We start from the raw sequence: 72089 nt of genomic DNA, 5'->3' as shown, positions 1-72089 counted from the left end.
GGTCATCGTGTTTTCATTGTCATTTGTTTCTAGGTATTCTTTGATTTCATCTTTGATATCTTCAGTGATCTCTTAGTTATTTAGTAGTGTATTGTTTAGCCTCCATGTGTTTGTACTTTTTACATATTTTTTTCCTGTAGTTGATATCTAGTCTCATAGCATTGTGGTTGGAAAAGATACTTGATATGATTTCAATTTTCTTACATTTACGAAAGCTTCATTTGTGACTCAAGATATGATCTATCCTGGAGAATATTCCATGAGCACTTGAGAAGAAAGTGTATTCTGTTGTTTTTAGATGGAATGTCCTATAAATATCAATTAAGTCCATCTTGTTTAATGTGTTATTTAAAGCTTGTGTTTCCTTATTTATTTTCATTTTGGATGATCTGTCATTGGTGAAAGTGGGGTGTTAAAGTCCCCTACTATTATTGTGTTACTGTCAATTTCCCCTTTTACAGCTGTTAGAATTTCCCTTATGTATTGAGGTGCTCCTATGTTGGGTGCATAAATATTTACAATTGTTATATCTTCTTCTTAGATTGATCCCTTGATCATTATGTAGTGTCCTTCTTTGTCTCTTGTAATGGTGTTTATTTTAAAGTATTTTCTCTGACATGAGAATTGCTACTCCAGTTTTCTTTTGATTTCCTTTTGCATGGAATATCTTTTTCCATCCCCTCACTTTCAGTCTGTATGTGTCCCTAGGTCTGAAGTGGGTCTCTTGTGGACAGCATATATATGGGTCTTGTTTTTGTATCCATTCAGCCAGTCTGTGTCTTTTGGTTGGAGCATTTAATCCATTTACATTTAAGGTAATTATCGATATGTATGTTCCTATTACCATTTTCTTAATTGTTTTAGGTTGTTATTGTAGGTCTTGTCCTTCCCCTGTGTTTCCTGCCTAGAGAAGTTCATTTAGCATTTGTTATAAAGCTGGTTTTGTGGTGCTGAATTCTTTTAGCTCTTGCTTGCCTGTAAAGGTTTTAATTTCTGAATGAGATCCTTGATGGGTAGAGTAATCTTGGTTGTAGGTTTTTCCCTTTCATCACTTTAACTATATCCTGCCACACCCTTCTGGCTTGCAGAGTTTCTGCTGAAAGATCAGCTGTTCACCTTATGGGAATTCCCTTGTTCGTTATTTGTCCCATTTTCCCTTGCTGCTTTTAATATTCTTTGTATTTAATTTTTGATAGTTTGATTTATATGTGTCTTGGCATGTTTCTCCTTGGATTTATCCTGTATGGGACTCTCTGCGCTTCCTGGATTTGATTGACTATTTCCTTTCCCATATTAGGGAAGTTTTTAACTATAATTTCTTCAAATATTTTCTCAGTCCCTTTCTCTTTCTCTTCTTCTTCTCTGACCCCTATAATTTGAATGTTGGTGAGTTTAATATTGTCCCAGAGGTCTCTGAGACTGTCCTCAATTTTTTTCATTCTTTTTCTTTATTCTGCTCTGCAGTAGTTATTTCCACTATTTTATCTTCCAGGTCACTTATCCGTTCTTCTGCCTCTGTTATTCTGCTATTGATTCCTTCTAGAGAATTTTTAATTTCATTTATTGTATTGTTCATCATTGTTTGTTTGCTCTTTAGTTCTTCTAGGTCCTTGTTAAGTGTTCCTTGTATTTTCTCCATTCTATTTCCAAGATTTTGGATCATCTTAGTATCATTACTCTGAATTCTTTTTCAGGTAGACTGCCTATTTCCTCTTCATTTGTTTGGTCTCTTGGGCTTTTACCTTGCTCCTTCATCTGCTGCATATTCCTCTGTTTTCTCATTTTGCTTAACTTACCGTGTTTGCAGTTTCCTTTTCGCAGGCTGCAAGTTCTTAGTTCCCGTTGTTTTTGGTGTCTACCCCCATTGGGTAAGGTTGGTTCCATGGGTTGTGTAGGCTTCCTTGTGGAGGGGACTGGTGCATGTGTTGTGATGGATGAGGCTGGATCTTGTCTTTCTGGTGGGCAGGACTCCATCCAGTGATGTGTTTGGGGGTGTCTGTGAACTTATTATGATTTTAGGCAGCCTCACTGCTAATGAGTGGGGTTGTGTTCCTGTCTTGCTGGTTGTTTGGCATGGAGTGTTCAGCACTGTAGCTTGCTGGTCATTGAGTGGAGCTGGGTCTTTGTGTTGAGATTGAGATCTCTGGGAGAGCTCTCACCGATTGATATTATGAGGGGCTGCAATGTCTCTGGTAGACCAATGTCCTGAACATGGCTCTCCCACTTCAGAGGCTCAGATATGACACCCAACCAGTGCACCAAGACACTGTCAGCAACACGGCCAGGTATGTGGGGAGTTTCTTGCCTTTTGGGAAGTCTGAGGTCCTCTCCCTGTGTTCAGTAAGTGTTCTGTAGTTGTTCCACATGTAGATGTATTTTTCATGTATTAGTGGGGAGGAAGGTGATCCCCACATCTTACTCATTCAGCATCTTGAAGCTTATTTTTTGGTTAACTTTTTGATTGAAGTATAACATATCAATATATACTGTGTAAAATGCACAGAAGTTGTATAGTTGATAAAATTTTATAAAGTGAGCACATGAACACACCCTCATGGCCATACCCAGATCAAGATGCAGGCACAGTTGCTTCCTGGTTGTTAAGGTGCACTGCTCTTCAGAAAGCTCTGTCCAAACTTTCCTAAGACATTTCCAGCCTAGAACCTGCCTCTGCCTTCAACTCTGCAGAGACATTCACATGAAGACCTGGAGAGCCAATCACTAAACAAAAGCTTAGACAAGTCACTTAACTAAGTCATAGGATATGTGAGGATTTTTTATTCCTATTTAAAGGGTGGGAAATACACATTTCAAATTAAGATTGTCTTAAAGGTAAAAGCAGTAATGCATAATTCATTCAAATGAAGCCTTTGTGTTTATGATAACCCTATGCCTCCACTCTACAAACAAAAGCACATATCCCCAATCAGCCCTACTGCCCAGTTTCTATTCTCATAACTCCTCCTGGTCCCTGGAAACTGTCTCTCCATTATCTCAAGATGAGACATATCCCTTCCTCTCACAGCTTTGAACCAAAGTATCATGTGTTCCCTGTTCCTTTCCTTTCCCCAATTGTCCCATCACTTCCAGAATGTGATCTTAATATCAGCAGTACTCACAAGACCTGACCAGCCCTTTTTAGTGGGGTTAAGGACTTATGTCCTCCTTTCTATGGTGACCCTGCCTTTGAGACTTCATCACGCCCAACACCCAGTCCCCAACTCAGTTACCCACCACTCTGGAGTTTTCTCTATTTGACTTCCTCTGGTAGTCCACATTTCTTTCACTGAAAAGAAAGGGGATTTATACAAGAACCTTCAGGAGGAGCAGGAAGAGTGACACAAGATCAAATATGAACAACGAAGAGTCATGGTGAGGAGTATTGTCATTTTCAAAGACTTCCCAGGGGGAGCCCTCTTCCCGTATAGATTCTCTATCACCCTGCTTTTTCCCTGGACCCTCCAGCTTCCCTTGGCCTCTGCCCAGCAACCAAACACTGCAACTCCTCCAGAGACTGGTTTTTTGTTTGTACTCTACCCCCTGGAGTGTTCCAAATTGCAGGAACAGGAAGGTGCTTAGTGGATGAAAAGTCTTTGTTTCTTCAAGTCCTCAGGGGATACCTAAGAGTTAGAAGAATATAGCATGCATTCTGAAAAGAAAACAAAAGGCCCAAGATTAGTTAGATTTGTGAAACCCTGTTATATGCCAAGCACTCTGCTAAACACTTTTCAAAGATGATCTCATTCAATTCTCACAATCCTTTGAGGTAAACTACCATTATCACATCTACATTTTACAGATGAAATTGAGGTGCATAGAAGGTCACAAAGATAGTAAACCAGTCATGATTCAAATTCTAGCACTCATATTTCATTTCACTTTGTTGTCACACTGATAGCATACTTAATCTCCAAAGTCTGCTTCTCTGTTCATTTCCTCCATTCCACCTGAGAACTCATGTAGGGCTTCTCCTAGCAGTGTGCTATAAAGTCTTATTTGAACAGAGAATGGAAATAGAGTATAAGGGAGGCCAAGGAAGATAAGCTTTTCAAACTGGGGGAAGAGCATGGACCTCAGCACAAAGATATGAAAAGACAAAATATTCTCCAAACAGAAGATAAACCAGAGAAGGTAGGATGCAGGGTACTTGAAAGAGAAGGCAAATAAATGAGGCTAGAGAGGTGCATGGGCCATATTTTAGAGGTCCTGACTTCTGCCTGGGTATCACCATGGGGCAGGAATAAAGCTGAGACAAAGAAGCCAACATGTGCAAGATATAAAGGTTTTTAGTGGCAAAAGATATAGAGAGGGCTTCCGTGGTGGCGCAGTGGTTGAGGGTCTGCCTGCTGATGCAGGGGACACGGGTTCATGCCCCGGTCCGGGAAGATCCCACATGCCACGGAGCGGCTGGGCCTGTGAGCCATGGCCACTGAGCCTGCACGTCCGGAGCCTGTGCTCCGCAACGGGAGAGGCCACAACAGTGAGGGGCCCAAGTACCGCAAAAAAAAAAAAAAAAAAAAAAAAAAAGATATAGAGATATATGGAAATATAAAAAATCAGGAGACAATGCTGCATGCTGCCAGTTCCCTGATTCCTCAGCAGAGACATAGTTATTAGTGATGTGAATGGTGAGAGGCATTCTGCTGCCTTTTGAAGGGGCATGGAGCTGCTTCATGCCTTCCTCAGCCAATACATTTCTAATGACCGGGAGGTAGTCTAGGTTCAATGTACTATGCTTAGCCTCCATTAGAAGGTCCATTCTTCAAGCCTGAAAGAGAAATAGTCCCCAAAACTGCTGTACTGTGCTCTGCCCCAAGGTAGACAAGGAGACATTCAGAAATAAACCAAAGATCTATCCTTACGAACATGCCATCCAAGTTTATTAACTTGTTATTTACATTAGTTGATACAGAACCTCAGTTCCCAAGACCCCTGCCCAAAATATTACTGAGATTTCTCAGGAGTTACCTGTAGTAGGTATCTGATATTTACACCCATTTGTAATCCCCTTCTCCCCTTGAGTGTGGACTCAACTTAGTGACTTGCTTCTAATGAGTAGAAAGCTGCAAAAGTGATGGGATTTCACTTTGGAGAGTAAGTTACCAACAGACTGTGACTTCCAACTTGCTCACTCTGTTTTGCTGTCTTTCTCACTCTTTCTGAGGTTCTGGGGTAAGCCAGCTGCCATGTTATGAGCTGCCCTGTAGAGAGATCCAAATAGCAAGGAAATTATATCTCTGAGTGAGCCTGGAAGTGCATCTTCTGAGGCTTGCCACCAGCCATGTGAATGAGCTGGGAAGCAAATCCTCCTCCAAGTGAATCTTCAGATGACTAAGTTCTGGTCAACACCTTCATTGCAACCTGTAAGGCAACCTGAGCCAGAGGCACCTAATTAAGCCACATCCAGATTTCTGACCACCCCTCCCCCATCAGAAACTGTGAGATAATAAATGTTGTCTAAGCTGCTGAATTCGGGCTAATTTGTTACACAGGAAATATAACTAATACAGTAGATAACCACATATCTATAGTTTCACATTTACTACAAGAGGAAAGTTAATGCCACCACCACTGGCCATTTTTGCTCTTGAGGGCAGTTAATTGATCATGACCATCCTGGACCTCTGGGTCCCAAAATTGCATGATAATGTGTGGGGAAGATGACTTTTCCTGCTGTTAATGATCTGATAGTTCTGTTCCACTAAAAACTGAGAGGCAGATCTCAAGGCAGTTTGCTTGTGACATGGTATGTCTGAGTTTATTTACAAACCTCTGTGCCTGGGACCCTGGAGGAACAGACAGGGGCCAGATGCAATTAACCTCCTTCAGGCTCTCTACCTAAATTACCTCTCACATTCAACATACCTGGCTTCTATTCCTCTTAGGAGATATTATCTGTCTAGATGATCTTCAGTGCCACTCTGCAGGCAACAACCAGACTATTTTTGGAATATTTGACCATTTAAGTCTTTTACTCAGGATCTGCTTCTGAGAAAACTCAGTCTAAGGAAGTGGATGCTCTTGCCTTATTCCTGATCTTCATGGTAATGGTTTACTCTTTCTCCCTTAAGTAAGATGCATTTAGGAATGAAGTACACATATCAATTACAATCAGTTCTTATTCGAGTGCTTTATGAACAGTAAGTGGCAAGAGTCTTTTTACCGTCTCTGGAAAGAAGCCTGTTGTGCTGTGTTTTCCTTTTATCGATTAATGTGGTGATTTAAATTAAAGCATTTCCCATAATTGAAACACACTTACTTTCATTGAATAATCCCACTTGGTCATGGTGGATTACTTTCATAATGTGGTTGGATCTGTTTGCTGATATTTTAATTAGTATTTTTGTATCAATACTTATGAGGAAGTTCATCCCTAGTTTTCCTTTTCTGCACAGTCTATCTCAGGTTCAGCCATCGATGTAACTCTTCCTATGTAGAGGAAAAATGGATGTCTTTCTTCTTTTCTTGCAAATCCCTCTTTTGTTTTCTGACTCTCCTGTGAAATCATCTGAACCTATTGTGTTTTCAGAGTAGTTCTTACCTTTATTTCTTCAGTGCAAATTTGTACTTTCTACCTCTACTGAGGTCAATTTTGACCAAAGGTATTGCATTCTATTTTACTGTATTATACTGTACCAGTTTCACCCAGGTGTTCCAACTTATTTGCATAGAATTGTGTAATCTCTAATCATTTTTTATTTTATCAGTTTCAGTGATTACTTCTTCTTGTTCTTTTTTTCTCATACTTTAATGAAGTATAGTTGATTTACAGTGTTGTGTTAGTTTCAGGTGTCCAGCAAAGCAGTTCATTTATCTATATATTTACATTCTTTTTCAGATTCTTTTTCATTATAGGTTTTTACAAGATATTAAATATACTTCCTTATATTATACAGTAGTTCCTTGTTATTTATCTCTTTTATATATAGTAGTGTGTATCTGTTAGCCCCAAACTCCTAATTTATCCCTTCGCACCCCTGTCCCCTTTGGGAACTAAGTTTGTTTTGTATGTCTTTGTAAATTAGTTCATTTGTATCATATTTTATATTCCATATATAAGTGATATCATATGGTATTTGTTTTTATCTTTCTGGCTTACTTAATTTACTATGATAATGTCTAGGTTCACCCATGTTGCTACAATGGCAATATTTCATTATTTTTATGGCTGAGTAATATTCCATTGTATATATGTACCACATCTTCTTTATCCATTCATCTGTCAATGACATTTAGGTTGCTTCTATGTCTCAGCTATTGTAAATAGTGCTGATATGAACATTGGGGTACTTGTATCTTTTCAAAACAGACTTTTCTCCGGATATATGACCAGGAGTGGGATTGCTGGATCATATGGCAACTCTTTTTGGATTTTGAAGGAACCTCTATGCTATTTTCCATAGTGGCTGTATCAATTTACATTCCCACCAACAGTGCAGGAGGGTTCCTTTTTCTCCAACCCTTTCCAGTATTTATTATTTGTAGACTTTTTGATAATGGCAATTCTGGCCAGTGTGAGGTGATACCTCATTGTAGTTTTGATTTGCATTTCTCTAATAATTAGCAGTGTTGAAAATCTTTTCATGTGCCTGTTGGCCATCTGTATATCTTCTTTGCAAAAATGTCTATTTAGGTCTTCTTCCCATTTTTGATTGGGTTGTTGTTTTTTAGTTATTGAGCTGTAAGAGCTGTTTGTATATTTTGCAAATTAACCCCTTGTCAGTCGCATTGTTTGCAAATATTTTCTGCCAGTCTGTAGGTTTTCTTTTCATTTTGTTTGTGGTTTCCTTTGCTATACAAATCCTTTAAGTTTAATTAGGTTCCAGTTTTTATTTTTGCTTTTATATCCATTACTCTAGGAAATGGATCCATAAAAAGTGTTGTTGCGATTTTATGTCAAAGACTGTTCTGCCTATGTTTTCCTCTAAGAGTTTTATAGTAGCCAGGCTTACATTTACATCTTTAATCCACTCTGAGTTTACTTTTGTTTATGCTGTTAGAGAATGTTCTAATTTCATTCTTTTATATGTAGCTGTCCAGTTTTCCCATCACCACGTATTGAAGACACTGTCTCTTCTCCATTGTATATTCTTGTCTCCTTTGTTGTAGATTAACTGCCCATTTAAGTATGGGTTTATTCTTGGGCTCTCAATTTTGCTCTATGATCTATGTGTCTGTTTTTGTGCCAGTACCATAATCTTGTGATTACTGTAGCTTTGTAGTATAGTCTGAAGTCATGGAGCCTGGTTCCTCCAGCTTAGTTTTTCTTTCTCAAGATTGTTTTGGCTATCTGGGATCTTTTGTTTCCCTACAAAGTTAAATTATTTTGTTCTAGTTATGTGAAAAATACCATTGGTAATTTGATAGGGATTGCATTGGATCTGTAATTGCCTTGGGTAGTATGGTCATTTTAATAATATTGTTTCTTCCAATCCAAGAACATGATATATCTTTCCATCTGTTTATGTCATCTTCAGTTTCTTTCAGCAGCATTTTATGGTTTTTGGAGCACAGGTCTTTTGCCTTCTCTGATAGGTTTATTCCTAGATATTTTATTCTTTTTGATGTGATGGTAAATGGGATTGTTTTCTTAATTTCTCTTTCTGATATTTGGATGTTAGTGTATAGAAGTGCAACTGACTTCTGTATATTGATTTTGTATCCTGCAACATTACCAAATTCATTGATGAGCTCTAATAGTTTTCTGGTGGTGTCTTTATGATTTTCTGTGTATAGTATCATGTCATCTGCAAACAGTGACAGTTTTACTTCTTTCCAATTTGGATTCCCTTTATTTGTTTTTCTTCTCTGATTGCTGTGGCTAGGACTTCCAAAACTATGTTGAATAAAAGTGGTGAGAGTGAACACTCTTTCTTGTTCCAGTTTTTAGAGGGAATGCTTTCAGCTTTTCACCACTGTGTATGGTGTTAGCTGTGGGTGTCATATATGGCCTTTATTATGTTGAGGTACGTTCCCTCTGTGCCCACTTTCTGGAGAGTTTTAATCATAAATGGATGTTGAATTTTATCAAAATCTTTTTCTGTATCTATTGAGATGATCATTGGTTTTTATCTTTCAATTTGTTAATGTGGTGTATCACATTGATTGATTTGTGGATACTGAAAAACCCCTTCATCCCTGGGATAAATCCCACATGATCATAGTGTATGATCCTTTTAAAGTATTGTTGGACTCAGTTTGCTAGTATTTTGTTGAGGATTTTTTCTTCTGTGTTCATCACTGGTATTGGTCTGTAATTTTCTTTTTTTGTGTGTGTGATATCTATTTTTTTTTTTTTGTGGTACGCGGGCCTCTCACTGTTGTGGCCACTCCAATTGTGGAGCACAGACTCCAGACTTGCAGGCTTAATGGCCATGGCTCATGGGCCCAGCTGCTCCGTGGCATGTGAGATCATCCTGGACCGGAGCACGAACCTGTGTCCCCTGCATCAGCAGGCAGACTCTCAATCACTGTGCCACCAGGGAAGCCCAGTGTGTGTGGTATCTTTGTCTGGTTTTGGTGTCAGGGTGATGCTGACCACATAGAATGAGTTTCGAAGTGTTCCTTCCTCTGCAATTTTTGGGAATAGTGTGAGAAGGATAGGTGTTAACTCTTCTTTTAATGTTTGATATAATTCACCTGTGAAGCTATCTGTTCCTGGACTTGGGTTTGTTGGAAGGTTTTAAATTCCTGATTCAATTTCAGTACTGGTAATTTGTCTGTTCATGCTTTCTATTTCTTCCTGAGTCAGTCTTGGGAGATTGTACCATTCTAAGAATTTGTCCATTTCTTCTAGGTTGTCATTTTACTGGCATATAGTTGCTTGTAGTAGTTTCTTATGATCCTTTGTATTTCTGTAGTGTTGGCTTAACTTCTCCTTTTTCATTTCTGATTTTATTGATTTGGGACCTCTCCCTTTTTTCCTTGATGCATCTAGCTAAAGGGTTATCAATTTTGTTTATCTTTTCAAAGAACCAACTTTTAGTTTTGTCGATCTTTTTTTTTTGTCTTCATTTCATTTATTTCTGCTCTGGTTGTTATGATTTCTTTCCTTCTACTAACATTGGGTTTTGTTTGTTCTTTTTCTAGGGCTTTAGGTGTAGGGTTAGGTTGTTTATTTGTGATTTTGCTTGTTTCTAGATGTACGTTTGTTATCACTATAAACTTCCCTTTTAGAACTGCTCTTGCTGCATCCCATAGGTTTTGGATGGTTGTGTTTTCATCTTCATTTGTCTCTAGGTATTTTTTAATTCCCTCTTTGATTTCTTCAGTGGTCCATTGGTTGTTTTGTACCATATTGTTTAGCCTCCATGTGTTTGTGTTTTTTGTAATTTTTTTCTTGTAGTTGATTTCTAGTCTCATAGTGTTGTGGTCAAAAAGGTGCTTGATATTATTTCAGTTTTCTTAAATTTACTGAGGCTTTATGGTCTAGCATGTGATCTATCCTGGAGAATGCTCCATGTACACTTGAAAAGAATATGTATTCTGATGCTTTTGGATGGAATGATGTGTATGTATATATATATAATATATATTATATATATATATATATATATACATAAAATCAATTAAGTGCATTTGGCCTAATGTGTTGTTTAAGGCCTGTGTTTCCATGCTGATTTTCTGTCTGGATGATCTCTCCATTGGTGTAAATGGGGTGTTAAAGTCCCCCACTATTACTGTGTTACTTTCAATTTCTCCTTTTATGTCCATTAATATTTGCTTTATATATTGAGCTGCTCCTATGTTGGGTGCATATATATTTGCAATTGTTATAACTTTTGGATTGATCACTTGGTCATTATGTAGTGTCCTTCTTTGTCTCTTGTAACAGTCTCTATTTTAAGGTCTATTTTGTCTGATATATGTATTGCTACTTTGGTAGTTTTGGTTTTGATATATGTATTGCTACTTTGCTTTTTTTTGTTTCCATTTGCATGCATTATCTTTTTCCATCCCCTCACTTTAGTGTGTGTGTCCCTAGATCTGAAGTGAGTCTCTTTAGGCAACATATATACAGGTCTTGTTTTTGTATCCATTCAGCCAGTCTATGTCTTTTGGTTTGAGCATTTAGTATGTTTACATTTAAGGTAATTATCAATATGTATGTTCTTATTGCCAATTTGTTGTTTTGTATTTGTTTGTAATAGGTCTTTTTTTCCCCCTTCTTTTGTTCTCTTGTGATTTGAAGATTATCTTTAGTGTTATGTTTGGATTCCTTTTTATTTTTTGTGTGTAGATCTATTATAGATTTTTGGTTTGTTGTTACCATCAACTTATATTGTACTTTATGCACACACACACACACACACACACACACACACACACAATGTGATTGTCTGAAGTTGCTGATGTCTTAATTTCAAATGCATTTTAAAAACCCTGCATTTGTACTCTCCTACCTTCACAATTATTATTTTTGATATCATATTTTACATCTAATTTTTTTGTGTATCCCTTAGTTGCTTGTTGTACATGTAGAAAAGTTTACTATTGGGTGGGCCAAAATGTTCATTCGTTTTTTTCTGTAAGATGGCTCTAGTAGGACTTAGTTGTCATTAAATTCATTTGAAACAATTTTGTTAGATCGTACGTAACAGCTGTCATATCAGTGTGCATTTAAAACAAGACTTATCAGGCTTCCCTAGTGGTGCAGTGGTTAAGCATCTGCCTGCCAGTGCAGGGGACACGGGTTTGAGCCCTGGTCCGGGAAGATTCCACATGCCACGGAGCAACTAAACCCGTGTGCCACAACTACTGAGCCTGCGCTCTAGAGCCCAGAAGCCACAACTGCTGAAGCCCACGCGCCTAGAGCCCATGCTCCATAACAAGAGAAGCCACTGCAATGAGAAGCCTGCGCACTGATACGAAGAGTAGCCCCCACTCGCCGCAAGTAGAGAAAGCCCGCACAGCAACGAAGACCCAATGCAGCCAAAAATAAATAAATAAATAAAATAAATCTATATTAAGAAAAGGACATCAGGGCTTCCCTGGTGGTGCAGTCGTTGAGAGTCCGCCTGCCAATGCAGGGGACGCGGGTTCATGCCCTGGTCCGGGAAGATCCCACATGCCACGGAGTGGCTGGACCCGTGGGCCATGGCCACTGAGCCTGTGCGTCCGGAGCCTGTGCTCCACAATGGGAGAGGCCACAACAGTGAGAGGCCCGCGTACCGCAAAAAAAAAAAAAAAAAGACATCAAAATTGGTGAATTTTTGTGTAGCTATTTTAATATTGATGATGGAAGGAAAAAAGCAACATTTTCAGCATATTATGCTTTATTAGTTCAAGAAAGGTACTAATGCAACTGAAACGCAAAAAAAGATTTGTGCAGTGTATGGAGAAGGTGCTGTGACTGACTGAACATGTCAAAAGTGGTTTGTGAAGTTTCGTGCTGGAGATTTCTCACTAGATGATGCTCCGTGGTCGGGTAGCCCAGTTGAAGTGGATAGCAATCAAATTGAAACAATAGTTGAGAACAATCAATGTTATACCACATGGGAGATAGCCGACATACTCAAAATATCCAAAGCAAGTGCTGAGAATCATTTGCACCATCTTGGTTATGTTCATTACTTTGATGTTTGGGTTCCACATAAGTTAAGTGAAAAAACCTTCTTGACCATATTTCTGCATGTGATTCTGTAATGAAACGTAATGAAAATGTTCCGTTTTTAAAACAAATTGTGACAGGTGATGAAAAGTGGATACTGTACAACAATGTGGAATGGAAGAGATCATGGGGCAAGTGAAATGAACCACCACCAACCACACCAAAGTTCGGTCTTCATCCTAAGAAGGTTATGTTGTATAAGTGGTGGGATTGGAAGGGAGTCCTCTATTATGAGCTCCTTCTGGAAAACCAAATGATTAATTCCAACAAGTACTGCTCCCAATTAGACCAAATGAAAGTGGCCCTCAACAAAAAGTGTCCAAAATTAGTCAACAGATATAGCATAATCTTCCATCAGGATAACGCAAGACTGCATGTTTCTTTTTTTTTTCTTAACATTTTTATTGGAGTATAATTGCTTTACAATGGTGTGTTAGTTTCTGCTTTATAACAAAGTGAATCAGTCATATATATACATATATCCCCATATCTCTTCCTTCTTGCGTCTCCCACCCTCCCTATCCCACCCTTCTAGCTGGTCACAAAGCACCGAGCTGATCTCCCTGTGCTATGCGACTGCTTCCCACTAGCTATCTATTTTACATTTGGTAGTGTATATATGTCCATATATACTCTACCGCTCTCTCACTTTGTCCCAGCTTTGACCAGGCAAAGACTGTTACAGCTTGGCTGGGAAGTTCTGATTCATCTGCCGTACTCACCAGACATCGCATCTTTGGATTTACATTTATTTCAGTCTTTACAAAATTCTCTTAGTGGAAAATATTTCAATTTCCTGGAAGACTGTGAAAGACACCTGGAACAGTTCTTTGCTCAAAAAGATAAAAAGTTTTGGGAAGATGGAATTATGAAGCTGCCTGAAAAATGGCAAAAGGTAGTGGAACAAAAGGGTGAATACGTTGTTCAATAAAGTTCTTGGTGAAAATGAAAAATGTGTCTTTTATTTTTGCTTAAAAAACTGAAGGCACTTTTTGGCCCACCCAATACTTTTCTCTTTTAACCTCCCTACTAGCTTTGTGTGTGGATGATTTCCTACCTTTACTGTATGTTTGCCATTACTGGTGAGCTTTTTCATTTTGTAATTTTCTTTTTTCAAGTTGTGGCCTTTCCTTTTTTCACCTAGAGAAATTCCTTTAACATTTGTTGTAAAGCTGGCTTGGTGGTGCTAAATTCTTTTAGCTTTTGCTTGTCTGAAAAGCTTTTGATATCTCCATAAAATCTGAATAAGAGCCTAGATGCCAGTTTGGGAAGGTCTTGCTAGTTGGGGAGCTGTCCTCCAGAGTGAAGTATTCTCTAAACCAACATCCAACGTATAGAACTGTGTCCCCAATAACTAGAATCCATGTTCCAGGAAGCAAGGGATAGGAATATGTGTAGCTTCTCTCACCATCACCCCCAGCATTCCAGTTTTGGTATTTAAACTTCCTCTTCTCACAATCGTAGGCTCTTTTGAGTTTGAGATCTTAGTTCAGAGGAAATATTTCTACCAGAGTTCTAGTAAAACTTCTACTGAACTTGAGTCCTCAACTACCACTTGGTCTCCTTGGGTTCTTCATGTCAACAGACTAGCAGGTAAAGATGTGTATCTCTACTGATAACTTTAGCTGACCCTGATTACCAAAATGAGCCATCATTGTTGCTACATGATGGAGGTGGAGAGGAATATACCTGGAATGCAGGGGATTAATCAGCATGTCTCTTGGTTTTTCCATGCTCAGTAGTAATAGTATATGGGCAAATGTAGCAACTGGCCTGACAAGGAAAAGACCCATAATAGTTCAGACTCCTGGGGAGTAAAGATCTAGTTTACCCACTAGTCAAGCAACCGACACTAGTCAAAGGGTTAGACAAGAGTGAGAAAAATCTATAATGAGTGGAGGAGGAAGAGGAGATGAACATCAAATACAACCTTAGGGTCAGAAATTACAGTAGAGATTATAGCTTGTATTACTCATCCCCTTGCCTTAAATCATGCCAGAGACTGCAGCTAGCTACTGCTTTGAAGATAAATACATAAATGATTAACTCATATCTTACCTTTCAGGGAAAAAGTGAAAGCACGTTGTTTTTACAAAACAGATAGGCCACGTATTGTGGTGTGAGAGCTGGATATAATGGATGGCATGCATAGACATGCATGGTGCAAGGAGTGAAATATATCCACCTTTGTATATACCACGTTGGGTCTTCTCATCTTCATCTGTCCCCTGCACCTTTGTCCACTTGTTTCATTCCATCCACTGCTGTGGCAGCTTCTCTGTGTGGAGCCTGATCAAGTTCATGTAGGCACATCCACACAGTTCTTCACCTCATGCCCAAAATGCTTATGTCTCACTTCCCACCTCTAGGCTTCCTTGTTGACACTGAGTAATAATGTCCTGTGGATCCTACTTGGTACTCATTCATGGGCAATGCAGAAGTAGGACCAGTTAATACGTAATGCAGCCAACCTTTATTAACAGGATATGGAAGCTGGAAGATAAATTCTCCTTCCCATATCCTTACTCCAGACAGGTTTTTCTAATATGATATCGTTCATTTGCACTTTTACAAGATGCTTGCCTGTTGGTAAGCATTCAGTCACACTTGTTACAAAATGGTGATCATCTTAGTAAAACACCGTCATATTCCCTTGCCTTTCTTCTCTGTGTCACTTCACCTTTTCCCACTCCTGCTTCCCTGAAATTACAACTGTTAATGAAGTACCAGTAAATAAGCTTTTTTTTACATTGATCTACATGCATTTTATTTATTTTTTTAACATCTTTATTGGAGTATAATTGCTTTACAATGGTGTGTTAGTTTCTGCTTTATAACAAAGTGAATCAGCTATACATATACATATATCCCCATATCTCCTCCCTCTTGTGTCTCCCTCCCACACTCCCTATCCCACCCCTCTAGGTGGTCACAAAGCACCGAGCTGATCTCTCAAACAAAAACAATCAGTTAAGTTTCTTAAGCTTCTACTCTAGAATGTTCTTTTTTCTCAGGCAGGTCCTGTGTCTTTCTGGTTTCTCCCTTTTCCCACAGTGAAATTTCTGGTGTGTAGTAGAAAGTTAAATATTTGTTGTGCGTATTTGTTGAACACAGTTGTTGACTATGTTCAACAAGTACTAATGTTTCATTAATTCTCTAAATGTAATCAGAAAGAAATAAGAAATGGTCTTTCAAAAATGAAAGAAGCTGAAGGTAGAAATACTATTTGACTATCCATGAGCACTAATTCTATCCCTGAATGCCTTTTTGACATTGAGTTTGCTTCAAGAAGCCAGAGAACTTGATGCTTGTAAACATTCTCTTAAAGGATACACATAAAATTAGCATTTCTTGCTTTTTAGATTTTACTTGAGTAGCGACATAATTTCCCAATCTAAAAGGTCAGGTGAGGGGGCGGTGGGGGAGGGCTTGATTGGGAGTTTGGGACTAGCAGATGCAAACTATTATATATAGAATGGATAAAAAAAACAAGGTCCTGTTGTATAGCACAGGGAACTATATTCAATATCCTGTAATAAACCATAATAAAAAAGAGAACAAAATTTTTTCGATAAAATTAAATGATATGGAAAAAAACTGGTCAGGTGCAACAAGTTTTGAGCTTCCAGACCCAGGGCGATTCTAAGTGTCCCTGGCAGCTGTGACCACCCCCTTCAAGTAGGAACCCTTCTGAAGTATGATGTATCTACGTCTCCTCTGGGTAGACACCTAAGCTCTGATAAGTTTCTGCATCCTAGGGAAAAAATTATGGATTTAAAATACCCTGATAGTAAGCACATGTGAGATCTCTTTTTTTCTAATCTGTGACCTGCCAGGAATGCATTGAAAAATGAATTGCACTAATAAGTTACCTAATGTTAACCTATCTTTGCAGTTTTTGGTTAGAACCGCTTGGTTATTTATGTGTTATTATGATGCACCTTTGGTTTTGATTTGCTGATTTTAATTTTGGGAAGATTTTCTATCCTTTGTCATAAGTGAATAGTGTATAATTTTGTTTGTTTCTTTTCTATACTATTATTATTCTAATTTGACTTCAGGATGATGTTACCTCCATATTGTGAAGCTTTCTATATTTAACATATTGTACAATAAGCCCCCATTTGGATTTCCATCAAGGTTTTTCCATAGCAATTACCTCCTTCCCCATCTGCTTTTGTCTATACTTAGTAGAGTTTTTGGTACATAGGAGATACTTGAGTGCCCACTTGTTATTTATTGATTTACTAATTCATTGAACTGGCAATTCTGCAATGCTATTGTTGAGTTGCTTGCCTTATCCTTTTATCTCTAGGAAATTAGATAATCTTAAAAAAGTAAAACAGTGCTTCTAGGTAACTTTAGGATGAGTATAATGTAAAACCTTTATTCTGTAGCTAGGGAAATAGAAGTAACCTATGGGGGAGAAGGGCTTTTCTTGACATATCAAAGAAATGCCTCAACTTTGGTCCCCCAAATCTGTCATTGTGCTTATGTTTTATGAAACCCTCCTTTCAGGATTTTCTGTATGCTGTGTGAATCCTAGCTCCTCTATAATTTTCGGAAGTCTCTAAGTCTATTCTGTCACTCATGTCGCACTTCAAGTCAGCTGATTCTGTTCAGTAATGAACTGCTGAGAAGTAGCACGTACAATAACAGAGTGTAGTAATCTTCAAAAAAGTCATGTTCTTGAATCTGGGCTTGGTCACTTATTAATTGCTTAGTTTTCAGTAGGTTATTTAATATCTAAAAGGCTCAGTTCCTCAAATATAAAAGAGCTCTGAAAATAGCTACCTCACAGTGATTAAATAAAATGGTAAATTGTAAAGCACTTAGCACATGGCCCTACTTGTAATTAGTTCTCTATAAACCAGCTGGGTATATTGTTCTGGAGGTGATAAGGGAGGTCTGGATGCGAGTTAAAGATTTGATAATCAACTTCAGTTTGCACCAAGATGGTAACTGAATTCATGAATAATGAAGGCAGTGGTTAACAACCTTGGCTGCACAAATCACCCAGAGAACTTTGCAAAAGCTAGAGTTGGTGTTTAGAAAAGCAACACAGCCCCACAGGATTCTGACTGAACTGGTATAGAGCAGTGGTTCTCCAACTTCAGCATGCATTGGAATCACCTGGAAGGCTTGGTAAACCACAGATTGTTGACCTCTATCCCAAGAGTTTCTGATTCAGAAGATTAAGAATTTGCTTTTCCAATATGTCTCAGGTGATGCTGCTGGTGCAGCTGCTGCAGAGACGATTCATAAACATGAATATTCTCCTGGCAGCATAAGCACTCTTCTACTAATGTGTCAGAGTAAAAATAATAACTGCACTCCAGCTGTCCTCGTTAGAGAGTTCACCAATTTTCCTAAGCTCAAAGCTGAGGATGAGGATGTACTGATGAGAAAAACTAAGACATGAAAAGTGGGTTTTGATATCAGGTACAGCTATCTAGAGGGAGAGTGTGAGATGATGAAGTGACTGAATGGTTACTAGTCACAGTCTTGTTTTGCCCAAACCTGTTTCTGGAGGGAGACAGTTGGGCTGTAAGAAGAGACCCTAAAAAGGAGGGAGTTCGCAGTGGTTTCTGCTCACACAGAAAGTGATACGACTTGTGTGTTCTATAATAATTAAGGAAATGTTTATTGTTTTTCAGGTGGAGTGGTGTAATATCACTATTTACTAAGTTTATTTTCTTTACTATCAAGTTTAAGATTCTAGCCCATTTCTGACAGTTGCAACTTTTTTTCTTGTTGAAGAGTGAATTACCATACAGTACTTACAGGTGGACATACTTTAAGGTCTCCCTCCCAATTAAAAAAAAAAGTAAGCACCAGTCCTCAGCGGCCACTTTACTGCTGGTTTAACAGATTCGGGAAGCTCATTGGTTCCAGCTTGACCAATCATGTCCGGCCTCCAACTCTGACCAATTAGGTTCACTTCACTTCTGCTTAAGTGAGATTCTGCAGCTTGCTAGCTCTTTCTACTGCAGACTGGAGCGAAACGAGGGTTGATCGTAAGTACTAGAGGTGAGAGCCTGGAGCTTTTCAAATTTAGGTTCTGTTTTCTGTTAGTGTCTGTTTATCTTCGCTTTTCTGTTTCTACCTCCTTTCGGAGACAGTGAATTTCCTGCTGCTGGGTGGGGGTGGGGGTGGGGTGGAAACAAGCAAAATGAACAAGGCACCAAGATTTTAGTCCTCTTTCCTTTCATCTCGCTTACAATCCCAAACTATTTGCAAGAAGTCAAGACTTGGGCTTTCTTTTCACTAATGAAAAAAGAGAAACTTGGGGCTTCCCTGGTGGCACAGTGGTTGAGAGTCCGCCTGCAGATGCAGGGGACCCGGGTTTGTGCCCCGGTCCGGGAAGATCCCACATGCCGCGGAGCGGCTGGGCCCGTGAGCCATGGCCGCTGAACCTGCGCGTCCGGAGCCTGTGCTCATCAACGGGAGAGGCCACAGCAGTGAGAGGTCTGCGTACTGCAAAAAAAAAAAAAAAAAAGAGAAACTTGGTACTGAGTTGAAGAAATGCTTTGGGCTGATCAGATACTGGAAAATATCTCTTCAGGTGGAATTCTTTCCTCCACCCCTGCTTCATTTACTTGGCTTGTTGTGGGGCTCTTGGAAAACCTGGAACTGGAAATAAGTCTCAAAGATGATGCTAGCTAAAGGGCCGGGCTACCAGCACTAACCCTGCTTTCATTAGGAAGGGCATTCCTAATTTTCCATATGGCATCCCTTACGATGGAGCACTGCAAGAAGGACCTTCTTTGGTTGGCTCAACCTTTGGTTCTAACTCTAGCTTAATCTCTTAAAAGTAGCCTCACCATCCCTAACAAGGGCGGATATGGGCTACTTTCTTTCCTGACTCATAACATCAGAGGGAAACTTTATGAATACAGCCCATTGTCTTCCTAGTGGCTTCAGTAGGCTTACTTTATAGCTACCTTCTACTCCAAAGCCATCCAGAACTTTCAGGAAGGATTCAGTGTCTAGTCATTTTGTGTCTAGAACATTTGTCCTGTATGAGATCCATTTTTTTTATGAAGTCTTTTCAGGACACAAGGGTTGTTAGTCCAATTTAACTTTCCTGATCTCTCCATTCCTCTTAATCAGACTCTTTCTTAGGTTGAAATCTGGGAGACATTTTTTAAAAATAATAACTTTTATTAAAGTGTATAAAAATTTAAATTAAAGCATTATTATAAACATACACATATATACATATGTATATGTATACATATATGTGTGTGTGTGTGTTATGGAAGTAAACCAAATTTCTGGTGAAAATTGGAAATCTACAAGATAATTTCATTCTGATCTAATGCATTTTTTCTTGATAAATTATAAGGAAGTAATTAGTTCCTTGAAATTTGCTATCCCTTAGAGAGACTAATTCCTAACAAGCCTCATAAGAAGCATCATTAAAGTTGATAGGACATCTCCTCATGAACTTTTTTTTGTTGTTCTTAATAAACTTTATTTTTTAGAGCAGTTTTAGATTCACAACAAAATTGAGCAGGAGATATAGAGAGTTCCATATACATACAACTTCTATGCTCTGCACATTCCCCACCAGAATCCTACACTTGTTAACAATCAATGAATCTTTGCTGACACATCATCACCCCAAATCCATAATTTACATTAGGGTTTACTCTTGTTGTTATACATTTTGAGGCTTGATAAATATAAAATGACATGTATCCACCATTGTAGTGTCATAAAGAATTGTTTCACTGTCCTAAAAGTCCCTTGTGCTCTGCCTATTCATCTCTCTCTCTGGGAGACACTCGTGTTCATTTAGATTCTGATTCCATTTGTATTTATGGAATTTTGGAGGCAAGACCCAAGGCTAGGGAATGACTTGTACTGAGGGGATAGACTATACTATCCATAATGTCCTCATATTCGTGCTGTTTAGATGTCCCTCTTTCTTTTGAGCTCTTGACTTGGCGTTTTTGTCTTCATAGAAACAGGTGGTTCCTCTTGTGTACTTCCTTGGTCCCTAACTGTTAAAGTCTTTGAAATTATTTAATTTTTTCAGACGTAGTCTTTCTTTTATAACCCTAGGATTTTCATTTAGAGTTAATCATAACGGTACTGCTGAAATCACGATCTGCAGCTTTCTTATGGGACACCAGACTTGAGAGTTCCCTTCCATAATTCATGTCCAAACTACAGACCTTTCAATTCAAGAATCTATACTTCAGAACCTATTTTCTGGTAGGGTTTGCTCATGTTCCTCAGCCTGCAGTTGAGACTCATTAACCTCATAATTGAGTTGAGAAACAAGATCCCTGTAAGGTATATGGGTTGGAGGATGGAATTGGGCCAGTAAATGGGATTATGACACTGATTCCAGAAGTTTTCCTTCCTCCCTGATACTGCTTGTGTCCTCAGAGAGTGAAAGAATCCTGTTACAGGAGAAGCCATGAAATGCACTGGGACCCTGTTGATAGGTGAAATCTAAGTGCACTTCCTAAAGGACTCATTTATCTGTTGCTTAAAGGGAATTCAGAGTTTTCCTTAGTGCATGAGTAGTTATTTCTGACTGAGGGCTGAGATAGCATGTTAAGTCAGAAGCTCACAGATGCCGTTCATCGTTTACTGATACGACTAACCCAGCAGGATTAAATACCCTCACTTGTGGCTGGCTTCCTTTAGAGAGCTTATCTTCATCCATGTAGAATAATCTTATTCTTATTGTGAGCCATCACAACATAAAGCAGAATATCTTAGGACCCTGTTTCCTATCAACTATTACAGAATTTTTAACTTAAAGATGTCATAAGGCAGACCAACAACCCACTAACAACCATAGTTATGTGGTGAAAGTGGCAGCTGCCATATTGTGTGGGGGGAGGTGGTCAAATCCTGGATCAAATGATGAGGAAGGAGTTTTCACCAGGGAAGATGAGAGCAGGGACAACTAAGGAGACCTGCGAGTTCAGGAGAAATGCCCCTTGCAGTAGGGTACCATAGGTGTTTGTAGCCTCGAGGACTCCCTTTCAGGAATGCAACACTGCTATAGTAGCAGGAGTTGCTGTTCAATCTAACATGTTATCTTCAGCAGCTGTTATCTAGACATAATATTAAATACCAGTGGAAAGCTTCCTAGTCCCTGTTTTGCTAACAGTATTGCCTTGGGCTTATTTTAGGACTCTTGTCCCACAGGAACTAGAGGTTGATGGTTCAGTGCTCTTCACAAGATTTGTGAGTCTGCATAACTGTTCTTCTAATTGAAGACTATTCAGATCACTCGGGAGCTTTTTGTTTATGGTTACATGATGGCTCCTGAGCTGGGTTCAACTTGGGAAGATGTTTTAAAGCAGTCTTAAACTTTCGCTGTCTGGTCTTGTGGAAGCTGTCCAGGTCAGAGCAGTGATAATTGTCAACCCTAAGAAAAGGACATGACAGGGTAATTGCATCTTCAGTTTCCTCATATTTCTGTGCTCTGTTGCTGAGGATTCCAAGCCCCCATGTGGGGTTTCTCCAGGGTTTGCATGTCCTATATTGGTATCAAGAATTCTTTTGAGTATATCTAGGTAGAAAGCCATCCTTTTTTGGAACAGTTAAGTCTGGACTCATTGCACATAAGTTTGGATGCACACAATAGGGTGCAAGCTATTACCTTGCTTCCTTTTTTCCTATAAACAAACTTTTGATTGGCCGCCTTACTCCATGCTCTTTATAGAGGTTGTGGCATCAACAGCCAGAAAAAGTGGGATGTGTGTAGGTGAGGGGTTAATGCAAACTCAGTACATGCCTTTTCCTTCTGGCTGCTGCTACTTAACAGTAGTTTCTTGGACAGCAAAGTTTGCAGTATCTCTCTTCTGCAATGACCACCAGCTAATGCATGTTCTTAAGGAATCACTATTGAACTTGACTGTCAAATAACAAGCCATAAACATTCATCCCTCTGATAAAGAACCTCTTATAAGCAGTCACCTTTTCCACCAATGACTGCCTAACACTCAAGAAGTTTCTTTATTCATGCCCTTAAAGACAGTTTTCAGATTTATCCAGGTTCCTCTAAAACCTTGCATTTTGATAGTGTTAGGGTGAGTTAGGTTTAGCAACTGAGAGAATCTGAGTGAGATAACAAGAAACTTAGTTAACATTCTACAACTAGGATACTGGGGCTTTGTATTGTCTAGCTGACAACTTGACTCAGCATCCTAACTAGTTTTGAGGAAATAAAACTTTAAACACAACATCCTGCCAACAGAACCACTCCACAATTGTACAAGAGAAGTTTTCAGTAAGCGTTAGCAAGTGGTGCTCATGACAAGCAACTAGCTAAAGAGATTGCAAAGACAGAAATTTTGTCCATTTATATAGCAAAGTAGGTATCCCATTACATGCCTGTTATCAAGATAGATGATAAATAAGGACTGAAGAGCACCATTGTTTGCACAGTTATCTTAAATTCACCTGGTAATTTGGATAGTCACCTGTGTTTAATAGCCTTTATCCAGAGGAAAAATTTCTCACATTTTCATATGTGAGGTAGATTGGCAACTTGGAGCCAAGCATTGGCTGAGATAAGGCTGCTACCCTCCTGCCACAGAAACTTGGAGATAGACTAGTACAATTCAATTTTAGATGGCTTAGAAAGCCAGGGAGAGCAGTAGAGATAAGATGCCTGTAGAAAGAGATGTGGTACACCCAAGTTAATACTCTTTACAAGACTTGATCTGTTTTTGCAGCAGCTCAAATTAATTGAGCTCTGCCTTAAATGTAGAGCACAAAATCCATGTTTCTGTTTATCTAAATGTACATATTAGAAGTTAGTCATTTTTTATTTAAACAGTGTTCTGTGTAATCCCTTCATATAACTGATTTGAAGACTTCACCTCTATGTTGCTGTAGTTCATTCTGACTTGTCTGACATTTCATTGTGTAAATGCATAGTTTATGCATGCTCTTACTGAGTCTTGGAGTTTTAGGACTTTGCTATTAAGTGCATCTGTGAACACTTTTACATGTCCATTGTTGTACATGTAAGCTTCTTGGTATACTTAGAGTGAAACTCAAACTATAAGGGTATGCAAATGCTCAATTGTAGGACAGAGGGAAACTGTCATTCAAAGTCATTGCCTTGATTTACACCATAAAAAAAACTTAACCAGCACCCTCTCCAACACTAATCAGATCTTATTTTTCAAAATTAAATGGCCTTCAATGATAATATCTCCATATATATTACTGATTGCTATTTATAATTTCTTGTGTGTTTAAAAGTTTTGTTTGAAACCATTTTCTTGTCCAATTTCTCTTAACATTAGGACATTTGATAGTTATTTAGATCTTTATAAGTTCTTTGTGTATGTGAATCTTTCCATTTATAATGTCTTATAATTTAAGGCACTTTTGAAAATTTAGTCCAATTTTCTACATTTCTTGGAGGAAACATATGTCTAAATTCTCATTTCCCCCAAGAACTAACTTATTCACCTATATTTCTATACCAAGAATTAAGGTTACTTTCATATTTAAATTCTTAATGCATCTGGAATTCATTTTTGTTTATGGAGTAAGGTTGGGATCTAAAGAATTTCCATGTGGATAGTGATTTTTCCAGGTACACTAATTGAACAGGCCCTCCTGTCAGTAAGTTCTTACTGAGTTAAGATAAAGGTGGAATGCTGTGCACAGAGAAATGATTGTCCTGTTGACTGATCTCCTGGTCTGTGAGAAAAAGATGGACCTGTGTGTCTATGGCATAGGTCCTGGACATATATACTTGAAAAGGCAAAACTCCAGTGGAATATCAATGCAGGGATCTCTGTGTGAGGTCGAACATAACTCATGTTAGCCTCATCCTTTGATCCTTTCTCATCTTCATTCACATCCCTGCAGGGATGAGAGTCCAGGAGGCTGCATAGTTATAGGACCTCCCGAATGGGACTGAGGATGAAGGACTGTTCTATTTCCTCACCCATATACTTCTGCAAAGCAAAGGCAATTTTGTGCCAAGTTAAATCCTGTTTGTCTTATGCACATAATACAAACACATGACCACTGCTAGTAGTCATCCATCTGTTCTAATAATTCTCCTTTAACACCTTTATTGGAGTATAGTTGCTTTACAATGTTGTGTTAGTTTCTGCTACATAACAAAGTGAATCAGTGATACGTATACATATATCCCCATATCCCCTCCCTCTTGCATCTCCCTTCCACCCTCCCTATCCCACCCCTCTAGGTGGTCACAAAGCACCGAGCTGATCTCCCTGTGCTATGCGGCTGCTCCCCACTAGATATCTATTTTATTTGGTAATGTATATAAGTCAGGGCTACTCTCTCTCTACCCAGCTTACCCTTCCCCCTCCCTGTGTCCTCAAGTCTATACGTCTGTGTCTTTATTCCTGTCCTCCCCGAGGTTCATCAGAACCATTTTTTTTTTAGATTCCATACATATGTGTTAGCATACGGTATTTGTTTCACTCTTTCTGACTTCACTCTGTATGAGAGACTCTAGGTCCATCCACCTCACTACAAATAACTCAATTTCATTTCTTTTTATGGCTCAGTAATATTCCATTGTATATATGTGCTACATCATTTTTTTAACATCTTTATTGGAGTATAATTGCTTTACAATGGTGTGTTTCTGCTTTATAACAAAGTGAATCAGTTATACATACGTTCCCATATCTCTTCCCTCTTGCATCTCCCTCCCTCCCACCCTCCCTATCCCACCCGACTAGGTGGTCACAAACCACCGAGCTGATCTCCCTGTGCCATGCAGCTGCTTCCCACTAGCTATCTATTTTATGTTTGGTAGTGTATATATGTCCATGCCACTCTCTCACTTTGTCACAGCTTACCCTTCCCCCTCCCCATATCCTCAAGTCCGTTCTCTAGTAGGTCTGTGTCTTTATTCCCGTCTTACCCCTAGGTTCTTCATGACTTTTCTTTTTCTTAGATTCCATATATATATGTGTTAGCATACGGTATTTGTTTTTTTCTTTCTGACCTACTTCACTCTGCATGACAGACTCTAGTTCCATCCACGTCACTACAAATAACTCAACTTTGTTTCTTTTTATGGCTGAGTAATATTCCATTGTATATATGTGCCACGTCTTCTTTATCCATTCATCTGATGATGGACACTTAGGTAGCTTCCACCTCCTGGCTATTGTAAATAGAGCTGCAGTGAACATTTTGGTACATGACTCTTTTTGAATTATGGTTTTCTCAGGGTATATGCCCACTAGTGGCATTGCTGGGTCATAGGGTAGTTTTATTTTTTGTTTTTTAAGGAACCTCCATACTGTTCTCTATAGTGGGTGTATCAATATACATTCCCACCAACAGTGCAAGAGGGTTCCCTTTTCTCCACACCCTCTCCAGCATTTGTTGTTTGTAGATTGTTTGATGATGGCCATTCTGACCGGTGTGAGGTGATATCTCGCTGTGGTTTTCATTTGCATTTCTCTAATGATTAGTGATGTTGAGCATCCTTTCATGTGTTTGTTGGCAATCTGTCTATCTTCTTTGGAGAAATGTCTATTTAGGTCTTCTGCCCATTATGGATTGGGTTGTTTGTTTCTTTGTTATTGAGCTGCGTGAGCTGCTTGTATATTTTGGAGATTAATCCTTTGTCAGTTGCTTTGTGTGCAAATATATTCGCCCATTCTGAGGGTTGTCTTTTGGTCTTGTTTATGGTTCCTTTGCTGTGCAAAAGCTTTGAAGTTTCATTAGGTCCCATTTGTTTATTTTTGTTTTTATTTCCATTTCTCTAGGAGGTGGGTCAAAAAGGATCTTGCTGTGATTTATCTCAAAGAGCGTTCTTCCTATGTTTTCCTCTAAGAGTTTTATAGTGTCCAGTCTTACATTTAGGTCTTTAATCCATTTTGAGTTTATTTTTGTGTATGGTGTTAGGGAGTGTTCTAATTTCATTCTTTTACATGTACCTGTCCAGTTTTCCCAGCACCACTTATTGAAGAGTCTGTCCTTTCTCCATTGTATATCCTTGCCTCCTTTGTCATAGATTAATTGACCATAGGTGCATGGGTTTATCTCTGGGATTTCTATCCTGTTCCATTGATCTATATTTCTATTTTTATGCCAGTACCATACTGTCATGATTACTGTAGCTTTGTAGCATAGTCTGCAGGCTGCAGGTTCATAGTTCCCATTATTTTTGGTGTCTACCCCCAGTGTGTGAGGTTGGTTCAGTGGCTTGTGGAGGGGACTGGTGCCTGTGTTCTGGTGGATGGGGCTCTATCTTGTCTTTCTGGTGCTCTGGGCTGCATCTGGTTGTGTGTTTTGGAGTGTCTGAACTTAGTATGACTTTAGGCAGCCTCTGTGCTAATGGGTGGAGTTTATTCCTGTCTTGCTAGTTTGGCATGGGGCTTCCAGCACTGGAGCTTGCTAGCTGTTGGGTGGGGCTTGGTCTTAGTGTTGAGACAAAGATCCCTGGGAGAGCTCTCGCGAATTGACATTACATGGGACTGGGAGGTTTCTGGTGGTCCAGTGTCCTGGACTCAGCCCTCCCACCTCAGAGGCTCAGGTCTGACACCCGGCCAGAGCACCAAGACCTTGCCAGCCACACAGCTCAGAAGAAAAGGAAGAAAGAAAGAAAGAAGAAGAAGAAAAAAACCACACAAAATCCTTGGACAAATGGTAAAAGCAAACCTAAAAAGACAATCACAGAAATAAGCATACACATACACACTCAGAGAAGAAGGAAAACAATTTTTTTTTAATGTTTAAAAATGTATAAAAATTAAAAATATATATAAAAATTTAGAGAGCACCAAACCAGTAAACAAATCCAACAATGATAATAAGCACTGAAACTAAAGTAAGATAAATATAAAATCAGAAACAAATTAGACACAGAAAGCAAACCCCAAGTCTACAGTTGCTCCCGAAGTCCACCACCTCAGTTTTGGGAACATTTGTTGTCTGTTCAGGTATTCCACAGATGCAGCGTTTATCAAGTTGATCGTGGGGATTTAATCCGCTGCTCCTGAGGCTGCTGGGGAGCTTTCCCTTTCTCTCCTTTGTTCTCACAGCTCCTGGGGTTCAGCTTTGGTTTTGGCCCCGCCTCCGCGTGTAGGCCGCCATGAGGAGTCTGTTCCCACTAGACAGGAGGGGGTAAAGCAGCGGCTGATTAGTGCTCCCTTGCTCAATCAGGCCTGGGAGCGGGAGGGGTGATCCTGTAGCAGCAGAGGCCAGTGTGACATTGCAGCATCCTGAGGCATGCCGTGTGTTCTGCTGGGGAAGTTGTCTCTGGATTACGCGACCCTGGCAGTGGTGTGCTGCACAGGCTCCCAGGGGGGTGTGCGTAGTGACCTGTGCTTGCACACAGGCTTCTTGGTGGCAGTGGCAGCAGTGTTAGCAGTTCATGCCCAACTCTGGGGTCCAAGCTGATAGCCGTGGTTTGTGCCCGTCTCTGGAGCTCGCTTAGGTAGTGGTGCTCTGCCTTCTGTGGGCACACAGGGAAGGAAGCCCCTCTTCTCATACACCCTGAAACAATGGTCTCTTGCCTCTTTGGCAGGTCCAGACGATTTCCCGGACTCCCTCCCAGCTAGCTGTGGTGCACTAGCCCCCTTCTGGCTGTCTTCACACAGCCAACCCCAGTCTTCTCCCTGGGGTCTAATCTCCAAAGCCTGAGCCTCAACTCCCAGCCCTCACGCGCCCTGGTGGTTGAGCAGACAAATGTCTCAGGCTGGTGAGTGCTAGTCAGCACCAATCCTTTGTGTGAGAATCTCTCCGCCTTTTCCTCTGCGCCCCTGTTGCTGTGCTCTCCTCCGTGGCTCCAAAGCTTCCCCCCCTCCACCTCCCGTCCCAGCCAGTGAAGAGGCTTCCTAGTGTGTGGAAACTTTTCCTCCTTCACAGCTCCTTCCCAGAGGTGCAGGTCCTGTCCCTATTATTTTGTCCTTTCTTTTTTTGCTTTTGCTCTATCCAGGTATGTGGGGATTTTCTTGCCTTTTGGGAAGTCTGAGGTCTTCTGCCAGTGTTCATAGGTGTTCTGTAGGAGTTGTTCCACATGTAGATGTATTTCTGATGTATTTGTGGGGAGGAAGGTGATCTCCACATCTTACTCCTCTGCCATCTTGAAGGTCTTCCCAGTAATTCTCCTTCTAATGGACTCTAATTCAGTGGGGTCTTTTTTCTTAAAGAGTAGTTTCTCAGACATCTTTGTTCTGTCTTGTGAGGTCACTGCCCCTGGACGCATTGGCTACTATAGGACGATGAGCATGTGCTGCAAAATCCCCAGCATCAGTGAAGGGTTGTATGAGGTCCTTGGATGAAGAGCCCAAGGCACCAAATACAGATAGTAAATCTTCCCTCTCCCCACAAAATAAAATAAAAAACCTACATCTAATAGGGAAGAATCAGATTTGGGGGTAGAGATGTCCTCGTGTAACTTGTCAGTCCTCAGTATAAGAAGGCTGGGGACACTGTTACCTGTAGCTCCATGTGAACCAAAATGGACAAAGACCATTATCTATGAGCTATGAATGTTCTAATATCAAAGCTGTAGTTTGGAGCTGAGAGAGTCCCATTAGGTAATATCTATTAAATAAGTAAGAGACACTTTCCAAGAGTGAGCTGAGTAGAGATAAGCATAGGGCAACCTCAGGGTACAGATGGAGAAAGGGACCTCCACATAGGAAGAAAGTCCAAACAACTCAGATTGGTAGTCAACACAACTAAAATTTCAGCCCAGTGGCTGAGATGCTGAGGTACCTCCAGGAGTATTTTAGTTGGCTTCCCCCAAAATCCCAGAGCTGTTCAAATTTTTGTCTCACAAGGGCCAAACAGTTGGTAATATATCCCTTATACTATTTTCCCATCTGTTCTGAGTACAACAATTGGGAGGGGGAGAGAGGAGCAATTTGGAATGAAAACTTAAAAAAAAAAAAAGTGGTAATTCAATGGTATTGAAACACTTGAAAAAAGTGGTAATTCAATGGTAAAAAAGTGAAAAAAGTAATTCAATGGTATTGAAACCCTTCAATGGTGAAAAATTGAAAAAAGTGGTAATTCAATGGTATTGAAACACTTCAATGGTAAAAAATTGAAAAAAGTGGTAATTCAATGGTATTGAAACACTTAAAAACAAGCTGCTACAGAGGAAAACTAACACTGTTGCAGCCCAGGTTCCTCAATCTGCTAGTCTAGAGCAGTATCAGGCTATTCTTATAGCTGTGTCTCCCTTCCCATGAGGCATCATGAATTGTGGGAATGCCTGTTAACTTCAGGCTAGCTGCCCTGCCTTCAGGCTACACCTTACACTCAATTGCTTGAGGACATTACTGACACGAGGTCCTTCAGATTTATCTGCACTTAGAACTTCGTTCATGTATTCTGTTCCAGGGTAAGGAAAAGAGAGCATCGCCAAGCTATGTATTGAGAGTTGTGACAGTTACACAGCTTTCATTCTCAAAGTTCTGAGAGCAGTCTTTGAAGCGAGATCAGGGGCTGGATGACAGAAATAATCAATAAACAGCCTATAATAGGAAAGACTTTCTTGAGCCAAACAGGACTGTAGCCCAGGAGACAGCCTCTCAGCTTCGAGAAACTGCTCAGTTGATGCATATTTCTGCATAGTCTTATATTCCTTGTTCTGATAAGGCATAAACATGATAGGGGGATGTTCCTTTAAAGTTTCAAAAGAGACAAACTGAGTATCTGTACAGTGAGACAGCAGGACCCTGGTGTCTGGGAAGGGAACCTTATTTTTGATGGAGTGTTAACATGGATGCCATAGGCAAGGAGTTATTTATCCTTGTCTTTAAAATGGACATTCTTTAGCTTAATGGTTAAAGAGCATGTGCTGTGTGTTTGATAGGCCATGAATGAGTCTGTCTTAGTTCACAAAAAGTCAAGTTGAACCATGTATAAGCCAAAAAGACTTCCCCACACCTCAGTATGTGAACATTTTCTCCATCAGGTTTATAATCATAACAGGTATTAGCTTTCCTCACAGGACTGACTTGTGCACACGAGTTGAAGATTTTTCAGTGGGAGTTGCCATAGTTGCATTAGAATGGGCCCTCTGAGAAGCAGGCGCCAACATTAAATTAGATGTGTCAGAGGTATACAGAGAGGAAATGCTCATGAAGGAAATGCTCATGAAGTAAGACAAAGAGGGATCCTGAGGCTGGAAGAGTCGTGAAATCACAAGCAGATCTGATCCGAGAGGGAGGGAGGAAAGAAGAGGAAGGTCTTAGGCTTTCGTGTATTTCTAAGAACACTTTGGCAAGGCTACGTGTAAGTCTTGAGGCAAGGGAACTCATGAGAAATCCGGTCTCACACTCCAGTAGATTTGCCTTATTAGCACTGTGCTCATCTATTGGTTGGAAGCCACTAGGGCTTAGCAATGCCATGAACTTGAGAGCACAATGATTGAGACTATCAGTCAAATATGCTCCTTGCAGTCCAATCTGAAAAGCCTATTTTTTACCGTCTCCACATCCCTGCTTGCCTTGCACAGATCCCCTTCAGATTTTAGGAGCAGCTCCACCATGGTTACTGTGGGCCTGTCTTGCTAAGGGCAAAATGGAAAGGAAGGAAGGATGAGCTCTACAGCCCCAGTTTCTGAAATTTTGCTCAGATACAGCTGTTACTTCAGTTGATAGATTGCATCCTAAAGGATAGGACTCCAATTCTGTGAAGTGCTGCCTTTTGAACTGTTTTTTAGCTGTTTTTAGAAGACTGCTCTGGCATCCTGTGGGTCCAACTCCTTCTGGTTGGTGAAACTGGTAATGCTACCAGTGGATCCCATGGTTATGAGCCCTGTCCTGCATATCCTTCTCTGAAGAGTGTCTATTCTTTCAGTACTATGTCAGATGGGATGTCCTGCCTATAATCAGGCATTCAGGAAGCCCTCAAAGAGAAGTGCTGGTTAAGGCTCTGTGGGAAAGAAAGGCAAATACATGCCCAGAATAGTATGTGTCATTGGTAGTGCAAACCACTGTACTTCCTAGGATTCAAGAGGCCCAGAGTAGTTGACTTGCCAGCAAGTGGCCTCCTTGAGGAATAACCCTATTATATCTGGGTTTCAGCATTGATGTCTATTGATGACAGGCATTCAGAGGCAGCAGTCAACCTTGATCATGGGGCACCTACATGGCTGGGTCCACACGTAGTCTCCTTTGCTGCTACTGTTGCTCGTTCATAATGTTAAGTGGCAGTGATACTTGTACCGTAGTCTGGACCTAAAACAGCCTTCTTGCTTTGGGCCCACTCAAAGCTATACTTCCATGTCTTTGGGTATATGGACTAAAGCAAGATTCCTAAGTGAGGGATACATTCTCTTCAGAATCCAAGGTGGCAGGCATTATGCTTTCTATCTGGTAAAATATGTAAGATGAAGATCTTTTACTGATAATGATTTTTAACCATTGGCCCCCTAAAATTCACTGAAGTTCTAGGTTTTGAGTGTTAAGATTTGTCTCCTACCCTTTGGAGCATGTGTGTCTTACTAAGGCCTCTATTGTACTAAACACCTCTAGCTCATTTGGCCAGATCAACATGCCATCGATGGATGATGGTGGAGGTCCATAGGATGCCCAGTCATCTTTAAATTATATTATGACACAGGAAAAGAGTTAACATGCCCTTGAGGCAAACTGCATATGAGAACTATTGTCCACCCCCGTTAATGGAAATTGTTTTTGGTATTTTATCACTAAGATGGAAAACAATACATTTGCCAGATTCTCCATGTACCTCTGAAGCATTTTTGACTCTTGGTGGAGAGAAGTGTTAGAGGTTATTTGGCCTTCCCGACTCTTTGGCTCTTACCTCATAGGCCAGCAACACCACATGGAAGTTACTCAACCTACCAACCTACTGTACCAAGTACAGTCATTTTAATTATTCATTAAGTGACTGAGAACTTTCTCCAAAACTTCAATTACTAACTAGACTCTGCTACCCAGAGTAGAACCCCAACTCTAATAGAGGGACCATGATTATGCTTTTGATTTCTGGGTGTCAGGGTCAACTCAAACTTTAACCTTCAATGCCTTGGTATTCCCCTCTTTTTAGTATAAAATTGCCTGAGTAAATGGCCAAAGGTATCTTTTAGGAAGGTCTCAGGAAATCATAATGGTATATAATAAGCATGTTTTTTTCACAGTTCTTCCACTTAGGTATCCAGGTACCTTTTTAGTTACAGTCCTAGATCTTAACCCTGGCACAGGTCTGGGAACTGAGCAAGAGACTGACTTCATTGGAGTGACCATCCTCAGCCTCCTCAGCCTCCATTCTTGCCTTGTTCTATGAATGGTAAGCAGAGCCTTGCTGGATGCCCATCTATTTTGGCCCTTGGGACACATTATCCTATTAACTATCTTTAACACTCCCTGTGGGCCAAGCCCCTTTGATTTTCACCAGTGTTTAGAGTAATTTCAACCCTCTGGCTTGTTAAGTGCTTCCATCTGGCCTCTGCTATGGCAAGGGGACCACAGCCATGTGCTCACAGTAGGAGTGGGAGATGACACAGGCTTTGTAAAGGGGCAGCTGCAGGTGGATCATCAGAGGCAGGGGTCCAATGTGGAATACACCCCAGAAGAGGCCAGCTAGCCCCAAACATCCCGCCATAGTATAAATGAGCACTGTGGTATGATAGAGTGGGTCGCAGATGGCTACGTAGTGGTCAAAAGACATGGCAAGGAAGATGCCTTACTCAACCGTGGCAAAGCAGTGGATGAGGAACATTTGAGCCAAGGAGCCATCCAAGCCAATGTCAACAGCACCAAATCAGAAGATTCCCAGCAGTCTGGGGATAGTGGAAGTGGACGGAACCAGGTCAATGATAGCCTGTAGGCACAGGAAGAAGTACATGTGCTGGTGCAGGCAGTGCTCCACCATTACCACAGCCAGAGTGGTGACATTCCCTTCCATGGCCACCAGGTATATGGAGCCAAAGGGGATGGAGAGCCAGATGTGCAGGGACTCCAATCCTGGAATGCCAGTGAGCTGGAAGGAGCTGGGTCCCGAGCAGACATTATGAAAAGTGAGCGTGGCTAGTTATAAATGCACCTTCTCACTTGTGCCTCAAAATGCAGTAGAACTTTTTTCTGGAAATAAAAGACAAGAATATTCTTAGGTCCTATAATAAGGAATAGGTTGTTGACTGGATAAGATTCTATAAACATTCTTCAAAGTTACAGAATAATGTCACAAGTTATTACTATGTGAAGATATCTACAGATTTTTCAAGCACAAGCCAGAATACATACTTGAATGAAATGTATGAATATCTTTTTTGCAATATGACTCTCAAAGTAATGTTTTTGCATCAATGAAAGTGACCTAAGGTGGACAAGTAACTATTAAGTCATTTAACTCTTGTAGGTTGGCTATTAGGTATTTCTTAGAATCATATAAGCAGGATTTGGTGTGAGGGCTCCTTGATTAGAGATGCATTGATACTGAAAGATACAGTCTGGGACTCTAGATAGACCCCTGGGACTATCTAGACTCTATGGTAAGTCAAAGCTTAATCTTGGGGCCAGCATTAGCTATTGGATGAGCTGAAATATTTAATCTGCAGACCAAGATCACAAGGCAGATGCAAGCTGGTGAAGAAGACTCTCCAGGGGGTGGAACAAAAATGATTTCTGACAGGTGAGAGCTGATGATGGGAGCTCAGTTTGTGTCTGCCCAAAGGTAGATCCATGCAAGGGCTTACTGCTTTCTTGGAGGCTGAGTGAGGATAAGATTCTAGAAGCAGAGAGGGTTCTCCCCAGGAGGGAAAAAATATAACATTCATTGTAGACTAGCATGAAGCCTAGATGACTATTTGGCCAAAGAATCGGCCTTACTCAGAGTTCAGAGCAATTGTTTAATGGGGAAATATATATTGAGAAAGACAACATGGAAATAGTTTTATTTTTTTTTTAGGATCTAAAGGATCATGCCAGAATGTGTTCCTATATACAATAGAAGAATGTCAGGGGAATAAGTATGTAAGAAGCTTTGTCTTCTACATCTTGAGCCTAGTTGGTTTGGATATAGCAAAGTAGCCAGTATCTGGCCTTTAGAATTTTTCAGATCTGATTTCATATCTTGGCAGTAGGAGCTTGAGGCAAATTAATTTATCCCGTTACTTAAATACAACTGACCTCATTCTACAACAAAATTAAGTACTGTGTCCTAGAGAAGTCATGAGGATTGAATGAGAAGGCAGTGTCTGAGGAACAGTAACCCTAAGCTTTACCTCTTTAGACAGTTGAGACTAATGTGTAAAACCAAAGATACATTCAGTAAACTTCAAGAAACGTTGGAATGTCTCTCTCCAAGTAGCCATGGTGCCAGGAGTATGCCACAAGGTGCCAGGCAACTCGTGTAAGCTGTTTGTAGTGACTTTATCCCACAGAATCCCTCCACTTGAGCTGGGATTTTCCTCCATCTCAAGATTCTCATAGATGACTATGAATGAGAATAGAGAAAGTGTTGGCAGAAGCAGGAAAAAGGGAAGATGAAAAGGCTGAGTTACTGGGGCTGGGAAAGAAAGAGTGCACAACAATCAGCCTGTGATTGAGGTGAGGAGGTGGGGTGAGGCAAGGCTTTAGGCTGGGGGGACCCTGTCTTTGTTTCTTACCCTTTGTGTTGCTTATTCTCCATCTGTTCTCCATCTATTCCTCCTGATCTCTGTTCTCTGTCCCCAGAAGCTGACATTTATGGAGTACTGCTTTTCTTTTTCCCTCCAGTTTCTAGGTGGGCTCAGCTCATGTGACGCAGGAGATAAGAGGGTGAGACTAGCCATCAAGAACTTATTCCCCAGTCCCTTTCTGCCAGGTGCACTTGGCAGTGCTGTGATTTTCTACCAAAGACCACAGCTCCTGAAAAGTGACACCCCCCCCACCCCACACTTGTGTTCTGGCAACTGCATCTTGCCTTACCTGGTAGGCCTGAGTTAGGTGATGCTGCTCCCTGGGGTTAGTCCTGGGCCTCCACCATCCCTTGTCAGTTTTCTTAACCCTTCCCAGGCCTCTGTAGATGATCTCTTCAGTTGCCCCCTTGACCATGCCACTTCTTCTTTGGATATATCAGAACAGATCCCAATAGTGTACAGTCTTCACCAGTATCATCGCTTGAAAACTTGCCTGCTTCCTCAGAAGGACACATCTGAAAGTGGACAACTTCACAGAACTAGTTCCAAAGACAAAAGAGCTATAATCTCATTGTGGTCAAGTGCTAAATGATCTTGACCACGCTGTCTACATTTACATTTAAAGGGGTCTTGTCTACTTTACCCCACTAAGCAAAATTGTAATCATGCAAAGAAATGTCTTACTCCAGAAAAGGGAAAATTTTTGAATAGAAAAATCAGCGGAACTTGGCAAATGAATTTGTCTTCTGTTCTGATGCTTGTCCCACTTACAGTGGTTACCTTCCTCCTATGATAGACACTGAAACATCTTGCACATTATCTTCCCTTCTGATGTTGAGTCTCATCACTGCTGAGCCACACCCTGGGACAGTGGTTCCCCTCTACGTTTGGGCAGAGCAGTCATGTTATAGGAGGATCTCACAGACCAAATTACATAAGAGGCTAAATCTATACGTAGTGAATTATTGGCATAAGAAGTGATTTCTCTTGAAAGTAGGCAGACCTCTACTACGTTCCAGACCTTATTAGATCCATGTCTAATGTGCCTCTTCCTATGAACTGGCCTCAAGCCCTGGAGTTAGGTAGATTTGATTTTTATCCCTCTTTGCTTCCTCATACCTAACAACACAGAGCTGTTTTCATGATGGACATTCCGTCTCCATCTCATCTCTTCCTCTTCCTGTCTATCTCCAGGAACATATGAAACTGAAAAGTGTACCCACGACTGGGGGGATGCACTTCAACTGCTGGGTGGAGGGGCTGAGCTTTGGGACTAGATTTGGTGACCATTATTCTTTCTAAGATCCTAACACACCTTAACTTATGCCTCCCTAGTCAGAAGCCGAGCCCTCACACCTTAAACACAACCGAAGGAGGCTACAGGACAGCTCCCACCTGAGCTGTATCCAAGTACATTTACCAACACCAACCACTATTATTACCATTCTCAGCTCACCCTGCTCACTACTTTCCTATGGGGCTGAATTTTGCCATTTCCCAGCTCTGTCAAGTTATTTTGTCCCTGTTAACTACCGATGTTCTTTCCTGGTGTTTGAATAGAGTCTTCTCACCTTGCTCACCTAGACCTTTACAGATGCATACTGCCACAGCTTAGGTATCACCCTAAACAGGCCTGTCTTTGTACTGCACACACATAGTAATATGGATTGCCTGCTTACCTGCGTGTTTCCCTGAACAGAATATAAGTTTCCCGAGAGTAGGGAGCGTGTTTATCTCATTCTCTGTTGTAATACTTACGCTAGCATGGTGCCTGGCTATGTTAAATAAAAATAAAATATCATGTCTTTTTAAAGCACCTGGAGGTATTTTGGAGGATCCTGTATTGGCTAGTGAACTAGAGTCCTCTTCAACCTCCTTGTGTGTGACTCTATGTGGACTCCACCCTTTCTAAATCACCTTCCAAGAGAATTCCTTCCTTTTGGGTCTTGGAGACTTATACAGGAGCATGATCTAAAGTTGGATGCCCAGGAGTCCCAAGTCTGTTCTTCCTTACGAGTTGGGAATGCTTACTGATGACTTTTACTCCTTTTCTAGATTCTCCTTGTAAGATGCTCTTACCTGGGATGGGTAGTGTCAACAAGAGCCTGGGGCTCTGCAAATGCCTCTGAGGCCTGTCACTTATAAGCATTCTGTTCAGGGGTAAAGGGAATTTCATTTTTAACCTTTCCACCATCTCAGTGGAGAAGGAAAATAGCAGGCTTTGTCCCACAGAATGGATACAGATTCTAAAACTGAACAGTTATCTGCAGCATGTCAGGGTTGGTCCATAGAGGTCTGGATCTATGTAGGGGAGACTTCTTATTTGAATCATGATCCCTTGGGTCCAAGTCCTGCTCTTGCTCGTTCTCCAAACTCCCTATAGTCTACAGCTAGTCTAAGGACACCAAGTAGAAATCAGGAAGGCTTTTCTAGAGGAGGGATGAAGAATCTTCTTGGGATTAGAGCTCAGCCTGGCTGTCAATCTCTAAGGAAGTTTGGTATCCTTACAGCATTTGGAGATGGTGGTAGAGTCCTGAGTTAACTTCAAGACAGACAAGTGGGGGCTTCCCTGGTGGCGCAGTGGTTGAGAATCCGCCTGCCGATGCAGGGGACACGGGTTCGTGCCCCGGTCCGGGAAGATCCCACAAGTCGCGGAGCAGCTGGGCCCGTGAGCCATGGCTGCTGGGCCAGCGTGTTCGGAGCCTGTGCTCCACAACGGGAGAGGCCACAACAGTAAGAGGCCCGCGTCACGCAAAAAAAAAAAAAGACAAGTAGCTATTACCTACAAATGAGATAGTGCAGGTTTTTCCCTCATTCTGCTTTACATTGTAAGAGAAGGACCCCAGAGACTTGAGTAGAGCAGTGCATCTCCTTTAAATCTTTCTGAACATAAACCTCCCAACCTAAAATCCCATTTCTTAGAAAGGAGGAAAACTTTTCTGTTTGGCTTATCCCCTGGTGTGTCCTAATGGGCTTCTCATGGGTTGTGGGGCAACACGCTTTAGGACGTGTGACAAGACATGGCCTTTGAAGCTGAAAAGGCTTGAGTTTGCAAGCCAGCTTGGTTACATACTCACTGTGTAAACTTGAACAAGTTGTTTCATACCCAATTTTTCAAGCATAAAATAGGAATAATACCTATCTCTGTGTAGCTCTCATAATTGAGATACCGTAAAAACATGGACTAGTAAGGAAACATGCCAGGTGCTGAAACAGCATTGTTATTACCATCACTGCTGCTTTTGCTTCTGGGAGGGGTTAAGACTGAGACAGACATCCTTAATCGTTTCCCTCAGACCAGGAGCCAATGTCAGGGCAGGGGTTAATGAACTAGAATCAATACAGAAATAATCTAATTTTTACTTCTACGCCCTTTCCAGAGGATTCTACTTCTCTCGCACCTCAGGAGAAGCTAGAAACTTCTAAAAGCTTGCTACCTGCTCCCCAATCTTAAATGATATATTCTATGTAAAACTGCTTGTGGTTGCTGAAATATACAGGGTTATTTCTTGCTTCAGTGCCTGTGCACATGTTATACCCTCAGCCCAGTAAAAAGAGGAATTTCATTCCATACAGATTCATATCTAGCTTTCGAAACTTGGGTCAGTAATCACCTTGTCCAAATGATGACCTCTGCCTTTTAGATTTTAATAGATGAGCTATGTTTCTCTGTACTGGATCACTTGCATGTTATTTATTTATTTGATATTTACTATTTATTTATTTTTTACATCTTTATTGGAATAGAATTGCTTTACAATGCTGTGTTAGTTTATGCTTTATAACAAAGTGAATCAGTTATACATATACATATGTTCCCATATCTCTTCCCTCTTGCATCTCCCTCCCTCCCACCCTCCATATCCCACCCCTCCCGGAGGTGAAAAAGCACCCAACTGATCTCCCTGTGCTATGCGGCTGCTTCCCACTAGCTATCTACCTTAAGTTTGGTAGTGTATATATGTCCATGCCTCTCTCTCGCTTTGTCACAGCTTACCCGTCCCCCTCCCCATATCCTCAAGTCCGTTCTCTAGTAGGTCTGTGTCTTTATTCCTGTCGTAATCCTAGGCTCTCCATGACATTTTTTTTCTTAAATTCCATATATATGTGTTAGCATACGGTATTTGTCTTTCTCTTTCTGACTTACTTCACTCTGTATGAAAGACTCTAGGTCTATCCGCCTCATTACAAATAGCTGAATTTCGTTTCTTTTTATGGCTGAGTAATATTCCATTGTATATATGTGCCAGATCTTCTTCATCCATTCATCCCATGATGGACGCTTAGGTTGTTTCCATATCCAGGCTATTGTAAATAGAGCTGCAATGAACATTTTGGTACATGGCTCTTTTTGAATTATGGTTTTCTCAGGGTATATGCCCAGTAGTGGGGTTGCTGGCTCATATGGTACTTCTATTTGTAGTTTTTTAAGGAACCTCCATACTGTTCTCCATAGTGGATGTACCAATTCACATTCCCACCGGCAGTGCAAGAGTGTTCCCTTTTCTCCACACCCTCTCCAGCATTTATTGCTTCTAGATTTTTTGATGATGGCCATTCTGACCGATGTGAGATGATATCTCGTAGTTTTGATTTGCATTTCTCTAATGATTAATGATGTTGAGCATTCTTTCATGTGTTTGTTGACAGTCTGTATATCTTCTTTGGAGAAATGTCTATTTAGGTCTTCTGCCCATTTTTGGATTGGGTTGTTTGTTTTTTTGTTATTGAGCTGCATGAGATGCTTGTAAATATTGCAGATTAATCCTTTGTCAGTTGCTTCATTTGCAACTATTTTCTCCCATTCTGAGGGTTGTCTTTTGGTCTTGTTTATGGTTCCTTTGCTGTGCAAAAGCTTTTAAGTTTCATTAGGTCCCATTTGTTTGTTTTTATTTCCATTTGTCTAGGAGGTTGGTCAAAAATGATCTTGCTGTGATTTATCTCATAGAGTGTTCTGCCTATGTTTTCCTCTAAGACTTTGATAGTTTCTGACCTTACATTTAGGTCTCTAATCCATTTTGAGTCTTTTGTGTGTATGGTGTTAGGAAGTGTCCTAATTTCATTCTTTTACATGTACCTATCCAGTTTTCCCAGCACCACTTATTGAAGAGGCTGTCCTTTCTCCACTGTACATTCTTGGCCTCCTTTATCAAAGATAAGGTGACCATATGTGCGTGAGTTTATCTCTGGGCTTTGTATCCTGTTCCATTGATCTATCTTTCTGTTTTTGTGCCAGTACCATACTGTCTTGATGACTGTAGCTTCGTAGTATAGTCTGAAGTCAGGGAGCCTGATTCCTCCAGCTGCATTCTTCGTTCTCAAGATTGCTTTGGCTATTCGGGGTCTTTTGTGTTTCCATACAAATTGTGAAATTTTTTGTTCTAGTTCTGTGAAAAATGCCATTGGTAGTTTGATAGGGATTGCATTGAATCTGTAGATTGCTTTGGGTAGTAGAGTCATTTTCACAATGTTGATTCTTCCAATCCAAGAACATGGTATATCTCTCCATCTATTTGTATCATCTTTAATTTCTTTCATCAGTATCTTATAATTTTCTGCATACAGGTCTTTTGTCTCCATAGGTAGGTTTATTCCTAGATATTCTATTCTTTTTGTTGCAATGGTAAATGGGAGTGTTTTATTGATTTCACTTTCAGATTTTTCATCATTAGTTTATAGGAATGCCAGAGATTTCTGTGCATTAATTTTGTATCCTGCTACTTTGCCAAATTCATTGATGAGCTCTAGTAGTTTTCTGGTAGCATCTTTAGGATTCACTATGTATAGTATCACGTCATCTGCAAACAGTGACAGCTTTACTCCTCCTTTTCCGATTTGGTTTCCTTTTCTTCTCTGATTGCTGTGGCTAAAACTTCCAAAACTATTTTGAAAAAGAGTGCTGAGAGTGGGCAAACTTGTCTTGTTCCTGATCTTAGTGGAAATGCTTTCAGCTTTTCACCATTGAGGACGATGTTGGCTGTGGGTTTGTCATATATGGCCTTTATTATGTTGAGGTAAGTTCCCTCTACGCCTACTTTCTGGAGGGTTTTTATCATAAATGGGTGTTGAATTTTGTCGAAAGCTTTCTCTGCATCTATTGAGATGACCATATGGTTTTTCTCCTTCAATTTGTTAATATGGTGTATCACATTGATTGATTTGCGTATATTGAAGAATCCTTGCATTCCTGGAATAAACCGCCCATGATCATGGTGTATGATCCTTTCAATGTGCTGTTGGATTCTGTTTGCTAGTATTTTGTTGAGGATTTTTGCATCTGTGTTCATCAGTGATATTGGCCTGTAGTTTTCCTTCTTTGTGACATCCTTGTCTGGTTTTGGTATCAGGGTGATGGTGGCCTCGTAGAATGAGTTTGGGAGTGTTCCTCCCTCTGCTATATTTTGGAAGAGTTTGAGAAGGATAGGTGTTAGCTCTTCTCTAAATGTTTGACAGATTTCGCCTGTGAAGCCATCTGGTCATGGGCTTTTGTTTGTTGGAAGACTTTAAATCACGGTTTCAATTTCAGTGCTTGTGATTGGTCTGTTCATATTTTCTATTTCTTCCTGATTCAGTCTTGCCAGGTTGTGCATTTCTAAGAATTTGTCCATTTCTTCCAGGTTGTCCATTTTATTGGCATAGAGTTGCTTATAGTAATCTCTCATGATCTTTTGTATTTCTGCAGTGTCAGTTGTTACTTCTCCTTTTTCATTTCTAATTCTATTGATTTGAGTCTTCTCCTTTTTTTTTCTTGATGAGTCTGGCTAATGGTTTATCAATTTTGTTTATCTTAAAGAACCAGCTTTTAGTTTTATTGAGCTTTGCTATCATTTCCTTCATTCTTTTTCATTTATTTCTGATCTGATCTTTATGATTTCTTTCCTTCTGCTAACTTTGGGGTTTTTTTGTTCTTCGTTCTCTAATTGCTTTAGGTGCAAGGTTAGGTTGTTTATTTGAGATGTTTCCTGTTTCTTAAGGTAGGATTGTATTGCTATAACCTTCCCTCTTAGAACTGCATTTGCTGCATCCCATAGGTTTTGGGTCGTTGTGTCTCCATTGTCATTTGTTTCTAGGTATTTTTTGATTTCTTCAGTGATCACCTCGTTATTAAGTAGTGTATTGTTTAGCCTCCATGTGTTTGTATTTTTACAGATCTTTTCCTGTAATTGATATCTAGCCTCATAGCGTTGTGGTTGGAAAAGATACTTGATACAATTTCAATTTTCTTAAATTTCCCAAGGCTTGATTTGTGACCCAATATATGATCTATCCTGGAGAATGTTCCATGAGCACTTGAGAAAAATATGTATTCTGTTGTCTTTGGATGCAATGTCCTATAAATATCAATTAAGTCCATCCTGTTTAATATATCATTTAAAGCTTGTGTTTCCTTATTTATTTTCATTTTGGATGATCTCTCCACTGGTGAAAGTTGGGTGTTAAAGTCCCTTACTATGAATGTGTTACTGTCGATTTCCTCTTTTATGGCTGGTAGTATTTGCCTTATGTATTGAGGTGCTATGTTGGGTGCGTAAATATTTACAATTGTTATATATTCTTGGATCGATTCCTTGATCATTATGTAGTGTCCTTCTTTGTCTCCTCTAATAGTCTTTATTATAAAGTCTATTTTGTCTGATATGAGAATTGCTACTCCAGCTTTCTTTTGGTTTCCATTTACATGGAATATCTTTTTCCATCCCCTCACATTCAGTCTGTATGTGTCTCTAGGTCTGAAGTGGGTCTCTTCTAGACAGCATATACATGGGTCTTGTTTTTGTACCCATTCAGCCAGTCTGTGTCTTTTGGTGGGAGCATTTAATCCATTTACATTAAAGGTAATTATCGATATGTATGTTCCTATTCCCGTTTTATTAATTGTTTTGGGTTTGTTATTGTAGGTCTTCACCTTCTCTTGTGTTTCTTGCCTAGAGAAGATCCTTTAGCAGTTGTTGTAAAGCTAGTTTGGTGGTGCTGAACTCTCTCTCAGCTTTTGCTTGTCTCTAAAGGTTTTAATTTCTTCATCAAATCTGACTGAGATCCTTTCTGGGTACAGTAATCTTGGTTGTAGGTTTTTCTCTTTCATCACTTTAAATATGTCCTGCCAGTTCCTTCTGGCTTGCAGAGTTTCCACTGAAAGATCAGCTGTTAACCTTATGGGGATTCCCTTGCATGTTATTTGTTGTTTTTCCCTTGCTGCTTTTAATATGTTTTCTTTGTATTTAATTTTTGACAGTTTGATTAATATGTCTTGGAGAGTTTCTCCTTGGATTTATCCTGTATGAGACTCTCTGTGCTTCCTGGACTTGATTAACTATTTCCTTTCCTATATTAGGGAAGTTTTCAACTATAATCTCTTCAAATATTTTCTCAGTCCCTTTCTTTTTCTCTTCTTCTTCTGGAACCCCTATAATTCGAATGTTGGTGCATTTAATGTTGTCCCAGAGTTTTCTGAGACTGTCCTCAGTTCTTTTCATTCTTTTCTCTATATTCTCCTCTGTAGTTATTTCCACTATTTCATCTTCCAGGTCACTTATCCGTTCTTCTGCCTCAGTTATTCTGCTATTGATCCCTTCTAGAGTATTTTTAATTTCATTTACTGTGTTGTTCATCACTGTTTGTTTGCTTTTTATTTCTTCTAGGTCCTTGTTATACGTTTCTTGTATTTTCTCCACTCTGTTTCCAAGATTTTGGATCATCTTTACTATCATTACTCTGAATTCTTTTTCAGGTAGGCTGCTTACTTCCTCTTCATTTGTTTGGTCTGGTGAGTTTTTACCTTGCTCCTTCATCTGCTGCATATTTCTCTGTCTACTAATTTTGCTTAGCTTACTGTGTTTGGTGTCTGCTTTTCGCTGGCTGCAGGTTTGTAGTTCCTGTTTTTTGGGGCGTTTGTCCCCAGTGGTTAAGGTTGGTTCAGTGGGTTGTGTAGGCTTCCTGGTGGAGGGGACTAGTGCCTGTGTTCTGGTGGATGAGGCTGGATCTTTTCTTTCTGGTGGGCAGGTCCACATCTGGTGGTGTGTTTTGGGGTGTCTCTGGACTTATTATGATTTTTGGCAGCCTCTCTGCTAATGGGTGGGATTGTGTTCCTGTCTTGCTAGTTGTTTGGCATAGGGTGTCCAGCACTGTAGCTTGCTGGTGGTTGAGTGAAGCTGGGTGTTGGTGTTGAGATGGAGATCTCTGGGATATTTTCGCCGTTTGATATTACGTGAAGCTGGGAGGTCTCTTGTGGACCAGTGTCCTGAAGTTGGCTCTCCCACCTCAGAGGCACAGCACTGACTCCTGGCTGCAGCACCAAGAGCCTTTCATCCACACGGCTCAGAATAAAAGGGAGAAAAAGTAGAAAGTAAGAAAGAAAAGAAAATAAATTTATTAAAATAATTAGTAAGAAAAATATTTTTTTAAAAAAATGGACAAATAGAACCCTAGGACAAATGGTGAAAGCAAAGCTATACAGACAAAATCTCACCCAGAAGCATACACATACACACCCAAAAAAGAGGAAAAGGGGAGAAACTAATCTTGCTCTCAAAGTCCACCTCCTCAATATGGCATGATTCGTTGTCTATTCAGGTATTCCACAGATGCAGGGTACATCAAGTTGATGGTGGAGATTTAATCCGCTGCTCCTGAGGCTGCTGGGAGAGATTTCCCTTCCTCTTTGTTCGCACAGCTCCAGGGGCTCAGCTTTGGATTTGGCCCCGCCTTTGCGTGTAGGTCGCTGGAGGGAGTCTGTTCTTCACTCAGGACGGGGTTAAAGGAGCAGCTGCTTCGGGGGCTCTGGCTCACTCAGGCCGTGGGGAGGGAGGGGTACAGATGCGGGCGGAGCCTGCGGCGGCAGAGGCCGGCGTGACGTTGCACCAGCCTAAGCCGCGCTGTGCGTTCTCCGGGGAAAGTTGTCCCTGGATCCCCGGACCCTGGCAATGGCGGGCTGCACAGGCTCCCGGGAGGGGAGGTGTGGAGAGTGACCTGTGCTCGCACACAGACTTCTTGGTGGCTGCAGCAGCAGCCTTAGCGTCTCACGCCCGTCTCTGGAGCTCCTTTAAGCATCTCTCTTAATCCCGTCTCCTCGCACACCTGGAAACAAAGTGGGAAGAAAAAGTCTCTTGCCTCTTCGGCAGCTCTAGACTTTTCCCTGGACTCCCTCCCGGCTAGCCGTGGTGCACTAACCCCCTGCAGGCTGTGTTCACGCTGCCAACCCCAGTCCTCTCCCTGTGCTCCAGCCGAAGCCCGAACCTCAGCTCCCAGACCCGCCTGCCCCGGTGGGTGAGCAGACAAGCCTCTCTGGCTGGTGAGTGCCGGTCGGCACCGATCCTCTGTGTGGGAATCTCTCCGCTTTGCCCTCCGCACCCCTGTTTATGTGGTCTCCTCCGCGGCTCCGAAGCTTCCCCCCTCCGCCACCCGCAGTCTCCACCTGCCAAGGGGCTTCCTAGTGTGTGGAAACCTTTCCTCCTTCACAGCTCCCTCCCACTACTGCAGGTCCTGTCCCTATCCTTTTGTCTCTGTTTATTCTTTTTTCTTTTGCCCTACCCAGGTACGTGGGGAGTTTCTTGCCTTTTGGGAGGTCTGAGGTCTTCTGCCAGCGTTCAGTAGGTGTTCTGTAGGAGTTGTTCCACGTGTAGATGTATTTCTGATGTATCTGTGGGGAGGAAGGTGATTTCCGCGTCTTACTCTTCTGCCGTCTTCCCCCTCTTCCCCTCTTGCATGTTATTTAGAAATAAGTATTCAGTAAATCAGTGCATTTAAATTGAAGGCTAAAATAAGGCTTCTGTCTTTAACTTGATTTTATGGACCAACTCAAAACAACCTCTCAATTGATGCAGAGGTATGAGATGTGCTGAAGAGCATTAGAAATTAACTTTCTTCACCTTAAATATATATTAAATCAGATGTGTATTCAGCCTTGGAAGCAGAGGTGAATCAGAAGCAAATATTATCTGTGCTCATTCTAACACTGTCCAGGAGACGGCGTCCTGGCACAAGCATGAGATACCAATGGCTGACTGGGCTCTACAGAACAAAGGAAAGCATCAAGCTTGGTGTCAATAAATATCTTAATCCTTCATTTGACTGTGCCAATTCAGGGTTAATTAGATGAGACAAACCTATCTTGCAACCTAGCTTCCGATGTAGGTCAGTCAAAGCTGAAGAGAATGTGCTGCTTCAGGCCAACATAATGATACCAGCAACCCCAAATATGTAGCTCCATTTCTGTTTATAAATTGAATATTGCATTTCTGGTTTATAACCTTACCAATGAGTTGTTACTGTTGCTCTGAAATCAGCCATTGTTCATGCACAACTCTGGTGTATGAACAGAACCCTGAGCTTGTTAGACCAGGGAATGAAATGATTATAACGGAAAAAATATTTGAGTGAAACGAAAATTCATCTTCTCTGAAGCTAGAAGATTAATTCTCATTCAAAACAGGAATACTGATGCTCAGTATAGGTAAAGCATTTTTTCAAATTTATGGCTTACAAGTGTTAGAGCTAGGGTATTGAATCAAACCTGAACTCATCCTTTGTTTGAGGGAAGTGGTACACCACAGTGGTTAAGAGCATAGACATGAGCCCACATCTGTCTGCTTCTAACTGCTAGTACTGACACTAGACATGTGTCCTGGACCAAGTTATTCCTATACCTGAATTCTTTATCGCCATCTCTTCTTGATACCCACCCCTGAATTTCACCTCTTTTGTGAGCTTTCCCACATTCTTTAGCCCTGTATCTGGCTCCCTGTACTTATAATGAATTCCCTGTACATCCTTCATCCTACCCATAAATTTTCTCTGAGCTTGAACCCATCCAATCCCTAGCCTCCCCATATCCACTCTTAGGTAGGTTATTGACAGTCTACTCCGTTCTGTGTTTTCCACACATGGGAGGATTTTGTTAGAACCTGAAACAACCATGGATATACAATTAGATGGGAATCCCCTTGTGATATACATCCTCATAGACATTCGTACTTGGCTAGATACCACTTGGAAATGTTAGTTAATTTGGGTGTCAGAATGACCTGGCAAGTGTTAGGCTGTATTATCCTAATTTGAAAATACCTTCTATTCTTAGCCATTGAATGAAATCCGTATCCCAGCAGCACCAAGTACTCCTCTTGTCTTATGTTCTCATCCCCTTGTTGCCTTGTGCTGCTATACTTTGGTTCCTCTGCTATCATCTCCTGAAGCTTTTTCCTTTTTACTAAAAGGAAATATATAACAATACAATAGGTAGCTAATGCCCAGTGGACCCAAACTCCCCAGCTGCTTTCAGGTAAGGCTCTTTTTTTCTTTTTTTAAACTTCTTTATTAGAGTATACTTGCTTTAAAATGGTGTGTCCGTTTCTGCTTTATAACAAAGTGAATCAGTTATACATATACTTATGTCCCCATATCTCTTGCCTCTTGCATCTCCCTCCCTCCCACCCTCCCTGTCCCACCCCTCTAGGTGGTCACAAAACAGTGAGCTGATCTCCCTGTGCAATGCGGCTGCTTCCCACTAGCTATCTGTTTTCCGTTTGGTAGTGTATATATGTCCATGCCACTCTCTCTTTGTCCCAGCTTACCCTTCCCCCTCCCCATATCCTCAAGTCCATTCTCTAGTAGGTCTGCATCTTTATTCCCATCTTGCCCCTAGGTTCTTCTGACCATTTTCTTTTTTTTCCTTTTAATTTCCATATATATGTGTTAGCATTCAGTATTTCTTTTACTCTTTCTGACTTACTTCCCTCTGTATGACAGTCTCTAGGTCCATCCACGTCACTAAAAATAACTCAGTTTCATTCCTTTTTATGGCTGAGTAATATTCCATTATATCTATGTGCCACATCTTCTTTATGCATTCATCTGTTGATGGACACTTAGGTTGCTTCCATGTTGTGACTATTGCAAATAGAGCAGCAATGAACGTTTTGGTACATGACTTTTTTTTTAACATTTTTATTGGAGTATAATTGCTTTACAATGTTGTGTTAGTTTCTGCTTTATAACAAAATGAATCAGTTATACATATACATATGTTCCCATATCTCTTCCCTCTTGCGTCTCCCTCCCTCCCACCCTCCATATCCGACCCCTCTAGGTGGTCACAAAGCACTGAGCTGATCTCCCTGTGCTATGTGGCTGCTTCCCACTAGATATCTATTTTACGTTTGGTAGTGTATATATGTCCATGCCACTCTCTCACTTTGTCACAGTTTACCCTTCCCCCTCCCCATATCCTCAAGTCCATTCTCTAGTAGGTCTGTTTCTTTATTCCCATCTTGCCCCTAGGTTCTCCATGACGATTTTTTTCCTTAGATTCCATATGTATGTGTTAGCATACAGTATTTGTTTTTCTCTTTCTGACTTACTTCACTCCGTATGACAGACTCTAGGTCCATCCACCTCACTACAAATAACTCAGTTTCATTTCGTTTTATGGCTGGGTAATATTCCATTGTATATATGTGCCATATCTTCTTTATCCATTCATCTGTTGATGGACACTTAGGTTGCTTCCATGTCCTGGCTGTTGTAAATAGAGCTGTAGTGAACTTTTTGGTACGTGACTGTTTTTGAATTATGGTTTTCTCAGGGTATATGCCCACTAGTGGGGTTGCTGGCTCAAATGGTAGTTCTATGTTTAGTTTTTTTAGGAACCTCCATAGTGGCTGTATCAATTTACATTCCCACCAACACTGCAAGAGAGTTCCCTTTTCTCCACACCCTCTCATGCATTTATTGTTTCTAGATTTTTTTGTTGGCCATTCTGACCGGTGTGAGATGATATCTCATTGTAGTTTTGATTTGCATTTCTCTAATGATTAATGATGTTGAGCATTCTTTCGTTTGTTTGTTGGCAATCTGTATAAATTCTTTGGAGAAATGTCTAGGTCTTCTGCCCATTTTTGGATTGGGTTTTTTGTTTTTTTGATATTGAGCTGCATGTGTTGCTTGTATGTTTTGGAGATTAATCCTTTGTCAGTTGCTTCTTTTGCAAATATTTTCTCCCATTCTGAGGGCTGTCTTTTCATCTTGTTTATGGTTTCCTTTGCTGTGCAAAAGCTTTTAAGTTTCATTAGGTGCCATTTTTTATTTTAGTTATCTGCATTTCTCTAGGAAGTGGGTCAAAAAGGATCTTGCTGTAATTTATGTCGTAGAGTGTTCTGCCTATGTTTTCCTCTAAGAATTTGATGGTGTCTGGCCTTACATTTAGGTCTTTAATCCATTTTGAGTTTATTTTTGTGTATGGTGTTAGGGAGTGTTCTAATTTCATTCTTTTACATGTAGCTGTCCAGTTTTCCCAGCCAGGTAAGGATTTTCAACGATTAAAATTTAGGGTAAAGTTCTTAAATGCATGATCAGCTCAGGGGTTCTTCTGATTGGTTGGGTCTTAAGCAACAAAGAGAGATTTCTGGCATCTTGGTCATCACTCTTTTGGTTTCAACTGTCTGTGTCTCCCTGACTGGTCAGCACTTTCCATCCCTTGGGGTCCTGATTTCTGTAAAAACAACTCAAGGATATGCACCACATTGTTATCTATATCCGCTGGGGAGAAACTAGGAGTCCTGTGACTGTTTTATGGATGAACTGTTGTTCAAGCTATTATTACTTCTCTGGCTTGACTTCTTTTTCTTTGTTTCTGCATTTTCTCACTTGTCCAATTTTTAACTGCTCAAGTCTGCTTTTTGAAGCTTGGAAGGCCTAGGAGACCAAAGATTTTTCTACAAATGAGAAACGGGATGCAGAGGGCCTTATGCCCAGGAAGGCCCCATAGGGATCTGCTTGGTTTCATTCCCCTCCTTTCTTACATATTCCTCAATCATGAGGGGAACAGGGGTGATGACGGCTCTGGCTAATTCCTGCTGAGTGTGGTTGATGATGTTAGCCTTTCAGGATTAGAGGAGAGAAAGACTATCATTTCAAAGAATTCCTGAGTCCCAGACCTAATATCAGTATTTTGTATTATGAACACACTACATCCCTCTTTGCTTTGTCACAGCACATAGACAAACATTTGAGAATTAACAGATTACAATAAGAATGATGATCAAAATGCAATCTTGTAGCAATCCCCGAAAGAGTCTTTTTTTACCCAGATGGCAACCAGGAAAATAAGTCCTGGAACAGGTCCTCTTTACCTGCATCCTGCAACCAAGTAGCCTTTTGACATATGTTTCAATTTCTCTAGAGGTATTTATATCATTCAGCACATGGTATAAGCCCCTACACATACTCTCATTTTGCCACTAAGAAATCAAGGGCTACTCTATAATTGAGGACCACTCAAGTCATTGAATCCAAAGATGTTTATTGGACCACAGTACTTTTAGCCATGTCCTCGGCAGTTTGTCCAATTGTGGCAACGTTATGAATCATATCTATATTGACACACTCTAACCTTGGTATGAAGATGCCAAGAATACTTTATCTTATATTGTCCTCATACCCTGCCAACATCTCTCTAAAGGTTAGGGTTTGATTTAGGGAGAGAAGTGATGTTCTCTGGGCTGTGCATGGAAAGAGGGGTTATAAAGTGTCCCAGCAGGCATGACCCTTCAACTTGCTAGCTATCTAAGCAATGTGCCCATCCTCATGGTGGTGAGTCACTCGCTATACAACAAATATATCCTGGAGTAGCACCAGCTTTACCTCCCAGGTAGTCACTGATGCTTTCACTTTTGGGGAGTTCAGAAATTACATTATCAAGCCAGAGGCGAGAGCCATTGCAAGACTTCCATAGTTTGTTTACATGATATCTAACTTGTTTGGCTCTCCAGAATGGATGTTATTTTTAGCCCTTACACATTTGTCAATTGTACATTTCAGGTGATTTGGGGGCATCACATTTTCTCATGAGAAATGCAAGGGACTGCAATGGACCAATAGTAACTTTCCCTGAAATGGAAGCCACCTCAAACAGAATGAAGCAAGGGATTGGAATATTTTGAGGTCCCCTAAATCTCTGGATTTGGAATGTGATGTTTGAAGGCAAAAGATTATAGGCGGTCATGGGGTCCAGTACAATATCAAAATCAATTATCAGGACCATTGAAGGGAGATTTTGTTCATGAATAGTCTGAGAGATGATATGATATATCCAACAACCACTTAAATTTTCACCTCTGGCTATACTCTGAGACAACATAATTATTTTCTTTCTAGGAGGCAGCAGACACCAGTGAGATGATAATTACAAGAGCCGTCAGTATACTCAGGGCCAACAGCTTATGGGAAAACACTGGTGACCCTAACCTTTGGTACTAACCCCATTATTACAAGGATTAAGTTAGAACAGGGTTAAGTATCTCCTATTAATATCATGACAAATAACAAGTTTGCCTACCATACACTCAGATAAATGGTTAAATCAGGAAGCAAGCAAAGGGACATAAGCAAATAATCAGAAAAATACTCCAACCAATTACAAATATTATTATGAATTGGTATGAGTCATTCATTACTTATCTAAGATACTTCCTTTGATTTTAACCAGAGCCACCAGTTCAGACTTGCAGAAGAACTGACTTTCTGCTAGGGCTGTAGATGTCTTTTTTTTTTTTTTGTAAATGGGGATGACTGTAGATTTATAGTCGAGCCAGGAGGCAGCTTCACTCATGTGATGGATCCACAGCTTGACTCCTGTTAATTTAACAGAAGTGAACCAGGTTATTTGCAGAACCTGGTAAGGCCCCACCCACCAGGTCTGGAGTTGGTTCTCCAGGTGTGCATCCTTCCAAGTTTTTAGGAATACCCAGTCTCCAGGTCTAATATGGTGGAGGGTAACGTTTGTCAAAAAATAGATTAGTAGCAAATTTATTAATAACACTTAAAAATAATAAGAATGTTTGTACATAACATAGTGTCTAGTTATTTTACCTTTTGATCAGGTATCTGTCTACCTACCCACTCAGAATAGAGGATAGGCCTCCTACACAGTACTTCATAAGTACTCAATTGGAGCCTGCTTCTAGGGGCCACTCTAATTCTAAGCAGTGCAAACAGGAATACTCTATCCCATATTAAGTTAGGTTCGCAACAGATTTTAGCTGTAGCTCTCTTTAAAGTATCATTCATCTTTTCCATCTTTCCAGTTGATTGAAGCCTCCAAGATTCATGCAAATCCCATTTTATTCCAAGTTGTTTAGATACCTCCTGAGTAACATTAGCAATAAACGTGCCTCTGCTGGCACTCTGAATTTAGCTGGGTAGCCCAAATTTAGGAATTATCTCCTTAAGCAAACCTTTACTACATCTGAAACTTTTTCAGTCTGGCAAGGGCATGTTTCTACCCAACCTGTAAAGGTGTCTACCATCACCAGTAGGTAGCAAAACTTTCCTTTTGCTTTGGGCAGGACTGTAAAGTCTATTTGCCAGTCTTCTCCCAGGCTTTCCCCTCTGGCTTGGACTTCAATGTGGGCTAGGGGAGGCCCAGTCTTGGAATTATTTTTAACACAAATCATACATTTTCATATGATTCTTTGAATTGTCCTCTGCATGTTTAGTCCTTTGAGGTGGTCCTGTATCCACTGGAGGATGGCATCACGCCCATACTGGGTGCCCTGGTGTATTGATTCTATTATTTCCTCCATTAGATACAGGAATTAAAACCATTCCTTAGTCATTCACCAGCCAAGCCCCAGATTCTAGATGAGTAGCATCAAACCCCCATTCTTGTGAAATTTTAAGGTCCTCAGGTGCATTTAGCATTTCAGGCTAAATTGGGTCAGATGTATACTTGGGATCAGAGCCATAACTGGAGGAGTTTTTGTCCTGGAAGTTGCTTTAGCAGCTTGGTCAGCTTTTTTTCTTTTTGAAACTACTCAGATCTGTGATGTCTCAGGCAATGCATAACTGCCACCTCCTTTGGCTTGAGCACTTCATCTAGCAGTTTCAAAACATCTGGCACATGTTGGATTTCTTTTCAGAGGTGAGCAGTCCTCTCTTTCCAAATTGCCCCATGTGCATGCACAACCAAATAGGAGTATTTTGAGTCCGTATAGATGTTAACCTTCTTACTTTCGCCGAGATGTAAAAAATAGAGTGAGGGTGATCATTTCAGCCTTCTGAGCCAAGGTACCTGCTAGCAAAGTTTCTGCTTCTAGGATCTCTTGCAAGCTTACCACCACATATCTAGCCATCTTGTTTCCATGGTCCTTGAATACTTCCATCATAGTCTATCTCCAAGTCCAGATCTCCAAAGGGAACATCGGCCAGGTCCAGGTGGCTAGAGTATACCTGCTCAGTGATCTGCAAACAATCATGCATGGCCCCTCCAAAGGAGTGGGGAACAACATGGCTGGGTTGAAAGAGGGCACAGTCTTTAGAGTCACATTTGGACTATCAAGCAAAATTGCCATATATCTTCCTAAGCAGCCTGAAGTAAGCCAGTATCCACACTTTTGTTCCCAAAGTGGCAATACACAGTGGGATGTATGCACCATGGTTGACTTTCCGAGAATGAATTTCTCTGCCTTTGCAACAAATCACAAGTAGCAGCTATGGCTCTCAAACATGTTGGCCATCCTGAGTTATGATGCCCAAAGTCTTTGAGAAATAGTCTCCTGGGTGTTTTGTATTCCCCAGATTCTGGGTCAGTGCCCCCGGCCCCACTCCTTGCCTCTCAAGGACCAAGAGATCAAATGGCTCTTTCAAATCTGTCAACCCCATAAAAGGAGCAGTCAGTAGTTTTTTCCTTAATTGTCTGGAAGCCCTTTTGACATTCTCTCTCTTCTAAGGGATCACAGTCAGCCTCTTTTAGGGCTTCATACAGTTAGCTCTAGCCCAAAGTTTGCAACCCAAATGTGGAAGAATCCTGCCATTCCCAGAAACCCACAAAACTGTCTTTTGGTGGTGGGCAGTGCCACTCTGGCTACTGCCTCACTGTGATCTGGAAGCAAATTCCTTTGCCCTCTTTTCAGTTCAAATCCAAGGTATTTCAGCACAGTTTGGGACATCTGGGCCTTTTTTTGAGACTTTATAACCTCATTCAGCCAGAAAGTTCAAAGTAGTCACAGTGTTTTTGAGTTTTCCTTCATCTTCCTAGCGATTAAGGAAGCAGCACTTGCTCCTATAGCTGGAGCTCTTAAATCCTTAGCCAGCAGGTCCTCAAATATTGTGGGGGAGTTTTTAAATCCTTAAGGATGCAATACTGTCAAACTGGATTCAAAAACATAATTCTTGAGACTCAGGATTCAAATGAATACAGAAAAATGTTTCTTAAGTCTAGCACCGTGAACTGATGGAAGTCTCTAGATAAGGTAGTCTGCAGGGTAAACATCTTCCACTATCTAATGTATGGCTCTTAGGTCCTGAACAAACCAGTACTCCTCAGTGTAGAGCTTTTTAACAGGCAGGATGGGAGTATTATATGGTGACTGACAAGGGAGAATAAGCTGGTATTTGAAAAAGCAGTTATCAAAGGCTGGATACCTGTTTTGCTTGCACCTTTCAGGCATATCGCCTTAAGCTCGGAGTTTTGAGTATCCAGCTTCGGCATCATCTTTACTGGTCCAGTAGTCCTGGCTCTTCCTGAGCCTCCATCAGCCCATGATCCCAAAGAAAGATGTCTTCAGGAATGCTGTTGGTGGACTCCTCCATTCCTTGACAGAGGGCCACCTGCAAGGCACAGGATACCATGATTTCCAGTCATCCAGGTGTGAAAGCCACTGTAGCATCCAATTTAGTTAATAAATCTCACCCCAGCCGTGGGACCGGGCACTCTGCCATGCAAACAAACTGTGTTTTAAGTTGGTGGCCCCAATCTGACAGGCTAGAGACTGCAAAAAGGTTTTGGAGAAGCTTTTTGGAGACTCTCTACACCATTTTGCCTTTTGGGGTTAACTTAATCGAGTGTTCAACAAATGAGTGGCTCCAGGATCAATCAGAAAGTCTGTTTCCCACCAAAAGGTTTACCTGGGGCTCCTGGTGGGAAAGGGAGATGGAGCCTGTTTCCCCTGAAAGACTCCCCAGGCTCCCTCAATTCTTCATCACCTTTGGTTATCTCTGGCATGAACAATCCTTTCTCATCCTCTTCCAGTTTCTTTTCTAGGCCAATGAGAGAAAAATTGCCCTAGCTTTCTTGCTTACAATAGGCATTATTGGGGACTCATCTTAACATGTCCCTTTTTGGGGTCTTCCTTCTGTGGGCCATCCTTCACTCTCTTGGGCCCTGGGAATCTTACCCTCTCCTCAGATTTCTTGTTCCCTTTTTCTTCAGAATGCCACCACCAAAAGGGACACCTGCTGCCTCATTTTTCAGGTCTTTTTGGTCTTGTGTTTTTTTCAAAAACTTTGAAAACAAGTCCTACCAAATGAGATATTCGGAGATCCAAAACAACTTCTCTCTTCAACTCTTCCTGGGTATCTGGGGCTCTCTGAGACACAAAAGGTCTGATTAGTTGAAATTCTTCAGATTATGTTGATCCACACTTGTATATTGCAATATGCCTTGTATTCTCTCAAATGTGAGGGATTTTTCTGGTAGCCATGGGCACACTCCTTACACCTCATTTAAACTTCTGCTTCAGCACTCCCTTTCAGAGCCCTACCAGGATGCACTCTCCATAATGCTCAATTCAAGCTTTATCTTCTAGGTCATTCATGTTCCACCCTGGATCTGTGATGGGGATTGCATTTGCTGCTGGTGCTTGGGTAGGACGGCCAGGACAGCGACATGCAGTGTATCTGCCTCTTCTCTAGCTTTTTCTGGCACCATCCTCCTCTCTTCCTCAATGAACAGGGTAGTTAGTACACTTCGAACATCGACCCAACTTGAGCTGTGGGTAGTAGAGATGGAGGATAAATTTTCCATCCTTGACCACTGGTCATCCCAATAAATTGGCATATTTTTCCAACTGAGTAAGTCTGAGGTGAAAAGGGAGAGTGAAAAATAAAGGGGCGGGTTAGAAGAGTACATCCACACAAATCCTGCTGCCTGATCTTGGGCATTTATTCTTCCAGTGGGAATTGCCCTGCCTGAACAAGAGTGGCTCCCTGGCCAAACTGGGTGCCCTGTTGTCAGGTACAGGAGGGAGAGATCATCCCTGTTTCCTGCAGGTTGTTTCCTCCTCCTTCGGCTCCCACCAGAGTTGGTAGGAGTGTGTCAGCTGCTATGGGATCAAGGTCCCTAGCCCCTGCTTCACTATTCTGCCCTCCATGCAACAGTGGCAGTGCTGTAGGAGCATTTATTTGTTGAATTTATTCATCTCTCAATTCCTGAGTCTTGGGTAAAACTTTTAATATCTCCTTATTGGAGGGAACTTTTTGTATCATAATTGTATGCATGTTACATTTTCTCTGAATAGTCTCACTTTGATACAACATCATAAAAGCCTCTACAAAAGGAACTTCACCCCATTTTCCTTCCCGCTCACAAAACAGTTCTACTTGAACGATGGTATTACAATTTAGAGAGCCATTAGGGAGGCACTGTTCTCCAGATCCTAAGGAACACTGAGGCCAAGCAATGTTTGAAGAGAACACCATTTTATTTCTTTTCACAGGTGCATAACTAAAATTCTCAATTCTTCAAAATACACCCTGGGGAGCTACAAGATGGAGCAGAGGTCTGAGTACCCATTTTTAGTTGTTCACGGCTGGTGCTGTCAAATATCAAGCAAGCAAGCAAATACAGCGAGGTCTCTCAGGGTTACAGATTGCTTAGTGCAGTAGGGAATAATCCCAGCAAAATCAATGTCCCATCGCAGACACAGCCAAGTGACTAAGAGAAAAATACCCTGGTGCCAGTGCCTGTGAGCTCTACTACTTACCAGAGGCATGTCAACCAGCAAGTGCTTTGTTTCCTTCACCACAAAATCAAAAGCATCATGGGCCAATGATGTCTGGTGGCAGCAAGCACTTGGAAATGTCCATGAGACAAAGATGCTTGTGCATCTTCTGGACAGAACCTGAGAATCACCACTAGCCAGGGGCCAATTGCCATAAGCAAGATCCCTACTCAGGACTGTAGTCCTTTTGTGGTCACTGAAGTTGTTACCAAACCAAATTTGGTTTCACTCACCTGACACACAGCAAAGCCAACCTACTGATGCTGGGTGGTGATGAAGGAAACTACAGTGTTTATCTGCAGAGCACCAAGCAAGGAGAATAAGCAGCTAATGCTCAAAGGCCCCAATCTCTCCAGTAGCTTTCAGGCAAGGGCTTTTAAAGACTAAAATTAAGGGTAAGGGTCTCAAGTGCATGATCAGCTCATGGGTTCATCTGGTTAGTTGGGTCTTAAGCAAAAAGTAGATATTTGTGGCATTTTGGTCATCACTCTTCTTGCTCCAAATTGACTGGATCTCCGTGGCTGTAGTCAGTGTTTTCCATCTGGTGGGATCCTGGTTTCCATAAAATGACTCAAGTATTGACATATGCACCAGATTGTTAGCTATATCCCTTGGGGAGAAACTAGGAGTCCTGGGACTGTTTTATGGTTGAACTTTTTCTGTATTTTCTCACTTCTCTAATTATTAACTGCTCGAGTCTGCTCTTTGGAACTCAGAAGGCCTAGGAGACTAAAGCTATTTTTTTTTTTTTTTTTTTTTTTTACAAACAAGCAGGGAGGAGCTTGTACCTGGGGAGTCCCCATAGGATTCTGCTCAGTTTCAACTCTATGCCTTAATTAATCTGCCTAATCATTGCCCCTTGCATTTCCTGGTCAAATTTTTTATTATAATCTTTGCCTTCCAGCTTTTAAAATTCTTCCAAACTGGGGTAAATAGGAGAGACATTTGGGGGGCCCTTTATTGTTGGGGGACCATCAGGGGGTTCCATTGGTCTATCCAATCTCTGGTAGTACTGAATCAATATCTTTGTTTTACTCCATCATCGTCCACTTTATTCATCTTGTTTCTCAACCACCTAAACTTTCACTCTGCTAGAGTTCCTTGACACTCCCCTTTGTGTCTCCCAATTTTCTTAATTACTCTAATGTTCTTGGAATCAGTCAGATACATACAGGGAAGCAGAGAGAGCAAATCTGATAAGGTTTCTCACACTTTTGTTTAATTTTGTAGCAGTAAAGTTACATGAGATGCCTATGCAAGAGGGGCCCCCTTAATTACAGCACTTACCATACCTGGGTAATGGACATATTCAGCGACTGAATATCCTGGTCACCATAAAGCCAATCCCACATGGTTTGCATACAAAGCATATCAGCGGCTTTATCTGGGGTGTTCCATTTTGGCAATTATAGGGGGAGTTGGGAATTCCCCCTCCTCAGGATAAACAATCTTTATAGTAGTGGCTTTTATGCGCTCCACCAAGCTGGCTGTTCCCTCAGAAATAACTTCCTGTGTCTGGAATACAAAGAGCTGTCTATTGTTCAATACTGAATTGCAGGTGCTGTATCAACATAAACATGCACTTCTACTCTGTAACATTCAAATCCAAAGACACAGCCCCCAAACTGGTTATTCTCACAGTGCATTTTTGTAAAGATACTTCAGTAAGCTGGTACTGATCCACAAAGTGATATTTCTTTGACACTATACCTTCCATTTCAGTAGTTCCTTAGTTTTGTCCTCCCTATAAATTGATTAGCATGGTGATGTGGTTATAGCTAGTATTTCTACCTACCTACTTCCACTATTCATTCTGTATCACCTTTGGCTTCAGCAAGCATCTCTGCTTGTCATGGTTCCTTACTTGGTAGAGTGACCCAAATCTTTATTGCTGAAGAATATGGTCGATTAGTAGTCCTGCCTGAATTGGGTGGTTGTTTTCCATGGACCTTAATCACATGGCATGGTGATACCAAGAGACAGCCTAAGGAATCTCCTGTATATCCAGATAAATTCTTCCTTACTTCCATTGTGAAGTAGTAGACCAACTTCTCCTTGGTAGTAAAAATCAAACTTACCAGCCCATACAGTAAATCCCTACTTTACCTTTTGATTCAGACATAAGCTCAAAGTGACTGGGTGGCAGTCAACTTTCAGTTCAGTGGAATCACTGTGTCTCCCGGTAGAAGAATTATCCCCTTTGAAACTAAGACCTCTAGGTCAACAAGGCCTAAGGTTGTGGAAACAGCAAAAATTTTGCTAGTAGCTCAGTAGGGGAAATAGTGGTGTCACTCCCATTTTACCCCTTCATTCCTAGACCTGTGAATCCTGGCTATGGGAGAAATAGTACCATATATTGGATGCTGATTCTGAGCATATGCAGCCTTCTGGGGAACCTTCTGCAGCCCTGCAAGATATTGTTACCTAGCTGGTACTATAAGTGGTTCTCCAAAAGACCACTCCATTGTCCAGTAAATCCACCTACTTCAGGGAGTTGGGAAACATGGTAACACTAGTGAAGGAGAAATGTACTTCATTTGCTGTGAACTGATTTCCTATCAGAAGCCATGGAATACCAGATGGTGGATAAGGCATTGTGTAAGTCCACAGATAAGTTTGGAAGAAGCATTGCATGCAGGGAAGGCAAAACCATACCCAGAGTGTCTATTCCAATAAGAACAAAACACTACCCCCACTTCCATGATGGAAGCAGTCTAGTGTAATCAATGTGCCACAGGATAGCTGGCTTATCACCTTGGGGAATGGTGCCATATTGTGGATTTGGTGTTAGTCCCTGCTGCTGGCGGATTGGGCACTCAGCAATGACCATAGCCAAGTTGGCCTTGGTGATTCCCTATTGCTGGGGTCGTACATAACCTCCATCCCTGTCACCATGGCCACTTTGTTCATGATTCCATTGGGCAATGACAGGGGTGTCTAAGAAAAAAGACTGATTAATATCTCTAGCAGAGGTCATCCTAACCATTTGATTATTAAATCCTTCTCTGCTGAGGTCATGCTTTGAACATTCACATGGGACAGAAATCTTCATTTTTTGCCCTTCCCAGGAAGTCTCTTATTTTCCCTAAATTTTCTTGTTACCAATTTTCTAATCATGTTCATTCCAAGTCCCTGAACATCCAGCTGAACCATTGGCCACAGTCCATGAGTCAGTATATAATTGTGCCTCTGGCCATCTCTCCTCCCAAGAAAAGTAAACAACCATCTGTGCTGATCAAAATTCTGCCCAGAGGGGGATTTTGCTTCAGCACTTTCCTTTAGGGATGTCCCAGAAGGGGATTATAGTATGCAGCTGTCCATTTTCAAGTGGCACCTGTATACTGTACACAACCTCCTATAAACCAGACCCAATTCTTAGGTTCCTCTGTGAACTGATCCTAGGGAACTTCTCATGAGGTCATAGCTGCAGGCATGGAGAAAGTGTAGCGGGTGTGCAGACAGTGGGCATTGGGGCCACTTCATGTAACTTGTGCCTTCAGGACCTGCTTGGGTCTGATCACGTGTGTACCACTTCTCTTTGATGGAGTCCTGCTGTTCAAACTCCACTTAAAGGCTTGGTGGGTCAGATAAAACCCAGTTTAGGAAGGGAAGCTCCAATCACATGGTCACTTGATGGCCCATGCTCAAGCATTCAGCCTCTACTAAGGCCCAGTAGTAGGCCAAGAGGTATTTCTCAAGTGGAGAGTAGTAATCCACAAAAGACGTCGGGGCTTTACTCCTAAATCCTAAGTCCCTCTACTGCAGTTCACCTATAGGTGCCTGCCAAATGCTCCCGTTAGCATGCCTATCTGCCTCTGATACTTAAAGCATCATTGGATTTGCTGGACCCTATGTCCCAGGTGGCAAGGCAGCTTGTTTAGCAGCCTGAGACTGCTGCAGATTCTATTTCTGGGCCCCAGTCAAAACTAGAAGCTTTGAGGGCCACTCAGTAAGTGGGCCAGAGTAACACACCCAAATGAAGAGTTATGTTGCCTCTTAAACCCAAAGAAGCCCAGTAGGTGTTGTCCCCCCTTTTTTTAGGAGGGGCCAGATGCACCAACTTATCCTTCACTTTAAAAGGTATATTTCAGCACGCTTCACACCACTGGGCTCATAAGAAGTTTTATTGAAGTAAAAGGACCCTGAATATAATAGATACCTCATATTTTAGAGCAGTTTTAGGTTCACAACAGAAATAAGCAGAGGGTACAAACTTCCTATATACCCCCTGCCCCCACACATGCATAGTTGCCTTCACCACCAAAGTCTCCAACCAGAGCAGCACATTTGTCACAGTTGAACTACATAGACACATCATAATCACTCAAAGTCCATGGTTTACATTAGGGTTGTCTTGGTGTTGTATGGATTTGGACAAATATATAATGACATGTATCCACTATTATAGTATTATACAGGGTATTTTCACTACCCTAATATCCCTGTGTGCTACTTACTCATCTTTCCCTATGCCTAACTCCTGCAACCCCTGATCTTTTAATTGTCTCCATTGTTTGCCTTTTCCGGAACATCATATAGGTTGAGTCATATGGTATGTTGCCTTCTCAGATTGACTTTTCACTTAATATGCATTTTTTTTCGTTTTTTTCACACAAACACACTGTATTTTATTTTTACAAGAGACAAATAAACTGACACCAAGCATTGTAAATGGATGACCACAACAAAAGCAACAATGATTGCAATTACCAAACACGAAACACACTCATACTATGTCATAATATTGATATTCAGTCCAGTAATCCTCCACTGTAACAGCTCCTTTACTTGGCAGTGAAAATTGATTTGTATATTTTTTGCCTCTGAGTCCTTGTGGGATTTTTTTTTTAATTCAAACAGAAAGTCACCAAAATTATAAACATCCTCATCAGTTCACTCAGTCCCATGTAATTAATTTTTTTTTCATCTCGATCTTTTGTTAGCACTTTTATGAATTCATCAGTTTTCCGTTAGAGTTCTGAAAATGCCTATTCATTCAGTTCAGCAGTAGAGTCAGTTACCAGAAACCTGTACGTGTCAGAGTCTTTTCAGTGAATTCCTTGAAGATGAAACCCTTTTATAGGAACATTTTTGCAACAGCATCAGAGTACACCCAGAACTGTCTGTAAATGACAAAAGACTTAAAAATGACCACGGTTAAAGATTTGATGAAAGCTCATAATGCAATTGACAAGGAAATTTAGTTATTTCTGAGATATACATTTTAAAGTAATAACTAGAATTATGACATAACATTATACCAGAACGTATAAGATTTTTAGAAATTTCATGTAATGTCTGAAACATTTATATTAACATATTTGCTTACAAATAACCCAAAGAAAGTTTAATATTAGTGGGTTTTTTGTTTGTTTTATACTGCAGGTTCTTATTAGTCATCAATTTTATACACATCAGAGTATACATGTCAATCCCAATCACCCAATTCAGCACAACCACCATACCCACCCCACCGCGGTTTTCCCCCCTTGGTGGTAATACGTTTGTTCTCCACATCTCTGTCTCAAATTCTGCCCTGCAAACCAGTTCATCTGTACCATTTTTCTAGGTTCCACATATATATGTTAATATGAGATATTTGTTTTACTCTTTCTGACTTACTTCACTCTGTATGACAGTCTCTAGATCCATCCACGTCTCAACAAATGACTCAATTTCATTCCTTTTTATGGCTAAGTAATATTTCATTGTATATATATACCACAACTTCTTTAACCATCTATCTGTCAATGGGCATTTAGGTTGCTTCCATGACCTGGCTATTGTAAATAGTGCTGCAATGAACATTGGGGTGCATGTGTCTTTTTGAATTATGGTTTTCTCTGGGTATATGCCCACTAGTGGGATTGCTGGATAATATGCTAATTCTATTTTTAGTTTTTTAAGGAACCTCCATACTGTTCTCCATAGTGCTATATCAATTTACATTCCAACCAACAGTGCAAGAAGGTTCCCTTTTCTCCACACCCTCTCCAGCATTTGTTGTTTGTAGATTTTCTGATGATGCCCATTCTAACTGGTGTGAGGTGATACCTCACTGTAGTTTTGATTTGCATTTCTCTAATAGTTAGTGATGTTGAGCAGCTTTTCATGTGCTTCCTGGCCATCTGTATGTCTTCTTTGGAGAAATGTCTATTTAGCTCTTTTGCCCAGTTTTGGATTGGGTTGTTTCTTTAATATTGAGCTGCATGAGCTGTTTATATATTTTGGAGCTTAATCCTTTGTCCGTTGATTCATTTGAAAATATTTTCTCCCATTCTGAGCTTTGTCTTTTGGTCTTGTTTATGGTTTCCTTTGCTGTGCAAAAGCTTTGAAGTTTCATTAGGTCCCATTTGTTTATTTTTGTTTTTATTTCCATTACTCTAGGAGGTGGATCAAAAAAGATCTTGCTGTGATTTATGTCAAAGAGTGTTCTTCCTATGTTTTCCTCTAAGAGTTTTATAGTGACCAGTCTTACATTTAGGTCTTGAATCCATTTTGAGTTTATTTTTGTGTATGGTGTTAGGGAGTGTTCTGAGTTCATTCTTTTACATGTAGCTGTCCAGTTTGCCCAGAACCACTAATTGAAGAGACTGTCTTTTCTCCATTGTATATCTTTGCCTCCTTTGTCATAGATTAGTTGACCATATGTGCGTTGGTTTATCTCTGGGCTTTCTATGTTGTTCCATTGATCCATGTTTCTGTTTTTGTGCCGGTACCATATTGTCTTGATTACTGTAGCTTTGTAGTATAGTCTGAAGTCAGGGAGTCTGATTCCTCCAGCTCCGTTTTTTCCCCTCAAGACTGCTTTGGCTATTCGGGGTCTTTTGTGTCTCCATACAAATTTTAAGATGATTTGTTCTAGTTCTGTAAAAAATACCATTGGTAATTTGATACGGATTGCATTGAATCTGTAGATTGCGTTGGGTAGTATAGTCATTTTCACAATACTGATTCTTCCAATCCAAGAACATGGTATATCTCTCCATCTGTTGGTATCATCTTTAATTTCTTTCATCAGTGTCTTATAGTTTTCTGCATACAGATATTTTGTCTCCCTAGGTAGGTTTATTCCTAGGTATTTTACTCTTTTTGTTGCAGTGGTAAATGGGAGTGTTTCCATAATTTCTCTTTCAGATTTTTCATCATTAGTGTATAGGAATGCAAGAGGTTTCTGTGCATTAATTTTGTATCCTGCAACTTTACCAAATTCACTGATTAGCTCTAGTAGTTTTCTGGTGGCATTTTAAGGATTATCTATATATAGTATCATTTCATCGGCAAACATGACAGTTTTACTTCTTTTCCAAGTTGTATTCCTTTTATTTCTTTTTCTTCTCTGTTTGCTGTGGCAAGGACTTCCAAAACTATGTTGAATAATAGTGGTGAGAGTGGACATCCTTGTCTTCTTCCTGATCTTACAGGAAATGCTTTCAGTTTTTCACCATCGAGAATGATGTTTGCTGTGGGTTTGTCATATATGGCCTTTATTATGTTGAGGTAAGTTCCCTCTATGCCCACTTTCTGGAGAGTTTTTATCATAAATAGGTGTTGAATTTTATCGAAAGCTTTTGCTGCATCTATTGAGATGATCATATGGTTTTTCTCCTTCAGTTTGTTAATATGGTGTATCATGTTGACTGATTTGTGTATACTGAAGAATCCTTGCATTCCTGGGATAAACCCCACTTGATCATAATGTATGATCCTTTTAATGTGCTGTTGGATTCTGTTTGCTAATATTTTGTTGAGGATTTTTGCACCTGTGTTCATCAGTGATACTGGCCTGTAGTTTTCTTTCTTTGTGATATCTTTGTCTGGTTTTGGTATCAGAGTGATGGTAGCCTCCTAGAATGAGTTTGGGAGTGTTCCTCCCTCTGCTATATTTTGGGAGAGTTTGAGAAGGATAGGTGTAGCTCTTCTTTAAATGTTTGATAGAATTTGCCTGTGAAGCCATCTGGTCCTGGGCTTTTGCTTGTTGGAAGATTTTTAATCACAGTTTTAATTTCAGTGCTTGTGATTGGTCTGTTCATATTTTCTATTTCTTCCTGGTTCAGTCTCAGAAGGTTGTGCATTTCTAAGAATTTGTCCATTTCTTCCAGGTTGTCCATTTAATTGGCATAGTGTTGCTTGTAGTAATCTCTCATGATCCTTTGTATCTCTGCAGTGGCAGTTGTTACTTCTCCTTTTTCATTTCTAATTCTATTCATTTGCGTCTCCTCCCTTTTTTTTGGTAAGTCTGGCTAATGCTTTATCAATTTTGTTTATCTTCTCAAAGAACCACCTTTTAGTTTTATTGATCTTTGTTATTGTTTCCTTCATTTCTTTTTCATTTATTTCTGATCTGATTTTTATGATTTCTTTCCTTTTGCTAACTTTAGGGGTTTTATGTTCTTATTTCTCTAATTGCTTTAAGTGTATGGTTAGGTTGTTTATTTGAGATGTTTCTTGTTTCTTAAGGTAGGCTTGTATAGCTATAAACTTTCCTCTTAGAACTACTTTTGCTGCATCCCATAGGTTTTGGGTTGTCGTGTTTTCATTGTCATTTGTTTCTAGGTATTTTTTGATTTCCTCTTTGATTTCTTTGGTGATTTCTTGGTTATTAAGTAGTGTGTTGTTTAGCCTCCATGTGTTTGTATCTCTTACAGATTTTTTCGTGTAATTTATATCTAGTCTTATAGCGTTGTGGTCGAAAAAGATACTTGAAATGATATCAATTTCCTTAAATTTACCAAGGCTTGATTTGTGACCCAAGATATGATCTATCCTGGAGAATGTTCCATGAGCACTTGAGAAGAATGTGTGTTGTTGTTTTTGGATGGAGTGTCCTATAAATATCCATTAAGTCCATCTTGTTTAATGTATCATTTAAAGCTTGTGTTTCCTTATTTATTTTCATTTTGGATGAACTGTCCATTGGTGAAAGTGGAGTGTTAAAGTTCCCTACTATGATTGTGTTACTGTCGATTTCCCCTTTTATGGCTGTTAATATTTGCCTTATGTATTGAGGTGCTCCTATGTTGGGTGCATAAATATTTACAGTTGTTATGTCTTCTCCTTTGGATTGATCCCTTGATCATTATTTAGTGTCTTTCTTTGTCTCTTGTAATAGTCTTTGTTTTAAAGTCTATTTTGTCTGAGATGACAATTGCTACTCCAGCTTCTTTTGATTTCCACTTGCATGGAATATCTTTTTCCATCCTCTCACTTTCAGTCTGTACGTATCCTAGGTCTGAAGTGGGTCTCTTGTAGAGAGCATATATACGGTCTTGTTTTTGTATCCATTCAGCCAGTCTATGTCTTTTGGTTGGAGCATTTAATCCATTTACATTTAAGGTAATTATCAATATGTATGTTCCTATTACCATTTTCTTAATTGTTTTGGGTTTATTATTGTAGATCTTTTCCTTCTCTTGTGTCTCCTGCCTAGAGAACTTCCTTTAGTATTTGTTGTAAAGCTGGTTTGGTGGTGCTGAATTCTCTTAGCTTTTGCTTGTCTGTAAAGCTTTTAATTTCCCCACCAAATCTGAATGAGATCCTTGCTGGGTAGAGTAATCTTAGTTATACATTTTTCTCTTTCATCACTTTAAATATGTCCAGCCCCTCTCTTCTCGCTTGCAGAGTTTCTGCTGAAAGATCAGCTGTTAACCTTATGGGGATTCCCTTGTGTGTTATTTTTCCCTTGCTGCTTTTAATATTTGTTCTTTGTATTTAATTTTTGATAGTTTGATTAATATGTGTCTTGACGTGTTTCTGCTTGGATTTATCCTGTTGGGACTTTCTGTGCTTCCTGGACTTAACTGTTTCCTTTCCCATATTAGGGAAGTTTTCAACTATAATCTCTTCAAATATTTTCTCAGTCCCTTTCTTTTTCTCTTCCTCTTCTGGGACCCCTGTAATTCGAATGTTGGCACATTTAATATTGTCCCAGAGGTCTCTGAGACTGTCCTCTATTCTTTTTATTCTTTTTTCTTTATTCTCCTCTGTGGTAGTTATTTCCACTATTTTATCTTCCAGGTCACTTATCCGTTCTTCTGCCTCTGTTCTGTTCTTGATCCCTTCTAGAGAATTTTTAATTTCATTTATTGTGTTGTTCATCATTGTTTGTTTTCTCTTTAGTTCTTCTACATCTTTGTTAAACGTTTCTTGCATTTTCTCCATTCTATTTCCAAGATTTTGGATTATCTTTACTATCGTTATTCGTTATTTACTATCATTATTCGGAATTCTTTTTCAGGTAGACTGCCTATTTCCTCTTCATTTATTAGGTCTGGTGGGTTTTTGCCTTGCTCCTTCATCTGCTGTGTGTTTCTCTGTTTTCTCATTTTGCTTAACTTACTGTGTTTGGGGTCTCCTTTTCACAAGCTGCAGATTTGTCATTTCCATTGTTTTTGGTGTCTGTCCCCAGTGGCTAAGGTTGGTTCAGTGGGTTGTGTAGCCTTCCTGGTGGAGGGGACTAGTGCCTGTGTTCTGGTGGATGAGGCTGGATCTTGTCTTTCTGGTGGGCAGGTCCACGTCTGGTGCTGTGTTTTGGGATGTCTGTGACCTAATTATGATTTTAGGCAGCCTCTGTGCTAATGGATGGTGTTGTGTTCCTGTCTTGCTAGTTGTTTGGCATAGGGTATCCAACACTGTAGCTTGCTGGTCCTTGAGTGGGCCTGGGTCTTGGCTTTGAGATGGAGATCTCTGGGAGATTTTCACTGTTTGATATTACGTGGGTCCTGGGAGGTCTCTTGTGTACCAGTGTCCTGCACTTGGCTCTCCCACCTCAGTGGCACATCCCTGACACCTGGCTGGAGCACGAAGAACCTGTCCTCCACATAGCTCAGACTAAAAGGGAGGAAAAAAGAAAGAAAGAATAAGGTAAAGTAAAATAATATAAAGTTATTAAAATAAAAATTTTTAAGAAAAAAAATTTTTAAGCAATAAAAAAAAAAAACCGGACAGACAGAACCCTAGGACAAATGGTAAAAGCAAAGTTATACAGACAAAATCACACACAGAAGCATACACATACATATTCACAAAAAGAGAACAAGTGGAAAAAATATATTTATCATTGCTCCCAAAGTCCACCTCCTCAATTTGGGATGATTTGTTGTCTATTCAGGTATTCCACAGATGCAGGGTACATCAAATTGATGGTGGAGATTTAATCTGCTGCTCCTGAGGCTGCTGGGGAAAATTTCCCTTTCTCTTTGTTCGCACAGCTCCTGGGGTTCAGCTTTGCATTTGGACCCGCCTCTGCATGTACGTCCTCTGAGGGCATCTGTTTTTCACTCAGACAGGACGGGGTTAAAGGAGCAGCTGATTCAGGGGCTCTGGCTCACTCAGGCCAGGGGGAGGGAGGGGCACGGAGTGCGGGGCGAGCCTGTGGTGGCAGAGGCCAGCATGACGTTGCACTAGCCTGAGGCACGCCTTGTGTTCTCCCAGGGAAGTTGTCCCTGGATCCCGGGACCGTGGCAATGGCAAGCTGCACAGGCTCCCAGGAGGGGAGGTGTGGATAGTGACTTGTGCTTGCACACAGGCTTCTTGGTGGCTGCAGCAGCAGCCTTAGTGTCTCATGCCTGTCTCTGGGGTCTGCGCTGATAGACATGGCCCACGCCAGTCTCTGGAGCTCCTTTAAGCGGCACTCTTAATCCCCTCCTTGCACACCAGGTAACAGTGAGGCAAGAAAAAGTCTCTTGTCTCTTCGGCAGCTCCAGACTTTTTACCACACTCCCTCCCTGATAGCCGTCGTGCACTAGCCCCCTTCAGGCTGTGTTCACGCAGCCACCACCAGTCCTCTCCCTGGGATCCGACCGAAGCAGGAGCCTCAGCTCCCAGCCCCGCCCACCCCGGCGGGTGAGCAGACAAGCCTTCCGGGCTGGTGAGTGCTGGTTGGCACCGATCCTCTGTGCGGGAATCTCCCTGCTTTGCCCTCCGCACCCCTGTTGCTGTGCTCTCCTCCATTGCTCCCAAGCTTCCCCCCTCCGCCACCCACAGTCTCTGCCCACGAAGGGGCTTCCTAGTGTGTGGAAACGTTTCCTCCTTCACAGCTCCCTCCCACTGGTGCAGGTCCCGTCCCTATTCTTTGTCTCTGTTTTTTCTTTTTCCCTACCCAGGTACGTGGGGAGTTTCTTGCCTTTTGGGAGGTCTGTGGTCTTCTGCCAGCGTTCAGTAGGTGTTCTGTAGGAGTTGTTCCACATGTAGATGTATTTCTGATGTATTTGTGGGGAGGAAGGTGATCTCCGTGTCTTAGTCTTCCGCCATCTTTAAGCTCTGATTTTTTTCCCCTACTAAATGCATACTACATTACTACGTGAATCGTGGTTGATTGAATCTGCAGGTGTGGAGCCATGGATCCCATGGCTAACTGTAAAGTTACTGGTAAGTTTTCCACTGTTCCCCTAACCCCCTCATTGTTCAAAAGTCAAATGTCCTATTTTTCCCAACATTTTTTTAAGTTGAAGTATAGTTGATTTATAGTGTTGTGATAGTTTTTGGTGTACAGCAAAGTGATTCAGTTACATTATATATATATATATATATATATGTATATATATATATACACACACATACATACACACACACTTTCAGATTCTTTTCCATTATGGGTCATTACAAGATACTGAATATAGTTCCCTGTGCTATACAGCAGGTCTTGTTGTTTATCTATTTTATATTATAACACTGTTAAATTTTCAAGGAACTCACTTTTTGGAAATTTTTTTTATATTAAAGTATGATTTAACAGTGTTGTGTTAGTTTCAGGTGTACAGCAAAGTGATTCAATTATAAATATACATGTATCTATTCTTTTTCAAATTCTTTTCCCATTTAGGTTATTACAGAATATTGAGCAGAGTTCCCTGTACTATACAGTAGGTCCTTCTTGGTTATTTATTTTAAATATAGTAGTATGTATATGTCCATCCCAACTACCAATTTATCTCTCCTCCCCACCTTTCCCCTTTGGTAATCATAAGTTTGTTTTCTAAGTCTGTGAGTCTGTTTCTGTTTTATAAATAAGTTCATTTGTATCATTTTTCAGATTCCACATATAAGCAATATCATATAATATTTGTCTTTCTCTGACTCCACTTAGCATTATAATCTGTACATCTATCCATGTTGCAAAATGACATTATTTCATTCTTTTTTATGGCTGAGTAATATTCCGTTGTGTGTATATACCACATCTTTTTATCCATTCATCTGTCAGTGGACATTTAGGTGACTTCCAAGTCTTGGCTATTGTAAACAGTGCTGCACTGAACATTGGGGTGCATGTATCTTTTTGCATTAGAGTTTTCTCCAGATATATGCCCAGGAGTGGGATTCCTGGATCTTACGGTAACTCTACATTTAGTTTTTTTTTTTTTACAGAAATTCATACTGCTCTCCATCGTGGCTGCACCGATTTATATTCCCACCAACAGGGTAGGAGGGTTCCCTTTTTCCCACACCATCTCTGGCATTTATTACTTGTAGACTTCTTTTTTTTTTTTTTTTTTTTTTTGCGGTACACAGGCCTCTCACCATTGTGGCCTCTCCCGTCGCAGAGCACAGGCTCCGGATGCACAGGCTCAGCGGCCATGGCTCATGGGACTAGCCGCTCCACGGCATGTGGGATCTTCCCCGACTGGGGCATGAACCCGTGTCCCCTGCATTGGCAGGCGGACTCTCAACCACTGCACCACCAGGGAAGCCCACTTGTAGACTTCTTGATGATGGCCATTCTGACTGGTGTGAAGTGATACCTCATTGTAGTTTTGATTTGGATTTCTCTAATAGTGATGTTGAGCATCTTTTCATGTGTTTCTTGGTCATCTGCCTGTCTTCTTTAGAGAAATATCTGATTAGGTCTTCTGCCCACTTTTTTGATTTTTTTTTTTTTTTTTTTTGGTATTGAGCTTCATAAGCTATTTGTAAATTTGGGTGATTAATCCTTGTTGGTTGCATCATTTGCAAGTATTTTCTCCCATTCTGTGTGTTGTCTTTTCATTTTCTTTATGGTTTCCTTTGCTGTACAAAAGCTTTTGAGTTTAATTAGGTCTCATTTGTTTATTTCTGTTTTTATTTTCATTACTCTAGGAGGTGGGTCAGAAAATATCTTGCTGCAATTTAGGTCAAAGAGTGTTCTTCCTATGTTTTCCTCTATGAGTTTTATAGTGTCTGGTCTTACATTTAGGTCTTTAATCCATTTTGAGTTTATTTTTGTGTATGGTGTTAGGGAGTATTCTAATTTCATTCCTTTACATGTGGCTGTACAGTTTTCCCTGCACCACTTATTGAAGAGACTGTCTTTTCTCCATTGTATATTCTTGCCTGCTTTGTCATAGATTAGGTGACTATAGGTGTGTGCATTTATTTCTGGGCTTTCTATCCTGTTCCATTGATCTATATTTCTGGTTTTGTGCCGGTACCATACTGTTTTGATGACTGTAGTTTTTTAGTATAGTCTGAATTCAGGTAGTCTGATTCCTCCAGCTCTGTGTTTCTCAAGATTGCTTTGGCTATTTGGGGTCTTTTGTGTTTCCATACAAAACGTAAAATTTTTTGTTCTAGTCCTGTGAAAAATGCCATTGATAATTTGATAGGGATTGCACTGAATCTGTAGATTGCCTTGGGTAGTATAGTCATTTCGACAATATTAATTCTCCCATTCCAAGAACACAGTATATATTTCCATCTTTGGAAAGATATGACATCTTTGTGTCATCTTTGATTTCTTTCATCAACATCATATAGTTTTCAGAGTATAGGTCTTTTGCCTCCTTAGGTAGGTTTATTCCTAGGTATTTTATTTTTTTAATGCAATGGTAAACAGGATTGTTTCTTTAACTTCTCTCTGATCTTTCATGGTATAGAAATGCAACAGTTTGTATTCATTTTGTATAATGCAGTTTTACTGAATTCATTGATGAGCTCTAGTAGTTTTCTGGTAGCATCTTTAGGATTTTCTATGTATAGTATCACGTCATCTGCAAACAGTGACTGTTTTACTTTTTCTTTTCCAATTTGTATTACTTTTCGTTTTCTTCTGATTGCCGTGGCTAGGACTTCCAAAACTATGTTGAATAAAAGCAGTGACAGTGGACATCCTTGTCTTGTTCCTGATCTTAGAGGAAAT

At 40.6% G+C, this 72089-nt stretch overlaps 1 pseudogene; it reads right to left on the bottom strand.

The window, feature by feature from the left end:
* Positions 1–33034: 33034 nt before the first annotated feature.
* LOC111171020 (olfactory receptor 52M1-like) lies at positions 33035–54643 on the bottom strand (annotated as a pseudogene).
* Between the last annotated feature and the right edge of the window lie 17446 nt (positions 54644–72089).

Source organism: Delphinapterus leucas, chromosome 7, assembly GCF_059928025.1.
Source record: "Delphinapterus leucas isolate spDelLeu-1000000601 "Yukka" chromosome 7, BTC_Dleu_Yukka2, whole genome shotgun sequence".
In the NCBI taxonomy this organism is placed as follows: domain Eukaryota; kingdom Metazoa; phylum Chordata; class Mammalia; order Artiodactyla; family Monodontidae; genus Delphinapterus; species Delphinapterus leucas.
The sequence above is the reverse complement of the archived record's forward strand: the minus strand, read 5'-3'. Positions and strand labels throughout refer to the sequence as shown.